Raw genomic sequence first — 72089 nt, 5'->3', positions numbered from 1 at the left:
TAGGCCTCCACTGCTATCTTTTTCTAGATGGGACTTTTGCAATCGCCTTGTGGTTTTTCAATTCACCCTATACTGAGCTGGATTAGCCTTGTAACATTCATTCTGTGTGTGTCACAAAACTCTCCAGTGGCTCAGTATTGGGTAGAATGAAGACTAAGTTGGCCAACCCTGAAAGATCTCAAGTCTGGTTACTGCTGTCTCTTGATCACAGTAGGCTGGGCAATTATAGACCTAGCTGACCAAGAGAAACCTGGATTCTGAGTCCAGCCAAGAGAAGATACTGCCCACCTAGACAAACAAGGTCTTCTTAGGACTTCTCCCTAATCATTTAAACTGATCTTTCACTGTCCTCAATGTAAAGCTCTTTCTTTTACACAGCCAGGTTGCATAAAACCTGGACACACGGTGCTTATTTCACCTTGTAACTTTGCTTAAGTTGCTTTCTGATTATTGAAAAATATGTTCACCGTACATTTATTGAGCACTTTCAAGGCAAGAGGGATATAAAAATGCAGAAGCTCCTGGTTTGCCTTTGGCTGCTGAGAGGGGAGTAAGGAAGGAGAACAAATAAACAATTAATTATCAAGCATTGCAACAAGTGCCTCTGCTTGGGAAGCATTTAATGAAACATAAGCCATTGCTATGTTCAAGGCAGGCAGGAAAGCCCAGAAAGTGGAGGTGACATTTGAACTGATCTTCTTCCCCTGGATCTTCCCAGATCTTATTCAGGCATCCATCCAATGGTGCCGTGCCTCTCAAATGCCTGAGACCTCCATTGAAGTGTCAACCTACCTTTATCACCTTTCATAACTCCCTTGGAAATTATTGTTGTTATTTTTTATTTTGGTATTTTTTTTAAAAGGTTTTATTTATTTATTTGACAGAGAGAGATCACAAGTAGGTAGAGAGGCAGGAAGAGAGAGAGGAAGGGAAGCAGGTTCCCCACTGAGCAGAGAGCGCCATACGGGGTTTGATCCCAAGACCCTGGGTTCATGACCTGAGCCAAAGGCAGGGGCTTTAAACAACTTAGCCACCCAGGCGCCCCTTATTTTCACTGTTACCTATGTACTTTCCTCAGTTCCTCCAACTAAGTCTCAGACTCTTAAACAGAACAGATTTTGTTTTATACTCCTTAGTATCCATCTCCAGACACAGAAACAAAATCTGTGTTTGTTAGAAGATTCCTTCTGATCCTTTATGTACATATTAATTTTCATGATTAAGATCACAGTAGGGACTGCAAGCTCTGATGATAAAAATGAATATTTCAGAGAGAAGAATGCACTCTGCTAAAGAGTAGTTAAAATTTCCAGCAGAACTTATCATCAAATAATTCAAGTTAAACATAGCAAATTCTAAACTGATTATTATGATGGTAATGACTCTGTTATTTAGTGCTCAGGAAGAAATGTACACGTGTTTAAAATAAGCACTGCAGGCAAAAGAAAGTGATGGTGTATGGTCAAAAATGTATGCTATGTTATTACAACAAACATGCTGGGTAGAATGTATATTGATTTTTACAGCACTTAAGTAGGATTTCAGATCTATGAAATAACTCATATTGTTTATCAGTGTCAGCTTTCCTTAAGCAAATACAGGTGTCTGCTCTTTCCTGATGCCTTTTCTTCAGTGGTTACCAGACTGCACCATGGTGTCGCCTCTTGCATTCTTCCCTAAGAACTTGAGGGAAAGTGAGAGTAATGACTTATTTTTGCTTCACTTATTTAAAACAAAAAATACAGATGAAAATAAACAAAACTGGGGGATTTAAGGCAGAGGAAGTGTGCACACCTGAAAATAAACCATTCAAATTTGACTCAATTTGCACTTTAGGGAAAATTCAATCTAAACAAAATTCAATCAGTCTGGATTTGGGTTTTCCGGATTAAATGTCCAGTTTAATAATTACCCTGTCGTTAAAAAAAGAGTGAAGCTAGTATTATTTTTGTGTTAGCATTGGACAATGCTTCTATGTTTTCAGGAAAGAAACCATAAAACTGAAGCAAAATACTGTTTTTTGCATTTTGCACCATACTTTATAGGCATTTGATGATGTATGAATTTGTCAGTTATAGCTCCAGATCCATTATGGGTGAATGTTAGCAAAGCTTAAAGTAATAAAACTAGAATAGATTTATACTGGTTGCCCATTTGGGGATTTAAATTTATGAACAATTTCTTTAGTAGACCTCTTAGTAGAATTAAGAAACAGATGGAAAAAACTCATCTAAGACTTTTTTTTCATTTTAGCAATTTTCAATTATGATGGGAAAATGCTATCAAATTTTATACAAAACATATCTATGTTGTTAAAAATCAACTACTAGTTTCAGAAAAGGAAAATATTTGTAAAACTTCAGCATATACTTTCCTAGTTTTAATGTGCATCATATTATGGCCTAATCCATACATCAGGAAATTGGTTTATATATGGGTTATAAAGGAGGGGTGGCTTCTAACATTTTCTCCTTTTATGTGCACTAAATGTTGGAGGACCCGAATTATTCCATTATAAATAGTGAGGTCTAGAAAATAAACAAAACTGGGGGATTTAAGGCAGAGGAAGTGTGCACGCCTGAAAATAAACCATTCAAATTTGACCCATTTCATCACCTCATTTCACAAGAAAACTTGCACAAATATTGCCAGCAGTGTACTGGCTATGAATCATCAGGAGCCTGGAGGGAACTCCAGGCTATACATTTTCATTTTCATTATGCATTATGCATTATGCATTTCATTATGCACATTTTCTTTGAGTGTTTCCTCTTCCTCCATGGCCGTTCTGTTTGTTCACCTGCTGCCTTTTATGGTGAGGTTGATAACAGAGGTGTTCTCTATTCCCCTGGACTACTTGAATCAGAGCCTTTTCATATGTTCTGAGCCGTGCTCTTACTTTAAGTTCATATTATCGTGCAACTTGAAAGAAAGTTGTAATTTTGGTTTGGGCTTAATTTATCTCTATTTTTCATTTGTTTCATTAGTTTCTCAATATTGTTTCAAATATTATTCAAGATAAATCAGAGGACAATAATTTTAAATCAAGATTGCTCAAGGAAGTCTATTCTGAAATTTGTCATGTTTTGACATTTTTTGCTATAATAGGTAGCACTTCCTTAAAATCATGGGTTCATTTTGATTCTACCACCCAATTGTTCCTGATATTAATGGAATACCTTCTAAGCAAGACCTTGGACTAAAAAGGCGACTTTTTAAAAAATCAAATATAATCTCTTAACATTTTACTTATAAACATTAAGTAAAATGTTAAATGGCTAACTTGTAAGTTTGGGGTATAAATAATTAACAAATTTGATTACTTTTAAGTTTTCTTATACTTTTAACTTTTCTGCATAAAGAAAGGGGGAAAAAACACTTTACCAAATGCTCACAAACCATTTTTTGCTTGGATACTACGGTTAAGTCTTATTTTCCTTTTGGGAAGTAGGAAAAGTTAGCCTAGTATCCCAGTAGGAATACCTTATAATACAGTAACATTACTTATTTTAAAAAATAGCTCTAGTAATCATTTAAAAAAATTACCTACCTATATCTGTGTGATGTTTAAAGCTAAAGTTCATTGTTTCTGGTAGTTGGGAAGCTTCCGTGTTGAGTATTTTCTGGCTAATTCATAAAACTGCGTTAAGCAGAATAGGAAAACAGTCAGTAAAACAAACACAGAAACCCAAGAGAGAAGATGTGCCCTGAAGACCTGTGCTAGTGGCAACGGAGAGAGCAGGGACAGGCCTCCTCCTCTGACATCTTCCCCTAATTTACAACCTGTGTTAGCATAAAGGAGTCAAAGACACACACACTTTCTAGATCTTGAAACGCTTACTTAAGCCCAAGACATACTGAAATCAAGCTTTCCCCCGCTGCCTAAGTAAAGCACATCATATACTGGTGCACCAACAAAGTATGCAGTGTATGGGGATAATAGCATATCGACATCTCTGAATTGTGTAGAGTGGTAGAGGGGTCATGCACATGTCATCTGCTGCTGGTTTTAGCCACTGCTGGATTTCTTTTTCTTTGGTTTTTCAACAAGTTATGAAATAGACAACTGTTTTAAAAGCCCACTTTTATAGCAATTTCTGGCTGTAAGGCCTGGGGGAAAAAAGATCATATAGGCAAAGTGGTTGGTCCTGAGAATAAGTTACCCAGGCAGGAAAACAAGAACCAGTTTCACTGTTTTGAAATTATTTGTGTCTTTGATATCTCCATCCATATGTAATAAGATAAAAAGGCAGTGTTTGGGCGCCTGGGTAGCTCAGTGGGTTAAGCCGCTGCCTTCGGCTCGGGTCATGATCTCAGGGTCCTGGGATCGAGTCCTGCATCGGGCTCTCTGCTCAGCAGGGAGCCTGCTTCCTCCTCTCTCTCTGCCTGCCTCTCTGCCTACTTGTGTTCTGTAAAATAAATAAAAATTAAAAAAAATCTTAAAAAAAAAAAGGCAGTGTTTTAACTTCTGAAGAGGAAATGATATTTTTGTTGTAGATTTATCCCTGTTAGTAAAAAACAAAATTCAACTTAGTAAATTTGAAGATCTAATGGGCCTTATTAAGCAATCATGAATTGGGCAGCATTCCATTTAGCAAGTAGGGGGTGCTCCAAGGAGTTTTACAAAGTGGAAAGGTTTTACGAGATGGAGAGTGGGGCAAAAAGTTATTAGCAAAGGAAAAGAAAGGAATATTTCAGGTGAGATCACCTTCTCTTAGCGGGGGAATTATTAGGTGAATACTTCATCTTCCTTTGGGTGTTGGAGAGCCTATGTGACAGATTAATTCATTGGTGCTGTTTGCAAAATTCCTCACAAGTTAAGACCACATTTCTGACAAGGTTGGTTAAAAGTGCGGTTAGGTTAGATGTTAAGCCTTAATTCAGTGACTTGGTCTAAGTGTTCCCAATTGGGCCTGTTTTTTTTTTTTTTTTTTTTTTTAAATAACACTGTGCATGTAATTTTTTTTTTTAAGATTTTATTTATTTATTTGACAGAAATCACAAGTAGACGGAGAGGCAGGCAGAGAGAGAGGAGGAAGCAGGCTCCCTGCTGAGCAGAGAGCCCGATGCGGGACTCGATCCCAGGACCCAAGATCCTGACCTGAGCTGAAGGCAGCGGCTTAACCCACTGAGCCACCCAGGCGCCCCTGTGCATGTAATTTTTAAACAGAAAGACTGTCAAAATGTTTTGTTAAACTGAAAATAAATGAAAAAATTATATAAAAGATGTAGTCATTACATTTTAATATTTATTTTATTTTATTTTTAGATTCTAAATTATCTATCTCCCTCATCTCCCAAAGACCAATCAATTGATGGCTTTTATTTATCCGTAAAGAAACTGGTCCATTTGCTTCCTTTATTACGCATGGGAACCTTTAGCCTTCTTGTTAGTGGAAGACAGAGAAACGGTTGGGTGTGAATGTGGTACCCAGGTTTAAGATCATGGGAAGTGGACAAGAAGAAGTGGGTCAGTTGTCTGGGTTAGTGGGTGCAACTCTGTACATCACCACAAAAGATGGTAACTCTTAAAGATTTAAGAATTGCAGAAGTATGTTTATGTTCATAAGGTAAAAGCCACCTCCCCCAGTCATTTCCATGTGGGGATGCTTTGACACATCTCAGTAAAAAGGGAAACAAAATTTGTGGTAATACTTGGAAATTAGGTGAGGTCCATGACAGTGCTGAGAGTGTTTGAACTCCATGGAAGCAACACAGTGAATGTGTGAGGTTGCTTGGCCTCCTACAAAGTTGGGGATCTCACTCCTAGCCTCGTAACTGTTGAAAATTGGATAGACCCAACCTAAAATAAGAATTTTGCTCCTGGATGATGATATCACAAGGCCAAAGGTAAGTGCTCTGACCTCTGTCTCCACTTTTAGACCATGTTCCAGTTTCCTAGAATGACTAAATTCTTTTTCTAAATGTCTTTGAGCTTGCTTCCAGCACTCATGTGGGTCTCTTCCCAGCACCCCTGAGTGGGCCTAAAGTGGTGGTCAGGAGTGGCTGTTTGTGAGAGGTATGGTAGCTACTTGGACTGGGCTAGAATGTTAGTGTATACTTGTGGGAGGCCCCCTGACCACCTTCCCTTGCAGTGGAATTCTGGAATGAAAAGAGAAAGGGGGTGAGCCAGAGAGTTGGAGGTCAGAGGCAGAGGCTACTTGATTTTAGGTGCACAACTCCAAAGAGCTAAAGAATTAAAAAATACAAACCTGGCCCTGGAAATAAATGAAGATCCATTTGTTAAGGTTGGAGGGTAGGGAATATTTCATTTAACATTTGCTAGCTTGATTTGTAATTATCACATTTTAAACATGATTAAGACCTTCATTTTTATTCTTCCAAACCCTTGTATAGATTAGAGTCAGTTTTAGTCTATTTTCCCCCAACTTTTTATTTTGAAAAATTTCAAATATATGGAGAAAGTGAAAAACATACTACAAAAATTCCAAATATCCAGTATCTTGGTTCATGATTGTTAACATTTTACAAATTTGATTATTTCTCTATTTCTTTTGCATAACCATTTTATATTAAGTGGCAGTCATCAAGTGACTTAACCCATAAATAGTTCATCAGGAAACTCCCACAAATAATGACAATCTCCTCAATTATAATACAACTATCTAACCTCGGAAAAATAACACTAATTTCATAATTTTAATGTATAGTCCTTATACACATTACTCAAATTATACTAAAAATATCCTCTTAAGCTATTAAAAACCAAACAAACTAGGAGTCACAAAGCTCACATTGCATTTTTTGGGGATCTGTCTCTTTAGATTCTTTTAAGCTAAAACAGTCAACTCACTTCATCTGATATCACATGGAGTTTTTGAGTCCAATCAGTTGTTTCTTAGAATGCCCCAAGTTCTGAAATGGTCTGATTATTTCATGATTGTGCCAATTAATTAGCGCCTCTGTCTTCTGTATCCTCAGTAAATTGGAAGTTAAATTTGCTCTTGATTAGATTGAAATGAAGCACTTTGGCAAAATATTTCATAGGTATGTTGTTCATGTCATATAACATAGAGATATATATATGATGGGAGATAGATGCATTATTAAGGATGCTAAATTTGAACATTTGAGTGACTTTCCATGATAAAGTCTTATTTTCCTTTTTAAAATAGTATCTATGGGGTAATACTTTGGCACCATGTGACTATCTTGTTCCTCAGTAACCTTTATTGATTATTTTGCAACCATCAATGACCCTTGGGTGAAATACTTACTACAGTGGGGTTGTCAATGGTGATCTTCTCGAATTCAGTCATTCAGTTTATGTGATTTTAATTCAATAAAGTATTATGTTAATTTACCAGTATATTTATGGTCTCTGTTGATCTTCACGCTTCATTCATTCAATCTATATTTTTGAACTTGTATCTGAATTCATTTCCTTCTGCCTGAAAAAAGCCCATGTGATTTTCTTTAGAGGGCATTCATTGGTAATAGAATCTCTCCATTTTGTTTCTCTGACAATGTCTTTATTTTGCCTTCATTCTTTTTTTCTGGGAGTAGAATTCTAGGTTAGCAATTATTTTTCTTTCAGTACTTTTATGTTCTAGATTCCATTGTTTTTTGGTGAGCAACAAGCTGCCAATGTTACTGTTGCTCCTCTAGGATCATGTATTATAATCCTCTGTGTATTTTTCAACCTTTGTCTTTTCTCTTTGGTTTTCATCTGTGGTTTGTTTCTTGTTCAGTATTTTGTTTTTAGTCCTGCCTGGAATATGTAAGATCTTTCAGCAGATTTCTTATTTTTCACTGGTTTTGGGAAATTCTTGGTCAGTATTCCTTTCAATACTTTCTGCCTCATTTTCTCTTATTTCTTTTTCTGGAATTCCCATTATAATTAAGTAAAATATTTTTCTTTGTGGTATGTATTCTTAAGCTCTTTTCTCTAATTTTCATTTTTTTCTCCCTGTTTCAGTATGGCTAATTTATTTGACTTACCTGTTCAGTTTGCAAATTCTCTCCATCTGCTTCTAATCTATTTTTAAATCACTACACTGAGTACTTAATTTCCATTATTTTTTTAGTCTTGAAATTCCATATGGATATCCTCTACTATTTTTTGTGACTATTTTTCATTTCTTCTTTAATTTCCTGAACTTATTAATCACAGTTTTTCCCACCTGATACCTGTCTGATACCTCCATTGTCCTATGCATCCATTTCAATTTTGCTGGTTCCACGCCCTCCATCCTTCTGTTTTTGCCAAACATTTTACTCTTACATATCGGTTTATATTTTTATTGAAGAACAGACATTTTACAAGACAAATTTTAGAGACTACTTGAGGCTATGTGTGATTTTTTTTTTCTCTTGAGAGGATTTGTTTTGCTATGGTAGACAGCTTGGCAGGAGCATACCTTATTCCACTCAAGAAATGAGATAATTAGAACCTACCTTTTAGTCCTCAAAGGGACTATTTTCAGTTTGCATGTATTTCTAGAATGCTTTCCTTTGATGTTTCTAGAAAATCCTAGAATGTATACTGGTCTCCTCTCTTGGTGTAAAACCTGAACCCTGTTTCCTCTTGCTACCTCAGTGATTTTGCTGAAAGTTCTTCTCAGCTTCTCAGACTTTTAGCCTTGGCTTTAGGAAATCAGCAGACACACTGAAGAGGAAAGCATTGCCACATCACAGGCTCACTGGTTTTGCTTATTTCATCTTATCTTGACTCTGCAATTTCTTACTGTATTAATAGTTCTCCAATATTTTCAAATTGATTATTGTATTTTGTCCCATTTTTCGAGTTACACTTGCCATGTGGTTTGACTGAAACAACATAATCGCCCACTGAAAGCAGAGCATCTTTTGAGCATGCCCCTTTTTTTCTCAACAAAATACCCCAGGTTCACCTTATATTTTTGTGAACTCTAGACATGGAGAGTTCTTTTTTCAAAGACCTACTTCCTTTTAGAGAAGATTAGCATCTTGAAATCAAGATCTAAGTGCATGTGTGTTTGTTCCTACTAGGGTGCCACTGCTTCTAGGACACTTCAGTAGATAGAGATAGAAAACACACTGTTAAAAACCATGAATTCATGTTGATATTTCTAACTCAAATTTAATACCCAGAGTTATTTTTATAACTTCTTTTTATCTTTTCTATGTTTTTCCTTTTACATGGAAATTCTTGTTTCCTAGTAACAATATACTCATTTAAATGTTTTATACCTCTACATCCATAAATAGTTGCAAATTATATCAGTATATTATCATTGAAAAAGTATAACTATGAATTTTAAAAATTTCTCTGCAATTTCTTTTTTGGTCTGGAGATAATATCCTGTTAAGGATGGATATGTAGAGCACGTACCTGAAAGTCATTTGAAAGTCATCTGATGTCATACTTTTCTGTGTCATTATGTTATCAATTTGACTCATAGATTTGTTTTTCTTTATTATTAATTTTATGGTTTGCTATCCTTTTTTGCTTTTTATATTTTCATAATATATATAACAATATATTTTTTGGTTTTAAAGTAAAACTAAATTAAGGTATACGTAAAGAAATGGTGATTCCATCCCTATTTGCTCTACCCCATTTCCATACTCAGTAGCAAATTTCATTACTTTCTGGTTTATCTTTTCTGCATTTTTTAGAAAAATTAGCCAAATATGCATATAGATAGGTAGATTAATTCTTATTTCAGTTGTATTCTTACACAAAATTTAGTGTCTATATAAAACTCAGGGTATACTAGGGGTAACTGGGTGACTCAGTTAAACATCTGACTTTAGCTCGGGTCATGATCTCAGGATTGTGAGATTGAGTTCACGTGTCTCGAGCTCTCATGGGGCCTGCTTAAGATTCTCTCTCCTTCTTTCTCTGTTGCCCCCCAAAACATAAACAAACAAACAAATAAAACTCAGAGTATACTAACTTTTATGTAAGAATAAACTGATGTGTCTTGCTTTTTATTCACTCAATATTTCCTGTGCATCCATCTCAGTGCATACAAATTTTCCCTGTTCCTTTTCATGATTCTATAGCATAGTTCTACTGCTGCACCACTGTTTATTCAATATATCCCTTGTTAATATCCTTTATTAATTAGAATTAAATAAAATTGTCATATTATAAATGGGACCTTATGCACATGTTGCTAGTCCCTTATATTTACCGTTGAAGTATAAGAAGTCCTATTTCTCTATAAACTCACTAACAAAGGGGTATTTTCAAACTCTTGGATTTCTGCCAGTCTGATAATTAACTAATGATATCTCTGTGTAATTCTGAGTTTCTGTTATTTTGAGTGATGTTAACCCTTTAAGGACCACTGGCCTTTTTCTTTTATTTTCTGTGAACAGTTTATTAATGTCTTTCAACTTTAGGTACTTAAAATTATTTTCTCTTTTTTTAAAACTATAGACATAGAGGGGCACCTGGGTGGCTCAGTGGGTTAAGCCTCTGCCTTAGGCTCAGGTCATGATCTCAGGGTTCTGGGATCAAGCCCCAAATTGGGCTCTCTGCTCAGCAGGGAGTCTCCTTCTCCCTCTCTTTCTGCCTGCCTCTCTGCCTACTTGTGATCTCTCTTGCTCTGTCAAATAAATAAATAAAGTCTTAAAAAAAAACTATAGACATACAAAAGAGTTGTGAAGGTAGTGCAGAGTGTTTCCATCTACCTTATGCTTAGCTTTCTACAAGTTAGCATTTCACATTACCATGGTACAATTACTGAAACTAAGAATTTAACCTCGGTACAATACTGTTCATTGAATATAGACTTTTTTTCAGATTCTGCCAGTTTTCCTCCTAATATTATTATTTTCCATTTCAAAAGATAATCCAGAATGCCGCATTACATTTAATTGTCATGTCTTCTTAATCTGTTCCAATCTTTAATTGTTTCTGAATTTGTCTTTCTTTTTCATGACCTTGACACTTTTGAAGTATACTGCTTAGGTGCTTTGCTTTGTAAGATGCCTCTTGATCTGAGTTTTTCTGATACTTTCTCATGATTAGACTGGGCTATAAATTTTTGGAAAAATACTTCAGAGCTGAAATGCCTTCTCATTGCATCATATCAACATGACTTATAACTGGTGATGTTAACCTTAATCACTTGGCTAAGGCAGTTTCTGCCAGGTCCGTCTGCTATAAAATTACTCCCCTCCCCTGCCATATGTTAAAAGTGAGTCACAGAGTTCAGCCCACACCCAAGGGAAGGAGAATAACATTTCACCTGTTGGAGAGAAAGTATAAAAGAGTTAGTGGATATATGTTAAAACCACCACAGTAATTGAAAAGGATTTTTATAGAGATACTTCGCAGATATGAAAATATCTTGTTTCTCCTTATAGTTTTACCCAGTGATTTTAGTATTTGTCTGTAGCATTTACCATATGATACTCCAATGCTGATTTTATATTTTCCCCATTTAATTTACATTTATTATTTGGAATTCTTCTATAAAGAAATTTTGTCTCTTAAACCCCAGTTAGCAATTTATTCACTCATTTCTTTACATTAGTATGGACTCTTAGATATTTATTTTAATCGATGGCTTTAATCCATCATCTTTGTTATTTATTGTGTTGCTCAAATTGTTTCAGGCTGTTGAGAGTTCTTTCAGAATGTCTCCTGTATTTTGTATGTGTGTGTGTGCATGCTTGTGCAAGTGTGTGTGTGTGTGTGTTTTACTACCTTACTTTCTAGCGCTACAAAATACTTTAGGCTCATCTTATATTTTACCTGCCATGTTCTGTAGACACAAAGAAGTTTCAAAAGCTTTTTTATTTTGAACTCTTTATATGCTTACAAAAGATTTACAAAGATAATGGAGAATTCCTCTTCAGCCTGCACCCAGCTTTTCCTGACGTTAACATCTTATATAACCAATTATTTAAGCAAAAATAGCTATTTCTTTCATCTTTCCTTATCTTTCATGAACATGACACTTTTGAAAAGTACTAGTCAGGTATTTTGTAGAATTAGCCTCAATTTGATTTTATCTGGTACACTCTGTTTGGACTGAGGTTATGTATTTTGGGAGAAAAATAACACAGGGGTGACAAGACACATTTTTAAAAAACTTCTTTGAGCCCCAGTTTCCTTATCTTTAAAATGAAATAATACATAGGTCTGATGTGATAATTAAAGGGGCAATAAAATAATGTGTTCAGCATAAGGCTTGAAGAATATAAAGGTTTCTATTGATATTAGGTATATAATCATCATTATCATAATTATTCTGGTATTTTTTTAATCAAAACTTTTTCTTCAACTACTTTTTTAGCTTCTGAAAGAGCAAGTGAGAATCGAAAATCTGAAATACATATACTTTAGAAAAAGGTTTTTTTTAATATCCCAATAATTATCACATTTTAGAATGAAAATATATTCAGTTTATTAAGTTTGTTGTTAGAAAAATCAGTCTTTGTAGTGACTGGATACCTCAGTTGGTTAAGTGTCTGCCTTTGGCTCAGGTCATGATCTCAGGGTCCTCGGATTGAGCCCAGCATCAGGCTCCCTGCTCAGTGGGAAGTCTGCTTCTCCCTCTCCCTCTTCCCCTCTTTCTGCTCAATCTCTCTCTCTGCCTTTCAATTAATAAAGAAATTCTTCAGAAAAGAAGAAAATCAATCTTTTCATGCAGGTGAATGATATGAAATCATTCCTCATAGCTTTTGTATTTTTTAATTCTGCATAATTTGTGTTTTAAACTTGATACCTTCTAATATACTTTCACTAAATTGTAATTTTAATATTGTCTAATATCATAATTTATTTAGGAATTTCCTTTTTAAATTAAAAAAAATTTTTTTGATGAACTTTTTTAAAAAATTCAGTGTAGTTAACATCAGCATTATATTAGTTTCAGGTCTACAATATAATGATTTGACAATTCTGAACATTATAGAATGCTCATCATGATATGTGTACTCTCAATCCCCTGCAACTATTTCACCTACCCCTCCACCCACCTCCCCTCTGATAACCACCAGTTTGTTCTCTATATTTAAGAGTCTGTTGTTTTGTTTGTCTGTTTTTTTTGTTCCTTTGTTTTGTTTCTTAAATTCTACATATGAGTGAAATCAATGGTATTTGTCTTTCTGACTGACTTATTTCACTTAGCATTATACCCTCTAGATCCATCCATATTGTTGCAAATGGCAAGATTTCATCTTTTTTATGGCTGAGTAATAATAGTCCATGGTATACACTTACCACCTCTTTTTTATCCATTCATCTGTCAATAGCTACTTAGTTTGTTTCCATACTTTGGCTATTGTAAATAATGTTATAATAAACATAGAGATGTTTACACCTTTTTGAATTAGTGTTTTTTTATTCTTTGGGTAAATGCCCAGTAGTGGAATTACTGAATCATATGGTAATTCTATATTTAATTTTTTGAAGACTCTTCATACTGTTTTCCACAGTGGCTGTAGCAGTTTGCATTTCCACCAACAGTGCTTGAGATTTCCTTTTCTTTCCATATCCTCACCAAATTTTTTCTTGTGTTTTGATTTTAGCCATTCTGACAGGTGTGAGGTGATATCTCACCTCAGTTTTGATTTGAATTTACTTGATGATGAATGAGGTTGAGTATCTTTTCATGTGTCTGGAGAAATGTCTGTTCACAGGTTCTGCCCATTTTTAATTTAGATTATTATTTGTTGTTGTTGTTGTTTTTTGGATGTTAAGTTGTATAAGTTCTTTATATTATGCTGGTAAGTATTAATATTACTATTATCCTCGTTTCACCATAATTATTTCAACAGATATGTATTGAATATTTTCCTATATTTTTCTCATTTCCTATTCTTTTTTTTTTTTTTTTTTTTTTTTTTTCTTAAGCCAGTGAACATTTATTGTTGGATCCAGTTTCTGTGGGTCAGAAATCTGGCAGCATCATAGCTGGGTACTTCTTTTTATTTTTTAATTTTTATTATTTTTATTTTTTTAATTTTTTATAAACATATAACATATTTTTATCCCCAGGGGTACAGGTCTGTGAATCACCAGGTTTACACACTTCACAGCACTCACCAAAGCACATACCCTCCCCAATCTCCATAACCCCACCCCTTTCTCCCAACCCCCTCCCCCTGCACCCTGTTTGTTTTGTGAGATTAAGAGTCACATGGTTTGTCATTCCCTATTCTTGAAGCTATCCTACACATATCTAACAGAGTGATCCATTAAAAAACTAAGTATATATTTGATTTATCTGATCAAATTACTCCATTCCTTAAAATCGTCCTACCATATTAAGTGACTACCCATCTACTACAGGGTCAAGTTTAAACCTCTTAATGTGACATCAAAATCATTTATAACTTGGATCCTGTCTAGTTCTTCAGGTTTATCTCCAACTAATGCTTTGAAAAATTGCTTGCAGGTTCTTATATTAAAGATGTTCTTTCTTCTCTTCATTTAATTTTTATGGTTCTCTCTGCCTGGCTATTTCTCCACAACATCCCACATTTCCCCAACAAACTTCCATTAATCACTAAAGACTCAACTTTTTTTTTTCTTTTTCAAAGATTTTATTTGACAGAGAAAGAGAGAGAGAGAGAGAGAGAGGAAGAGAGAATGACTAGGGGGAAGAGCAAGGGGAGAGGGAGAAGCAGATTCCATGATGAGTGGGGAGCCCCATGTGGGACTTAGTCCAAGGACACTTGTATCGTGACCCGAGCTGAAGGAGGATGCCTAACTGACTGAGCCACCATGGCGCACAAGACTCAACTCTTATTTAATCTCTTCCCGAAGCTTATCTTTCCCTTTTACAGTTTGTGTTAAATACCTGTTCTTTATGTTTCTATGACAGTCATTTACTCATTTATAGATTCAGTAGATATTAATTAAACACAATATTCTAAGTTGGGTGTTAACTAGAAGCCCTGATAGGAGCAACTCATAAGAAAAAGGATTGCAAGTATCCAGCAGGAAAGCTATGGCTGAAATTATAGCCAATCATATACATTCTTGTTTGTTCTATAGTCAGATTTCTGGCAGAGTTAGACCAAAAAATAAAACAAAACAAAAACAAACAACCAAAACAAAAACCAACCACACAAAAAGCAACTTTTTTGATTAGGTTGAAGTTTTTTTTTTTTTTTAATTTTTATTTATTTATTTGACAGAGAGAGAGATCACAAGTAGGCAGAGAGGCAGGCAGAGAGAGGAGGAAGCAGGCTCCCCACTGAGCAGAGAGCCTGATGCGGAACTCGATCCCAGGACCCTGAGATCATGACCTGAGCCGAAGGCAGCGGCTTAACCCACTGAGCCACCCAGGTGCCCCTAGGTTGAAGTTTTTAAAACAAAACCCATATTAGAAATTTCTGAACTCTGGTACTCATTCTTGATATTTATTTGAGGAGAGTCAGAAGCATAAGCATTCAGTTTTCTTTTGAAAAATTTATCCTCATAGGATTAAGGGAATGGAAGTTCCAAATTTAGGTTTCATAGCATTAATTGCACCCTTTCCTTTAAAGAAAGATAATTTTGGAACTTAAAGATCATATTCAGAAGGAATAAGATGAAAGTTAGGTTGTGAAACTATTTTCTATTAATTCAAACCTCAATATTTTTCTCATGCTTTTTGTAAGTTAAAATAAGCTATTTATCTGCTAAAGTTTCCCTTTTTGTCCTGTGTGAGCATGATATTCTCATACTTCCTAACAATTATCCAATTATTTTCAAAGGACCAAGTTCACTTAGATGGGAGCCCATGTTTGTTAAAAATGATGACAAGAACTTTAAGTCTCTATGGATAACTGTGGTGCCCTCAAGTGAAATGATAATTTAATAAATTATTAGAGAAATGATGTTTAACATGTGTAGAGTTGAATAGCAATGAGAAATTGACAATAATTTCTGCTGTTTGTTAAAACTCCTATGTGCCAGTGACAATGCTAGGTGCTTTACATACATAATCTACTTTGATTCTTACAATAGTCCTTCAGATTAACTATTAATATATTCCTGTTGAGAAGAGCCTCAAAGATGTTTTCACTTGCCTATGGTTGGCTAGTTAAATATGGATCTTGGATTTAAATCCATATATTCAGTATTTGAAATTCTGTGCTTCTTCCTTACAGAAATCTGTTGTCATAATAGTAATGAGATAAGGACAAAAGTGTGGTTGGAATAAGGTGATAGAGCAGAGTCCCTCAGTCAAGTATCATAAAGATTAGAAGCAGCTTTCCCAGGATCTACTGAGATCTCCAATTATATTTTAAGGCTCTAGGGTGATTTAGATACATCCTTTCTAAGTATTTGAATGCTATAAAACATTGAACAATTCCTGAAATGAAGTATTAACAAAACATTTGGATTATATTGTATAGAAAGACAAGGACTCTTGTCCTTGGAGAAGGCAAAAATATAGCCATAGGAGGAGAATTACATGGGAATTATATAGAAAGAATAAATGAAATTTAAGGTTGGGAAAATAGGTTATGATTTATTAATCTGATGATTATTTTTTATAATCATATAATATTTATTAATCTGATGATTATGATTTATTAATATTATTTCTCAGAAGTTACTTTGAATGACTTTTGGCTATTTAAAAACATGCACCTCAGAGGATTATAATTTAGTATAGCTGAAGATATTCAACAGAATGTGCTACAGGCTATTGGAGGTAATTTCTAAATAGAAGTTTCAGAAATTGAGTATGGTAACTTAGTGTATTTTCTCAAAGGAAGAGGTAGAGTTAACTTGTATAGATTTGACACATTTCCTTTCTTTTTACAGTATTTTTTAAAATTTCTTTTCAGCAGAACAGTATTCATTGTTTTTGTACCACACCAAGTGCTCCATGCAATACATGACCTCCTTAATACCCACCACCTGGCTCTCCCAACCTCCCACTCCACCCCCTTTAAAACCCTCAGGTTGTTTTTCAGAGTCCATCATCTCTCATGGTTCACCTCCCCTTCCAGTTTCCCTGAACTCCCTTCTCCTCTCCATCTCCTCATGTTCTCCATGTTATTTGTTATGCTCCACAAATAAGTGAAGCCATATGATAACTGACTCTCTCTGCTTGACTTATTTCACTCAGCATAATCTCTTCCAGTCCTGTCCATGTTGCTACAAAAGTTGGGTATTCATCCTTTCTGATGGAGGCCAAATACTCCATAGTATATATGGACCACATCTTCCTTATCCATTCGTACGTTGAAGGGCATCTTGGTTCTTTCCACAGTTTGGCGACTGTGGCCATTGCTGCTATAAACATTCGGGTACAGATGGCCCTTCTTTTCACTACATATGTATTTTGGGGGTAAATACCCAGTAGTGCAATTGTAGGGTCATAGGTGAGCTCTATTTTTAATTTCTTGAGGAATCTCCACACTGTTCTCCAAAGAGGCTGCATTCCCACCCACAGTGTAAGAGGGTTCCCCTTTCTCCACATCCTCTCCAACATGCGTTGTTTCCTGTCTTGATAATTTTGGCCATTCTAACTGGTATAAAATGGTATCTCAATGTGGTTTTAATTTGAATTTCCCTGATGGCTAGTGATGATGAACATTTTTTCATGTGTCTGATAGCCATTTATATGTCTTCATTGGAGAAGTGTCTGTTCATATCTTCTGCCCATTTTTTGATAGGATTATCTTTTTTGTGTGTGTTGAGTTTGAGAAGTTCTTTATAGATCCTGGATATCAACCTTTTGTCTGTACTGTCATTTGCAAATATCTTCTCTTATTCCATGGGTTGCCTTGTTTTGTTGACTGTTTCCTTTGCTGTGCAGAAGCTTTTAATCTTGAAGTCCTGAAAGTTCATTTTTGCTTTCGTTTCCTTTGCCTTTGGAGACATATCTTGAAACAAGTTGCTGTGGCTGATATCAAAGAGGTTACTGCCTATGTTCTTCTCTAGGATTCTTTTTTTTTTTTTTAAACATTTTATTTACTTGACAGAGAGAGAGATCACAAGCAGGCAGAGAGTCAGGCAGAGAGAAAGGAGGAAGCAGGCTCCATGCTGAGCAGAGAGCCCAACGTGGGGCTCGATCCCAGGACACTGAGACCACGACCGAAGGCAGCGGCTCAATCCACTGAGCCACCAAGGTCTCCCCTCCTCTAGGATTCTGATGGATTCCTGTTGACACATGTTTTAAAAGACTTTTCCTTTTTTAAAAGATTTCATTGGTTCTTTATTTCAATAAGTTTTAACAAACAATATACATCTTATATATCTCTTCCTCAGAAAGCTTATTAAAAGATTAGAGGCAGGGCACCTGGGTGGTTCAGTGCGTTAAAGCCTCTGCCTTCAGCTCAGGTCATGATCTCAGGGCCCTGCAATTGAGTCCCACATCCGGCTTTCTGCTTGGCAGGGAGTCTGCTTCCCCCTCTTTCTCTGCCTGCCTCTCTGCCTACTTGTGATCTCTGTCTGTCAAATAAATAAATAAAATCTTAAAAAAAAAAGATCAGAGGCAGAAAAAAGTCATAGGCAGGCTTTTCCCCCCTTACTGTATTTTAACTGGGGAAGTAATCTAAAAAAAAAAAAAAAAAAAAAAAAAAAAGAAGCAGCACCTGGGTGGCTCACTGGGTTGAAGCCTTTGCCTTCAGCTCAGGTCATGATCCCAGGGTCCTCAGATTGAGCCCCGAATCAAGCCCTGCATTGGGCACTCTGCTCAGCAGGGAGCCTGCTTCTTTTCCTCTCTCTCTGCCTGCCTCTCTGCCTATTTGTGATCTCTGTCGGTCAAATAAATAAATAAACAATCTAAAAAAAAAAAAAGGAAATATAAAATATCTTGCAGCAATTCTGAGAACCTCTGGTTCCATGTTATAATTTCTCAGATGAAAGTTACTAACTTGCAGAGTTCATATACTGAAACTTGAAAAATCAAGTTACGCATATCAGGATGTCCTATAGTCACATGGATGGTGGCTCATTGGGTTGAAGTCTGAAAACTGTCTACAAAATACATTCTAGAGACATCCAGGGGAACCTGTCCTGTGTGGGAGTGGTAGCCAGAGACATCTGGGGAAATTGGCCTATGAGGAAGCTCATCAAAGCTACATATAGTACAGTGGATACAAGAGAAAGCCAGAGTGCCTTAGTAGACTTTCTGGCAGAAGTCTTGTCCAGGAGACTACCATGCCTAAAGCAAAGAGACATAACATTTTGATAATTTATCTTCAGAAAAATTTGGTTTGACATTTTTGTCTTTTATACTATTTATTTTCCAGATGGTTCCAACTCTCCTTTAGTCTTTAGTTCACATTTTTCTTCTTCAGTATCTGACTAGGAATAGGTACTCATAAATCCATGTAAGGAGGGATGGTGTTTACTTTTCTATGACCCCATAATATGCCAACTGCATGACCATCCCAGCCATCATTCCTACATTTCTAATGTTTCTGGGTAGAGAGGCAGTGGTCACTCTTTGAAGAGAAAATGCATGGTATTTGGAAAATTTTTTAAAAACTTGACAGTCATCTTATTTATAAGAAAGTTAATGACTTCATTTTGCAAAAGAACCTGTTTTGGCTCTTCTAGTTCAGTGTGCTTTTTGGCATGCACTCTCTTCAGATTTTCTACCTGCTGAGTCATTTCAACTGCTTTACTAATCTAGCTTTCCTGATTAATAGCTCCCAATATCTAAGTTCTCCTGGCTATTCATAACATACACTGGCTATAGAACGTTGTATTCTTCTCCAGCTTCTTAATGTTCTCCTAAGGCTGGCTGTCATCGTCACAGGGCGGTGTTAAAGACTCGAACAGGTTTACACAGATATGTCTTTCTTCAAATTTTCTTCTGCCAAGTCACAGGACCTTTTTTCAAACTACATAATTTTTTTCAAGGTAAACCAGTTGCTTTAAACCCCAACAATGATCTAAGAAATTCAGCTTTTACCTTCTTCTCATTAGAAATGTTATCACTATTTTTCTATTTTTAAAATTAACATATAATGTATTATTTGCTCTAGGGGTGCTGGTCTGTGAATCATTAGGCTTACATATTTTACAGCACTCACCATAGCACACACCCTCCCCAATGTCCATAACCCAATCAACCTACCCCTTCCTCCCCACCACCCAGCAATCCTCGGTTTATTTCATGAGATTAAGAGTCTCTTATGTTTGTCTCCCTCCCAATCCCATCTTGTTTCATTTTTCCTTCCCTAACCTCATGACCCCCACTCTGCCTCTCAAATTCCTCATATCAGAGAGACCGTATGATAATTGTCTTTCTCTGATTGACTTACTTCTCTCAGCATAATACCCTTTAGTTCCATACACATTATTGCAAATGGCAAGATTTCGTTTCCTTTGATGGCTGCATAGTATTCCATTAAATATATATATATATATATATATATATATATATATATATATATATATATATATATATATATATACACACACCACATTTTCTTTATCCATTCATCTCTTGATGGACATCTATGTTCTTTCCATAGTTTGGCTATCGTGGACATTGCTGCTATAAACATTCAGGTGCATGTGCCCCTTCAGATCACTACACTTGTATATTTAGGGTAAATACCCACTAGTGGGATTGCTGGGTCATAGGGTAGCTCTATTTTCAACTTTTTTGAGGAACCTCCACTCTGTTTTCCAGAGTGGCTGCACCAGCCTGCATTCCCACCAATAGTGTAGGAGGCTTCCCCTTTCTCTGTATTCTTGCCAACATATGTCATTTCCTGACTTGTTAATTTTAACCATTCTGACTGGTGTGAGGTGGTATCTCATTGTGGTTTTGATTTGTATTTCCCTGATGCTGAGTGATGTGGAGCACTTTTTCATGTGTCTGTTGGCCATTTGGATGTCTTCTTTGCAAAAATGTCTGTTCATGTCCTCTGCCCATTTCTTGATTGGATTATTTGTTCTTTGGGTGTTGTACTGAGAAGTTCTTTATAGATTTTTGATACTAGCTGTTTACTTGATATGTCATTTGTGAATATATTCTCCTATTCTGTCAGTTGTCTTTTGGTTTTGTTGACTGTTACCTTTACTGTGCAAAAGCTTTTTATCTCCATGAAGTCCCAATAGTTCACTTTTGAACTTGCTTCCCTTGCCTTTAGTGATGTTCCTAGGAAGAAAAAGTTGGTGCAGCTGAGGTCAAAGAGGCTTCTGTCTGTGTTATCATCAAGAATTTTGATGGGTTCCTGTCTCACATTGAGATCTTTCATCCATTTTGAGTCTATTTTTGTGTGTGGTGTAAGGAAATGGTCCAGTTTCATTCTTCTGCATGTGGCTGTCCAATTTTCCCAACACCATTTGTTAAAGATACTGTCTTTTTTCCTTTTTTTTCTTTTTAAAGATTTTACTTATTTATTTGACAGAGATCACAAGTAGGCAGAGAGGCAGGCAGAGAGAGAGGGGGAGGCAGACTCCCTGCTGAGTAGAGAACCCAATGCAGAGCTTGATCCCAGGACCCTGAGATCATGACCTGAGCTGAAGGCAGAGGCTTTAACCTACTGAGTCATCCAGGCACCTCAAAACTGTTGTTGTTGTTTTTTTTCCCCCATTGGACATTCTTTCTTGCTTTCTTGAAGATTAGTTGACCATAGAGTTGAGGGTCCATGTCTGAGCTCTCTATTCTGTTCCATTGATCTATGTGCCTATTTTTGTGACAGTACTGTACTGTCTTGATTACAGCTTTGTAATACAGCTTGAACTCTGAAATAGTGATGCTGCCAACTTTGGTTTTCTTTTTCAACATTCCTCTGGCTATTCATGGTCTTTTTTTGGCTTCATAAAAATTTTAGGATTATTTGTTCCATTTCTTTGAAAAAAGGTGATGGCATTTTGATAGGGATTGCATTAAATGTGTAGATTTCTTTCAGTAGCATAGACATTTTCACAATATTTGTTCTTCCAATCCATGAGCTTTTCCAATTCTTTGTGTCTTCCTCCATTTCTTTTATGAGTACTTTATAGTTTCTGAGTATAGATTCTGTGCCTCTTTGGTTAGGTTTATTCTTAGGTATCTTATGGTTTGGGGTACAGTTGTAAATGGGATCGACTCCTTAATTTCTCGTTCTTCTTTCTTGCTGTTGGTGTATAGAAATGCAACTGATTTCCGTGCCTTGATTTTATATCCTGACACTTTGCCGAATTCCTGTATAAGTTCTAGCAGTTTTGGAGTGGAGTCTTTTGGGTTTTCCACATAAAGTGTCATATCATCTGCAAAGAGTGAGAGTTTGACTTCTTTGCCAATTTGGATGCCTTTTATTTCTTACTGTTTTCTGATTGCTGAGGCTAGAACTTCTAGTATTATGTTGAATAGCAGTGGTGATGGTGGACATCCCTGCTGTGTTCCTGACCTTAGGGGAAAAGCTTTCAGTTTTTCCCCATTGAGAATGATATTTTCTGTGAGTTTTTCATAGATGGCTTTTATGATATTGAGGTAGGTACCCTCTATCCCTACACTGTGAAGAGTTTTGATCAAGAAAGGATACTGTACTTTGTCAAATTCTTTCTCAGCATCTACTGAGAGTATCATATGGTTCTTGTTCTTTCTTTCATTAATGTATTGATTTGATTCGCAGATTGATTGATTGCATTGATTTATTTGCAGATGTTGAACCAAACTTGAAGCCATAAAATGAGTTGGGAAGTTTTCTTTCCATTTCATCATTCTTCTTCTTCTTCTTCTTCTTCTTTTCTTCTTCTTCTTCTTCTTCTTCTTCTCTTCTCCTTCTCCTTCTCCTTCTTCTTCTTCTTCTTCTTCTTCTTCTTCTTCTTCTTCTTCTTCTTTTGGAAACAGTTGCAGGAGAATAGGTATTAATTCTTCTTTAAATATTTGGTAGAATTCCCTTGAGAAGCCATCTGGCCATGGGTCCTTTTTTGAGAGATTTTTGTTGACTGCTTCAATATCTTTACTGGATGTGGGTCTGTAACGTTTTCTATTTCTTCATGGTTCAGTTTTGGTAGTTTAAATGTCTCTAGAAATGCATCCATTTCTTCCAGTTTGCCTAATTTGCTGGTGTATAGTTGTTCATAATATATTCTTATAATTGTTTTTACTTCTTTGGTTTTGGTTTTGATCTCTTCTCTTTCACTCATGATTTTCTTAATTTGGGTCTTTTCTCTTCTCTTTTTGATGTATCTGGCCAGGGGTCTATCAGTCTTAGAAATTTTTTCAAAGAACAAGCTCCTAGTCTTGTTGATTTGTTCACCTGTTCTTTGGGTTTCTATTTTATTGATTTCTGCTCTGATCTTTATTATTTCTCTTCTCCTGCTGGGTTTGGACTTTCTTTGCTCTTCTTTCTCCAGCTCTTTCAGGGGTAGGGTTAGGTTGTGTACTTGAGACCTTTCTTGTTTCTTGAGAAAGCCTGTATTGCTATATACTTTCCTCTCAGTACTGCCTTTGTTGTGTCCCAAATATTTTGAATAGTTGTGTTTTCATTTTCATTTGTTTCCATGAATTTTTAAAATTCTTCTTTAATTTCCTGGTTGACCCATTCATTCTTTAGTAAGATGCTCTTTAGCTTCCATGTATATGGGTTCTTTCCAATATTCCTCTTGTGACTGAGTTCTAACTTCAAAGAATTGTGGTCTGAAAATATGCAGGGAATGATCCCAATCTTTTGGTACCAGTTGAGACCTGATTTGTGATCCAGGATGTGATCTATTCTGGGGAATATTCCATGTGCACTGGAGAAGAATGTGTATTCTGTTGCTTTGGGATAAAATATTCTAAATATATCTGTGATGTCCATCTGGTCTAGTATATCATTTAAAGCCTTTATTTCCTTGTTGATCTTTTGCTTTATTTCAGTGAAAGGCTGTTAAAGTCCCCTACTACTATTGTATTATTGTCAATGCATTTCTTTGATTTTGTTATTAATTGGTTTATATAATTGGCTGCTCCCATGTTAGGAGCATAGATATCTAAAATTGTTAGATCTTCTTGTTGGATAGACCCTTTAATTATGATATAGTGTCCTTCCTCATCTCTTATTATAGTTTTTGGCTTAAAATCTAATTTATCTGATATAAGGATTGCCACCCCAGCTTTCTTTTGATGTCTATTAGTGTGGTAAATTGTTTTCCACCACTTCACTTTAAATCTGGAGGTGTCTTTGGGACTAAGATGAGTTTCTTATAGATAGCATATTGATGGTTCTTGTTTTTTTGTTTTTGTTTTTGTTTTTTCCTTTCTGATATCCTGTGTCTTTTGGTTGGGGCATTTAGCCCATTTACATTCAGGGTAACTATTGAAAGATATGAACTTGGTGTCATTGTATTGCCTGTAAGGTGACTATTACTGTATATTGTCTCTGTTCCTTTAAGGTTTGTTACTTTTAGGCTCTTTCTATGCTTAGAGAACCCCTTTCAATATTTCCTGTAGAGATGGTTTGGTGTTTGCAAATTCTTTTAATTTTTGTTTGTCCTGGAAGTTTTTGTTTGTTTTTTTGTTTGTTTATTTGTTTTTTTAAATCTCTCCTTCTATTTTCAGTGACAGCCTAGCTGGAAATAGTATTCTTGGCTGCATATTTTTCTCATTTAGTTCTCTGAATACATAATGCCAGTCCTTTCTGGCCTGCTAGGTCTGTGGATAAGTCTGTTGCCAATCTAATATTCATACCATTGGATATTATAGACCTCTTGTCCAGAGCTGCTTTCAGGATTTTCTCTTTGTCACTAAGACTCATAAGTTTTACTATTAGATGGTGGGGTGTGGACCTATTTTTATTGATTTTGAGGGGTGTTCTCTGTGCCTCCTGGATTTTTTATGCTTGTTCCCTTTGCCATATTAGGGAAATTCTCTACTATAATTTGCTTCAATGTACCTTCTGCCCCTCTCTCTTTCTTCTTCTTCTGGGATCCCAAGTATTCTAATATTGTTACATCTTAGGTGTCACTTATCTCTCGAATTCTCCCCTCATGGTTCCATAGTTGTTTGTCTCTCTTTTTCTCAGGTTATTTGTTCTCCATCATTTGGTCTTCCATATCACTAATTATCTCTTCTGCCTCATTTATCCTAGCAATGAGAGCCTCCATTTTTTATTGCACCTCATTAAAAGCTTTTTAAAATTTCAACTTAGTTAGATTTTAGTTCTTTTATTTCTCCAGAAAGGCATTTTGTTTCTCCAAAAAGGAATTCTCTAATATCTTCTATGCTTTTTTCAAACCCAGCTAGCAACTTGATAATCATCATTCTGAACTCTCATTCTGACATATTACTGATGTCCTTATTGATTAGGTCCCTAGTCGTTGGTACTGCCTCTTGTTCTTTTTTTTGTGGTGAGTTTTTCCACCTTGTCATTTTATCCAGATAAGAATAGATGAATGAGAGAACAAAATACTAAAATGGTGGCAAAGACCCCAGAAAAAAATATACTAACCAAATCAGAAGAGACCCAAAACCAGGGGTCATATATATGTATATATATATATATATATATATATATATATATACATATGTATGTATACACACACACACACACACACACACACACATATTAGACTGGGGAATAGAACAGAGCCACATATTTGATTTTGGTTGTATTCTGGTCTCTTAGAAAAAAATACCTCCCTAAATTTTAAAGAAAGAAAAACTTATACAGATACAAAAATAAGGGTAAACACAATGAAGTGATGGAATATGACTCTAAAGATGAAAAATAAAAAGATTCTAAAAAAGGAATTGATAAGATAGGAAGTTGGCTAAAAACAGAAAAAAGAAGAAAGAATGTGATCAGGCTGAAGAGTAGAACAAAGCCACATGCTAGATTTAAGTTATGTTTTGCTCTATTAAAAGAAACTGTATCCCCAAATTTTCTTTAAAGACTTTTATTTATTTATTTGACAGACAGAGATCACAAGTAGGCAGAGAGGTAGGCAGAGAGAGATGAAGGGAAGCAGGTTCCCTGCTGAGCAGAGAGCCCAATGCGGGCTCGATCCCAGGACTCTGGGATCATAACCTGAGCCAAAGTCAGAAGCTTTAACCCACTGAGCCACCCAGGTGCCCATGTATCCCAAAATTTTAAAGAAAAAAAACCCTTATCTGTATACAAAAAATAAGGTCAAATACAATAAAAGGATGAAATATGACTATAATGGTGAAAATTTTAAAAGATTTTTTTAAAAAGTATTGGTAAAATAGTTTTAAAATGTTAAAATAGGAAAGAGAAAAATAAAACAAAAATAGAATAAGAAAAAAAAAAACCTTAAAAAATTTAACTTTAAAAGACTAAAGAATCATGGGGAAAAAGCCATGAATTTTATGTGTTGCTTTCCCCTAGTTCTTGAGTTCCACAGTTCTCATTGATTAGTGAACTTGGTTCTTGGGTGGATGTTCTTGCTGCTCTTCTGTGGGAGGGTCCTCTTGCAGTGATTCTCAAATGTCTTTGCCCAAGGCAGAAATGCACTGCCCTTGCCAGGGGCCAGTAATTGGCTTGGGTTCACTCTTGGTAATTTTTGTTTCCTGAATGATTTCTGTACAGCTTTGGAGGATGGTAATGAAAATGGTGACCTCCCAATATCCGGCCCTATAGGAGCCATACACTCAGGGCCCCACTCCTCAATGTGCCCTCAGAGAAAAGAAGTCAATCCCTCCCATCTCCCTGGTCTCCGGCTACACTCTGAACTCACACAGCCTCTGACTGAGCATTTCTATCTCTGGTGTATGACCCCACATGGAATCTTCAAACCCAGCAGATTCCTGCAGTGTGCTGTCACACTGTTCCTCCCAGAGGAGGAGTGGGGGGGGGTGTCTCTCCGTATCCACCACTTGTAGGGTCCCTGCTTGAAGAACAGTGGCCCAATGTGACTTGGATCATGGTTTAAGGTAATTCCAAATTGGTAAGGTAATCCCAATTAATCCCACTCCTTGGCTCCTTCTCTGTAGTTGGCTTCCCTGCTCCAATACCTGGGAGCTCTGCTACAGTCAGACACCCCAGGTCTTTCTGTGTCCCTGTGGGTCCTGAGATCACACTGTCCCCACAATGCCCCCCCCTCCCCATTCAACCTCTGGAGTGACATCCCTCAGTGGAACAGATTCTAAAAGTTCCGATTTTGTGCTACACTCCTTTCTCACTTGCCAGGAGCCACCCCTCCGCTGACAGGCTACCTTCCTGTTGCTTCAGATTCACCTCTCTGCATGTCCTATCTTCTGGAAAGTGGCTAATGTTTTTTTTTTCTCCTAGAACTGCTGCTCTTCTTCTTTTCTATCTCCTGTTGAGTTTGTAGGTGTTCAGAATGGTTTGATAACTATGTAGCTGAACTCCTGGGACCTAATGATATTTCAGTCTCCTACTCCTCCACCATCTTGCTTCCTCTGAGCCACCATAAGGGACTCTTAATCATCAACTTTTCCTATTTTTAAAATATGTTTAAAATGGTCACATAATTTCACGTTAAAATGAATTATTAGGTCTTAATTTATAATTTAAAATGTAAACGCTTACAGTGTAAAATAACAACATAAAACTGAATAGTCAATTAAAAGGAAATAACAGAAATTTGGCATTATAATTAAGGGGTAGTAAACATGTTTCAGAACTCTATATATGTTTAGACATGTTTTAGACTCTATATATCTAATAGTTTAAAGTATATAAGGTATGATTTGTAAGACCTCAGGTCTGGGAGGCTTTTTACCCTTTAATCCTACTGTGGATTTTTTAGTTGAAAATCATTTGAAATATCCTTGTAAGAGATGAGACAATGTGTGATGAAACAGTCCACTAATGGAAATCTCATTGTTTCATGAGAAACCCACTCAATCTTGATACAGTTCAGATATAAAAACATTTCTTCTTTTGAGATGGAATCTGCTCTCTCCTGGTTACTACTCATTGTCCTCTGTTCAATTCTGTAAGACCCTACAAACCAGATCATCTCCCTTTGTCACATTCCAACCATCAGAGGTCTGGTGACAAAATGTTCATCCTTCTTTAAACTAATCATCTCCATTCTTTTTATTAGTCTTCATATAGCATTATTTCATGTCACCTTAGCCTCCAGGATGTGCTCTCTTATAAAATTCTAGTTTCTCTATATCCCTCTTAAATGTGTGTATCCACAAGCATTTTGAAATTTGACAGTGTATATACTTCTCCTCATATGATGTCATACTGATGCAGTATAATTAGTAGAAAGACTCCTCATTAGTGTATATAGGATAATTTTTTATCATTTCTCCATTGATGTCTCTCTTCCCTGGTGGACTCTTAGATCTTTGGGGTAAGGGAATAGATCTGTCTTGATCATCATTGTATTTTCCATGCTTAGCATAATGCCTGTCTGATGCAGTGTTTTGTAAGTATCCATTAATTGAATGAATGGATGGCTGGGCACATGTTAAGGTCTGTGGCATCATTTTTACTTTAATTCAATAATAAATTATTTACCTATAGTTTCAACAGAGCTCTGATACAAACTGGTTTATGATAGTATCTCATAACTATTTTCTTCAAGACCTATAAAATCTTTCTAGCATGACTTTTTACAAAGGAGAAACATTATACATCAAGAGGACATATCATAGAGGATAAGGTGATTCTGTAATTTCAACCTGTGGAGTATCCAAGTTAATGATGTCTATTTTTTTCCTGTGAATTCTTTTATTGAGATCACATTTTAGAAAGTGGTGAGGTGTTAGGCAATTATTGATCTGAATAGGCTTGATAATAACATGCCTTCAACATTTTAATCAATATTATGAATCAAGAGATTTATGACAGACTGATTAATATGCAAATAGAATGGATTTGGAAAATACTGTGAATACTCTGGAATCTCGATCCAAATTGATCTCAGCAGATTGGAATCATGATGCAGTTTCCTTATTTTTCACCAAAGGCACAGAAAAGATATAAGAATAAACCATAAATGACAGCCAGACATGGAAATAAGAGTTTGTGGCAGACCAGAAGTCATGAGGCAAGTAAAAGAAGGGAGCAGATAGGACACTGCATTAGGCAGCTTGGTCTTCAGCAGTAAGCTCTGTGAGCTACTGCAGAAGGTATTGCAGTACCTATCTGGGAGAACCTCATTCCATAAAGCAGCACAGGATCAAACAACTGAAAAAGATATATAAAAGCCTACAAAGGAGAAAGAAATGCTATGTTAGGCTCCATTAATAGAATAGGGAGGTGGTACTTCAGTTTTCTGTTGTTTGGAGTTTTATGTTCCATACCAGGTGCCATTATTTTAAAAGGGGCATGTGCACCCAAATGTTTATAGCAGCAATGTCTACAATAGCCAAACTATGGAAAGAACCTAGATGTCCATCAACAGATGAATGGATCAAGAAGAAGTGGTATATATACACAATGGAATACTATGCAGCCAACAAAAGAAATGAAATCTTGCCATTTGCGACAACATGGATGGAACTAGAGCGTATCATGCTTAGCGAAATAAGTCAAGCAGAGAAAGACAACTATCATATGATCTCCCTGATATGAGGAAGTGGTGATGCAACATGGGGGCTTAAGGGGGTAGGAGAAGAATCAATGAAACAAGATGGGATTGGGAGGGAGACAAACCATAAGTGACTCTTAATCTCACAAAACAAACTGAGGGTTGCTGGGGGGAGGGGGATTGGGAGAAGGGGGTGGGGTTATGGACATTGGGGAGGGTATGTGCTTTGGTGAGTGCTGTGAAGTGTGTAAACCTGGTGATTCACAGACCTGTACCCCTGGGGATAAAAATATATGTTTATAAAAAATAAAAAATTTAAAAAAAAGTTAAACTTTAGATTTTTATTAAAGAAATTTCAGACATTATGGAGTCAGATGGGGCTAGTGGGAGCATGGGGTATATTATGGAAACTATGGTTGTTTAAGGCTTCTACATTCATATCAAGAGATGGAAGCAATACCAAGCCTTAAGGATGCCACACAGCAGACTCCTACCTTAAAAATCTCTATCACTCCTGAGCTTTTTCCGTTTACGTTTCCTGATATATGTAACAGTTTCCCTTAAAAGCATGTAAGGATCACCTACCACTTGCTACCACATCTACCATTTGATCATCTACCACTAGCTCCATTTCTCTTTTGGAAATCTCACCCTGAAAAATCGATCTCATTACTTCCAAATGATTGACAGAGGCCTTTCAGATCAGTGAGGTCAGAGTAAATAGTGATTTAGGGTTTAAGTCTTAAAGTCAGAGAAACCTAGGCTTGAATCCTAACCCCTACACTGATTAAGACAACCTAGGACAAGTTACTTAACCTCCATGATTCCCAGATTCTTTACCTATAAAAAGGAGATAATGATGCTCAGCCTACAAGGGATGAGACATTAATTGCCTGTGTTAGAGTAGGCAGCAAATAAATGATGGCTAATATTTTGATGGTTGCCTAACTTACTAAACTGATGCTCTGTTTGCTCCCTCTCTTCCATTACTAAAGCCAAGGCATTAAAAGTCATAGTAATAATGACTATAACAGTTTCTTATCCTTATTTTCATAGCAAATCTGAAAATTAAAATTTGGATATTCTAAATATAATTCACATTTACCCCCACTGCCCCACCAGAAAGATATACCTTACCATTTTTCCATTTCAATCCTTCTATTCTCTTTTCTTATTTAAACTTTTTTCCCCCCACAATGAATGCCATAAAAAAATCTAACTCTGATATAGAGGTGGAAAAGGTAATTTTAGGGGATGATTTAAGTTGGAAACACATTTGTTTATAGCACTCACATTATCCCAGGGCATCCTGGACAGAATGAGTGCTGCCTCAGGCTACTAGCTTCTCAGGTACTCATTAATCCTGAAGAAAGCTTCAGGTTGAGGCCATTACCACTTAATTACAGTTTGTGATTACTGGCACATTCTTTAGTGACCTTATTCTATGTGCTGGCCTGTCTGTTCACTAGAGAATCCATGCAGCTGGAAATTTTGGCTGACTAGAAAGTATAAATGGGGATTTGCGGGGGGGGGCTTGAATTGAAACCATTCTTGCTGAAATGTCAACATGTTTTTCTCCCATCTGGATATGGTTAATCACAGTGCTTGCTTTGATATACTTTTTTCATAAACTGTGCTTTTGATGTGTACCTGAACTTATCAAAATGTTATTTTAAAGCAGTGGTTTGAGCAGAAGTGCTTGTCTATCATTATTTACTCTTTGTGGGCATAACAGGGGAGGTTTCTTATGAACACTTCAGCATATTGGAGCTTGCAATGTAGGAACCATGTCAGGGACATTTCTTCCTATGTAGAAACTGGAAGGAATTTTAATTCCATGATTCCTCTAAGAATAATGTGCTCTAAAATCATTAGGAAAGGGGCCTAATCTAGTAGCAAAGAGTACTTGGCTAGGAACAGAAAATCTGGCTGGCTTCTATGTTTAATGCTTAATTATAACTGATTTTTGGACAAAACAGTTGCACTTATTTACACATTATTCATGTCATAAATAAGTAGTATTTTCTTTGTGCCATACACTGGGGAAGGTATTGTAGATACTGAAGTCTGTGGGGACATGGGATGATATTTTCTCTATCATACCTTCCCTAGTGTGCAATAATATATAAACAATGAGTGTGGCTGCGTTCCAATAAAATTGTATTTATAAACCATAAAATTTGATTTTCATATGATTTTTTGGTATTTCATGAAATATCACTTTTCTTTTGAGTTAAGACTATTTAAAAATGTAAAAACTATTCTTAAGTCATGGGCCATTCAAACAGAAGTATGGATTTGACCTATGGGTTATAGTTTACTAAATACTGATTTACAAGACAAAATAATAGCATTATTATTGGTGGCAGTAGATTTTCTGGATTTTATGGGAGCACCTGGAACTCTTGGGTGTCTGAGTCTTTCCCAAGGATGAGTTATGTGATAGGACCAAAAGGATGAGGAAGAATGAGTCAGATGAGACCAGAGAGAAGAGTATATGCAAAGTCCCAGAGGCAAGAGAATAAATAAAGTAAATGAATAACTGAAATACAGTATATAAGAAATAAATACAAAATATAAGAAATAGTGACAAATGTGCAATCTGCTTAAGTGAGCAGGGGCCATATTTTGAATAGTTTATATTACCATATAAAGGATTTTGGAGCAACAGAAAGGTTTTGGGAAGCTTTTAGTAAGCAAGTATAAATTAAATTTGAGACTTAAAATATCTCTGTTGATATACTTGCAGGATAGAGTAGACATGGCTGTGCCTCAATATGACTTTACAAATCTAAGTGGGAGATCAGATTTAGTCTGTGGGCTATCTTTTGCTGAACCCTTCTATAGAGTCAGACAGCCTGATTGAAACCTTGTCCCCTAATTAACTATTTTTTGGCAAATTACTAAGGGGTTTTTTAATTGTTATTTTTTACTATTATATTCTGTTCAGCCCTTCCTTTCCTTCAAGAAGTCCTTTAGAAATCCATAAATTTAAATGAAGAATAGAAAAACTTTCATTTACTATGTTGAAAGAAAGCAGTAACTGGGAAAATGTTTGTTGTTTATTTATTTATTTATTTATTTTTAAGATTTTATTTATTTATTTGACAGACAGAGATCACAACTAGGCAAAGAGGCAAGCAGAGAGAGGGGGGAAGCAGGCTCTTTGCTGAGCAGAGAGCCCCATGTGGGGCTTGATTCCAGGACCCTGAGATCATGACCTGAGCCACCCAGGTGCCCCGACATATCTGACATTCTGAAAAATTTGTGTGAGTGTGTGATTATATTTCTTTAAAAAAAAAAGAAAGAACTCAAGGGAGGTTTTCTTTCTTTTTTTTTTTTTTTAAGATTTTATTTATTTGTTTGACACACACACAGAGAAATCACAAGTAGGCAGAGAGGCAGGCAGAGAGAGGGGGGGAAGCAGGCTCTGCTTAGCAGAGAGCCTGATGTGGGACTCGATCACAGTACCCTGGGATCATGACCTGAGCCGAAGGCAGAGGCTTAACCCACTGAGCCACCCAGGCACCCCTCAAGGGATCTTTGCAAAGCACATCAGTATATGTAATGTGTAGTGGAAAGACCCCAACTGAAGGTCAATATGACCAGTGTTCTAGTCCTATATCTGCAATTAACCAGAGCTATTTGACTTTGAACAGGTGTTATGATGTCATATGAAAAGAGAAAAAAGAGAATATCACTGTTTTCCAGCCCCATAATTGATCCCTACTTTTGTCACTTTATCACCCCTGAGGAAACCGAGATTTAATTAAGGCAGTTTTCTCCAACATTAGTCAATGTGTGTACTTATAATACTATATTAATATAAAACAATAATAAAACATAAAAACAATAATTATTCTTAATCACTCAAAAAGTTTATAATAGGGGCATGTGGGTGGCTCAATGGGTTAAAGCCTCTGCCTTCAGCTCAGGTCATGATCCCAGGGTCCTGGGATGAAGCACTGCATTGGGCTCTCTGCTCGGCAGGGAGCCTTCTTCCCCCTCTCTCTCTGCCTGCCTCTCTGACTACTTGTGATCTCTGTCTGTCAAATAAATAAATAAAATCTTTAAAAAAACAAGTTTATAATAAATCATATATGGACTTAAAGACTCAGATGAAAATTCCTCCAAAATTGATCTGTAGATTGTAATCCCAATCAAAATTCTATCAATTAAGTTCTGCTTCTGAAAGCTACAAAATAATGTTGCTCCCATCCTAACAATAACAGAAAGCCAGATACTTACAAAATTACCATTTACCTTAAAGCCATCAGAGTGCTAAGGTCACAAGACAATCAAGAAAACTGAATTCTCTAAAGAGACAGATTCCTTGACAGGAAGAGGGCAGACACAAACCTTTGCCAAAGTGCAGGAAAAATATGTGGCTACCATAGGAGCATATAAGAAAAAAAAAATCAGTTAATATTGTAATTACTTCTTAAAAGCCAAAAGTAGATAAAGATTTCAGTTTAGAAAAACAGAAAGCCCCAGGCACAGGGGAGTTCAGCCTCACTCAGACTCTTCTCCATGAGTGTTATCAAGTGTTCACAGAGAGTGGGTGCAGAGCAAGATGGTCCTTCCCCACTCCAGACCTATGATGGGATGGATGTACAGGAAGTTACTGGATGCCAATGGCTGACAGGCAAAAAACAAAACAAAACAAAAAACTAAAACAAAAAAAACTATACTTACTTCACTAGATCCTTCTATCTGAAACAAAAGTCTTAAGCCTCAAGGGCCGTCAATTCAAGAAGATACAACAATCTTAAGTGTTTATATATGGAGTTACATTTTAAAAATTGATAGAAGTCTCAAAATAATAACAGAAAAATCTACAAAAATAGCCAAAGATGTCAACATTCCTCTGTCAATAATGAACGGAAAAACAGAAAATCAGAAAAACCTATAACAATTATCCAAAATCTATAGTAAGACTAGAGAACACCTGAGAAGTATCATCAACTGCCTAATGTAACTGACACTTAGAGAATAACCCATTTAATAACATCACAACACACATTCCTTGCAAGTCCATGCACAACACTTACTGATGTAGAACATATTCTCAATAATGAGCCTATGCTAGAAGTAAGTAATAAAAATATATAAAAATTCTTGTATGTTTGAAAATTAAACCATATATTTTGAAATAACTTGTATCAAAGGGGAAATTGTGAGAGTCATTTGAAAATAGTTTTAATTTAATGAAAAAGCACAGCATATTAAACTTTATAGTATACAGTTAATGCATCACTTATAGAGAAATCTATAGTGATCTATATACTATATATGTATCAATCTATATATTGATAGAAATATGAGAAAAGAAAAGAAATATGAGAAATATGAGAAGAGAGAAATATCTGAACTGAAAAAATCTAATTTATCAATTTATCTAATTTATCTAGATATCAATTTATCTAATTAATCTATCAATTTAAGATAGCAGCAAAACAAAAGCAAACTAAATCCAAAGCAAATATAAAGATATATGTAATAAACTTACAAGTTTAATTCAAAACAAGAAAATAGAGAAAATAAGTGAAACCAATTGCTGGTTCTTTGAAAATAACAAATTGATAAACTTCTAGATACAGATGACAAATATCAGGAAAGAAAGGAAATCAGTATATATTATACAGACCTTGAGGATATTAAAAAGTAAATATTATTAACACATTTATTTCAGTCAATTTGATGACATTAAATGAACAAATTTCTAGAAGGTCACAATCTACCAAAGTTAATTCAAGACTCAAATAACTTAAATCGTCTACTTAAGATAACCTGAACACAAAATAAATTCTAAATGAGATGGCATCACTGATAAATTAACCAAATGTTTATATGCTACAAAAATTTCTCCAGGTAATTGAAAAAGGAGGAATCCTTCCACATTTATGAGACCAGTATTACCCAGAGACATTACAAAAAAAACTACAATCTTCAATATTCTTCATGAGCACAAATGCAAAAATCCTTGAAAATAAATATCATATTTTTGTGAGCAGAAAATATCCTCATAGGGTATTTTGGTGGCTGGAAGAATTTTCCAATGTCTATCAACTCAAAACTCCCCAAGTGTCAGAAAAGAGCTCAGACTTCAACTTCAAATTCTATTGGCTAATCTTGTCTCTAATCTTATTTCCCCAAACAGATTGTAAATATTTTGTAAACACTATGAAATTGGAGATCATATCTTCTACTTAAGTTTTTTCCACTAGTATAGCAATTAGGTATTTAATTAATATTTGTTCAGTAGTTTGATGGACACGAATGTAGAACTCAATTGTATCTGTCTAACAGATAAATTGATAGCACACTGAGATTTTGATAATGATCTCAGTCTGACAGTTATCTTGGGAAGCTTCTCTCTCTCAATACATAAGCAAACTTTTATTTTAATACATACACAAAATTGTAGAAATAAAATGTAGCAGAATGAATTTCACAAAGTAAACCTTTGTGACCAGCACCCATCTTACAAACAGAACACCACCCAGATCCCAAAAGTCCTCTTTTGTCCCTTGATGATTGCTAGACCTCTAAGAGTAAGAACTCTCCTGACTTTTAACACCTTAGCCTAATTTTGTCTGTTTAGGAACTTTCATCAATAAAACTGTAACATATGCAGTCTTCTGAGTCTAACTTCTTTTGCTCTCCATCAGATTTATGTGCATTGTTATATATACAGATTGTTCGTTCTCACTGCTGAATAGTATTTATTACATAAATACCACTATTTATTTATATATAGTCTGCTGTTGTTAGATGATTGAGTTGCTTCCAGTTTGGAGATGTTATGAACAGCATCATTATAAACATTCCTTCGCATGTCTTTTGGGGCATATATTTCTATATTTCTACAGAGTTTACACTAAGTAGTAAAATAGCTGGAGCAAGGATATGCATATGCTCTGCCGAACATTTTTCCAGTTTATAGTTCTACCAGCAGTGAATGAGAATTCCAGTTGTTCTACATTTTCCTCAACACTTGAGATTGTTATATTTTTAAATTTTAACATTTTGGTATGTGTTGTGGTAATTGCTTTGTGTTTTAAATTCTCACTATCCTGATGATTAATGAAGGGGGGCACCTTTCTTCATTATTATTGGCCAAATGGTATGTTCTTTTGTGAAGCACCTGTTCATATCATTTGCTCATTTGTTTTCCATTGGATCATATTATGCATTCTTATTGATTTGTAGAAGTTCTTTGTATATTCTAGTTATACATCTTTGTTGAGTATATTGCAAATATTTTCTCTCACTTTGTGGGTTGCCTTTTCTTAATGGTGTCTATTTACAAGACTGCTAAAGTATTTCTCAGTCTTTTAAACTTTCTGTTTAGGTTTTGGTTTCCTGCTTGCTACTGTTTCAGAACTTGGTAACTGTTGTGAGACAAAACCAGTAATATGTCTGAGGCTCCCCATATACCTATTAAAAGCTTAGTTTTTTTCCTTTCTGCATCTTCTAGTAGCATCCCTTTCTGGCTTCAAAACTTAGATTCTCATCCTTATGCCCATTCACAAAATTAACAATTGCCCTAGGGCTTTTGTTAAGAAACTGCAGAAGTCTGTTTATTTCTGCTACATTCTTTCTCTCTGGAGTATGGCCCTTCCAATTCTCTTTGCCACTGCCACAGTCTACTGACTTCAAGCTGATGATTAACATATTTTATCTTGGTTTTCCTTTCTGTTCTCAGTGGAAGCATTGGTCTGCCAAAATCTCCTTCCCATTTATTTTTAAGCAGAAATCTACCACAATATATTTTGGATTGATAGATACTGATATCAAAATACTTAGCTGATCAAGAAACATCAGTTAAGGGACGCCTAGGTGGCTCAGTTGGTTGGACGACTGCCTTCAGCTCAGGTCATGATCCTGGAGTCCTGGGATCGAGTCCCGCATCGGGCTCTCAGCTCCACGGGGAGTCTGCTTTTCTCTCTGACCTTCTCCTCATTCATGCTCTGTCTCACTTTCTCTCTCTCAAATAAATAAATAAATATTAAAAAAAAAGAGTTAAGAAATAAAATGGGCTTGCAAGCATTACTATGCTTGGTGCTGATACATTTTTGGGTAAGTAGCATCAGGAGACCCAAGAGGAAGATCTCTTGATAATTGAATGAGACCTGACTTTCATTTGCTTTTGGGAATTGAACCTTTCTTAGAAGCACTGGAAAACTAGAGTGGAGCTGATTGTCCTCATAATATGGGAGAAGTGAAATAGAAACAGTTTTGAGGGTGTTTAAACACATTAGTAATGATTTTTCTCTTGCATGACTAGTTTTGTTGCCAATTCAAGTAATGTAACTAAATCATGGCTTTAGGACTTTTCTCAGAAAACCATGAAAAAGAAACTGAAAAATTACTTGGCAAATCACACGCAGAAAATTGTGATTTGTCTGAAATGAATTTCTGACCTAGATTACCAGCCTGATTCCCGTTTTTCTGCCAAGCGAGGAACTTGAACCTACGATGTCGTAGTTCTCTCTGGCTAAGGCAAACTTTTATTAACAAATCCATGGCTGATGCCTGTAAATAACAACATGAACAATCTCAGTGCCTTTTACTATATAGTTACTCTTATTGGTACTTTAACTTTTAATTAGGCTTCAGCACTGTTTGTGTACACAGTTGCTTTTTTATGTAACTACCTGCCTTAACACAAAGGTGATGCATTAATAATATTTTAATAATAGTTAAGTCCTCCTAGAGAATACTTTTGGCTTTATTTTAGAGTTGAGAAATTTCCTGAGGATGACCTGAAATAGTGTTTGTTTGTTTGTATATATTTTTTAAGGAAAATTCACATCCAAGAATCACTCAGTAAGATCTGGTACAAATAATGTTACACAAATAATAATAGCTAAAGATATAAGCAGAGATGTCTTCTCTGCTCCTAATTTTAAAAATAATATTGGCTTTTTCTAATTATTAAGATAATATTTTTCTGTGCAATACTTTAAAGAAACCATTCTTTATCATTTCACCCAGAGAAGTATCAGTTTGTTTAAAACCTTATATTTTTATAGGATATACTCCCCCACATATACATGTTTATGTATATATATGTTTAAACTGTTTTATAAACAGACTTTCTTTCATTTAATTATATATTTTGGAAAATTTCCCTTTTCATTATAGTTTGTATAAAATGTGATTTTAACAGGTGTGTAATATAGCAAGTGTATATGGTAACACAATATTGATGAATATATAAGTTGTTTGAAACTCGTCACCATGTTCTAAGAACATTCTTGTATATGAATCTTTTTATACACATCTCACCATTCTATTAGAATAATTTCTTATAAAAGGAAATAAGAGATTAAAAATTCACAACTTTAAGGTTCTTGAATCATGATATCAAACTACTTTTCAGAATGGTACTAAGTGTATGAAATCATCCATTTCACTGAGCATTTACCAGTACTGAAAATTGTGCATTTATGTTACAGTTATTATAAAATTACATATGTATACTGTGACATTAGGGATGATTTTTATTGTTTCAACAAGTACCTAGGCAAACTTCATCTGAATTTTACTTATTTATTTATATTAAAGATTTATCTATCTATGAGAGAGAGGGAGCATAAAAGAAGAAAGGGGCAGAAGGAGAAGGGAGAGAAAGAGAGAATCTCAACCAGACTCCCTTCTGAGTGTGGGGCCTGATGCAGGACTCCATCCTAGGACCCGAGATCATCACCTGAGCTGAAATCAAGAGTCAGATACTTAACCGACTAAGCCACCCAGGCATCCCTCAAGTCTGAATTTTAAAGTGACAGCTACATGACACCCACAGAATTGGAATAAGACAGAAGCAGAACTCAGTTCCTCAATCTCATTGGTAAAAAAATCTCCATTGGTCCTTAGCAAAGAGTTACACAATCTTAGAACCAACTTAATATTCTTTGTCTAGTTCTATGTGTTATAAACTATGGCTCGTTCTCATATTGCAAGTTTTAGTTCTTTGTAGTGAACTGTACTATTTGTACAAGGTATTACATCAAAGAATCCTTTTAGTATGGTTCTGTGTAGATATCTAGATTAGGAGAACATTATTTTGTAGTCTGAGTAGAAAAATGAAAGCAGAATTCTCTCCTAATAGAGCTGTACGTTTCCCCAGCAGTTAGAAAATTCTGTGTGATGAGCTTAAGAAAATGTACCTCTTTCAAAAGAAATGTACCTCTTTCAAAAGAAATGATGACCTTTCTCTGACCTTTATTATTTATTTAACATTTATGGAGCAAGTCTTTCACATTGCTCAGAGAAGAATAAGGTGAAAAAGCATATGGAGTTTATTCTGATTTTATGAGAGCTTTCTTTTATTTGATCCCATAAGGGTTTTTGAGGTGAAATTGATGAAGTAGTGAGGTATGAGGCACAGATCTTCATCACTGAATATCACAAATCACTTAAAACTATATTGGGAATCCACTGAGTTCTCCTCTTAAATGAGAATATGGTGTTTTTGAAGACAGTAGAGAATGGAAATTTTTTCTAGATTTAGAATTACAACATCACCATCAAAAAGTTCAAGCATACCTAAGATAATATTAGAGATAATGGAAAAGCAGGGATGATATTTTGGAAGTTCAGAATACGATGCCACAAATACAAATAATTATTTTCTTTTTTAGCAAAAAGCTTTTGGCTGTTCATTTCCATTTAAGAGGCTCAGACATATGGCATTACCCATTGCTTGGCAGGCATTTTCTTTTTCTTTTCTTTTTTTTTTTTTTTAAAGATTTTATTTATTTATCAGAGAGAGAGAGGGGGAGAGAGCGAGCACAGGCAGACAGAATGGCAGGCAGAGGCAAAGGGAGAAGCAGGCTCCCTGCCGAGCAAGGAGCCCAATGTGGGACTCGATCCCAGGACGCTGGGATCATGACCTGAGCCGAAGGCAGCTGCCCAACCAACTGAGCCACCCAGGCATCCCTGGCAGGCATTTTCTTAATTGGAAAACACATGTGCCTCTCTTTTAGATTAATTAGGATACTCTGGAGAAAGCATTTTACCATCTATAGATCTTCACGTCTGTTCCTCTTTACCTGTATCAGAAGTTCTATGTTAACAAACCCAGCTGCATTTGGGCGACAGCAATCACTATTTCTAGGTTGGTTAAGTATTTGAGTTGAGGATGAGGAAGGGAAAATCCCTAGAAAAGGAGATAAAACTTTTAAAGCCTTCATTGTATTCATTTAGAAGGAAAGATGCATGGCAAGGTAAAAGGTAGAATGCCTGTGTTTATAAAGGAAGCATTGGAAATAAGCAGAACTTTTCAAAGTTCTCCTTCTTTTTTTCTAGCTAGAAGTGGATTCCAAAAGACATTGTTCTCTCATAGTTGTGGCTTTAGGGTTTGGGGAAGGCTCCTCTGAGAAAGGCTTACTGCTGTCCAACAACCTCTTTCCCTCATCTCCTAGTAACCTCTGGGAAGGATGCAGAGAGGACAGTCTAGTTCTGGACTAAGGGACATCTTTGGGGATTGGTAACCCAGTCCATGCAGCATGTTTCTTAGCCTTGTTTCATTGCCCTCCAAGAGAACTGCATGTCAGGGAGAAGACATTATAAATTTTCTCTCCCAGTGTGGCCAGGAAAGTCAATCCAAGAAGTTTGTTTTGAAGAAGCTTCATGAAGTACAGGGTACAAAGGTAAAATATTAAAGGTAAACATTAAACAAAATAGGGAAGATCTGTCATATCTCTTATTCCAAAGAACTGACATTATCAACTCAAGTTTAATGTTTTTGTATTAGTCTTTTGTACTCCCAACGGCTACCAGCCCAGTGCTATAGAACTTGAAGGTCCTGATAACTCAGACTTGCATCAAAGCTCCCATTTAAAGCTCTCATAAGCATATTGCCTTATTTTTTACAGCTGTCTCCTTTTCCAATTAGGTAATGCATATTTATCTGTTGTGATACTGGTCCGGATAACTGAGGCATGGACAACAATTAGTCTGAAGAGATTGCTTAGGGAAATTGGTCATGCTGAGAGCAGCATGTAAAGGTCTATCATCCAGTCTGTCTGTCTCTGCCACGTTTCTTCTCTGAGAGTCACCAGACAGTTGTAACAGAGCACAGTCTTTCTGGTCAACTTATCTGGGTTTTACTCTTAGTTCAATCTGCTAGTATTGTGACTCTAGGCAAATATTTTCATCTCTCTGTGTTTCAGTTGCATTTTTCTGTGAAATGGGTTAATAAGAATGTCTACATATACAAATTGTGATAATTAAATGAGTTAATACATGAAGAGCAGGTGGAACAGTGTCTGACACATAGTAAAAGTGCTGTAAGAGTTTTCTATCATTATCAGTAGGCAGGAGTTCTTCATCAGCCCAAGGCTCACTGGTTGGAACCCCCTTGAAATTGTACACAGAATCTAATGCGGCTGCTCCTGTATAGGATTTCTTGGCAGCATGCTCATACTGTTCATCAAAGTCATCTCTGAAATTAAAATGTTTAAGGATGACTGTGCCAGACATATAGGGCTCCAAACATGAAGAGTTAGTGTCTATCATTACTAAAACTCTGTGAACCATTACTCATTTTGTTTCCTACAAATAATAATTGAATCTTCAACCAAAAATAATCATTAAGAATTTATTTACAGGGTATGTGGAAGCTATTGGTTAGGTATGCTAAGTCTGTTTTCTACAACTTCCTTTGAATTATGATTTCTTATCCACAATTATAAGCAGAGGCTAAAGAAATCAGCGGGCCAAATTAATCACAAAGAACACACCATATTGCATATCCCCCAAATCTGAGCATTTTTCTCAGCCTTTGCACTGTCCTGCATTAATGCAGGGACCCACTAGATGTCAATGTTTCCATGAGAATGAGTAAAGGCATTCTGTTGTCATCCTTAAAGCGAAGGATTAATTGATTGCTATAAAAAGTTAGATGAAATAAAATGTTCTCCTTGCTCTTCACACGAAGATAAGCTAATAACTTTGGACACAATTTCACTCCTCTGCATTCACCAAATGTCCAATTACATATCCTCTCTGCCTGGACCTTCAAAATAATATAAAATTGAATGAAGGCAATGAAGAAGTCGCATGGGGATTTCCACAGAGCACCATCCAGTTTAGAAACAAAGCAATTCAATACGTGTCTCCAAGATTTCCAAAGGCAATGACTTAGTAATATTCTTCCTGTATCTCCCCTATGTTCTTTTTCTTTTAGCTTTGAGACCTTTAAAAAAAAGTCTCTTTATGAGAACAATGCTTCAGCCATCTTTCTTCAAGTAAGCTTGCTTAATTGGGACAAAGATGACCCTTTTGAATCATAAATCTGTGTGGAATAGTTCTGTGTTGTTTCAATGTTCCATTTTCACCATTTGAGTACATTTTAGATGCTGTGCCTCAACCATCAGACAATCAGCAGAACCACAAAGAGCTATCTAAAGAGGCAAGAAATAAATAAAATCTTAAAAAAAATAAAGAGGCAAGAAAACATAATGGATGGTATATAGGAAAATTCTATAACCAGAATTATCTAAATGAGTAAGGAGGATGCTGAAAGCATTAATTTAAGGAAAATACCAGCACAAAGGCTTCCTAATATCCCTGCCCTTGTGGTTTTATTCCGTACATGTCCTTTCCCCCATGAATAGGGAGCAAAGCATATGTGACTTTATAGCATTCTATCGCATGTGCACTGGGACTTCCCCAACGTCAAGTATCACCTGGGAATTCAAAATCTACCATGTATATCGAGGAATCAAACCCAGGAAGTTTGTCAAATGCATGCTTGAGTTAAAACAGAAAGATTGATTAGGGTGGAAGTGCTTTTCTAATCAAAGCAGTAGGAAAAATTTGTCCCAGGGATTCAGCATCTCAGGTTTTCAGGGCTGACAACCACAGAAAGCAGATGGCCTCAGAGGCTGTGCTGGACACTGGTTCAGAAACAACGCAAGGTTAACAGTGACATATGCTGTCATCCGTGAGGTACCAGAGTTCCAAGAAATATGCTAATTACATGGCCTTCTCTGAAATAGTGTTTCTTCTGTACATTTTCTAAAAGTTAATGTAATCAGGCTTAAAATGGCTCAGAGAAGGGAGCCATTTTATTTCTCTTGGGAGATCCCCTGGGAACTTCCATAGAATGCAATCCCTTTGCTTTTTCTTTTTCAGTTTTCTGAATAATGGTTGTGAATAATGGTTTAGTATTTTCAATACAATGATATTTCAGTATAACAGTCTAAACATCCTAGAAATGTAATTCTTTATCTTAAAACAATATAGATGAATGATTTATGTAGACCCAGGGCTGTAGACTTGAAAATATCCAGATTAATATTTATGGTGAGGTTTAGGGCTAGGAGTGGCTAGCAAGACTCTTTCCAAATAATTCCCCTTTCCCCCGTCATAGCTTGTCACTGATGTCTGAAGTGACCCTATTAGAGATTCACGAAAGAATTGTCTTTGCCATTGGAGAAGAAATCCCTTCATCAAATTATTACCATTAATGCCTTATTGTGAACTCATTTATTTGCCTCTTTCTAATGTCATGGGAAAGATGGCAAAAAGCAGGTATGTAGGGTTCTTCCCAGAGAGGATAGGTCAGGTGGATTGCCCTGCATAGTGAGAGAATAAGAAAACCCTGGAAGTGTGGGGGGTATGAGGTTAACAGAAGTATCTAAAAAATAGAAAGGATACTTAAAGTATTAATAATAAAATCTCAGGAAAGCATATTTTAATTTCCTTCTAAATTTTCAAATTTAGATTTCAAATTATCAGAAGATGCTAAGAGTAGGGCATTGGTTCCTGAACATTATGTAACTGGTCTTAACTGAGAAGTGCCATTTTCTAGCGAGAAAACGTAGAATAACAAGGCAGAGATAATTAATGGATTTATTGGCATGATGGTATGTTGAATTTAGTAAATCATTTGACCTCCAGACCACTCTCTGGGGGGCCACTTGGAAAGACTCCGACCTCTCTCCCTTTTTCCCAGCTGCATATCTCTTAAAAAGGTAGAGGGTTATTACAGTTTTAGAGGCAGACCCATGGTTATCAAGAATTGCTTTACCACTTATGTGATGTTAACCTTGAGAATTTCCCTTAACCTTTCTAAACTTCAATTTTCTCCCCTAAAATGGGAAAAAAAAATCCTCCATAAGCTGTCCAAACAAGTCATAGGGTAGTTTGTAAGTTTAAAATGACAACTAAGTGTAAATGGGTTTTGTGAACTGTGAGACGCTTTACATGATCTCTTGAGCATAATTATTTATATAAATAGTGTAATTATGTCCTTTTAAAGTCTTTCAGGTCATGAAAACTAGAGTAATTACAGGTAAAAAATATGTCTAATATGAACTACATTAGAAAGTGTGGGAATGTGTGTAAGAAGATTAGAAAAAAAATTTGTAACTCTGAGAAAGGAAAACAAGAAAGAAATGCTATGGGGTTTTATTGGACTCCTGACAATGGCACAAACCTTACAATGTGATTTTAATAGATTTGGGGGGAAGGTGTGAGATTGTCAGAGTTGTGACAATATCCATCTGGTGTTTTCTTTGGAGATAAAAGAGATAAGGTAATTTTTAAAAAGCATATCTTAAATGCTGACTTAGCTTATGACCCTTTCCAAACATTTGTGATCACTCACTTTGATGGCCTTTCTGATGTGACTAAAGCTTATGAGTTATTTTTATTAAGAACTTGAAAGGTTGCCAGATAACTAATTGCAGTGGAAAATAGCCAAGGAGCAGGGCCCAGAGTTGTGCACAGTGTGGATTCTCTCTCTAGCCTGCTAGTTACCAGCTTCCCTGGTCATTCTAACAACTTCCTTTTAAGACTGAACACTCCTATTTCTGTATGTTCTTCTTTTATTTATTTTGTCTGTGTCATATATGTGTCTGTATACTGCTTGTGTCTTATCATCTACTCCTCAACACAGACTGTATTTTTTTATTATCTTTGAGACTACCTGAAGGGTCTAATGTACTTAGACAACACGTGGGTGACATTCTGATACATAGTCTTTCACTGTTTAGGGAAAGAAAAATGGGTTCTAGATTCAGCTGAGCTCCTTACTAGATGTATACGTTTTATAATTATACAGAATTGGATCTTTATCTTCTCATGAGGACCCAAGAGAATAGAGGAAGCTTATTCCTTCACATTAATTCATCCACCAATTGTTACCAAGTACATATTGCATGCCAAGGCTCTGCATAGGGACTTACCTGACAAATGTGACTAGAATTCTCACTGAAGAGTAGAATAAGGACTTCAGAGAAGGAGAAACTCAGAGGAGAATTTCAACTGGATGAGGTCACAGGAAGGAAGACCCCAGCTGCTGAGCTTTAGGATTCAGATATATGTATAACTCACTTGTATACTTTATCATGACCCTTTGTTAAAGAAGACATCCCAGAGACTTTCCATTTTGTCCTCACACTTGGTTTTCTGATGGTGAAACTCATTACCAATGGTAGGACGCCTGAGATTATCATCTATCTTAGGTATCTCCTTACCCTTAAACTTGGCTTTCCCTAAAATTCTTCATAATGGTAAGATATAGATTTTTGGGGCCAGCTAGGAAGGCAGCTCTAAGAGACAGGACTCCATAATCAAAGAATACACAAGGTGATTAATTATGGGATTTGGTAGAGTTGATAAAAGAGAAGATTAATGAGAAGAGGGGAAGGCACTGAATGTATAGAAGTTATCAATACCTGTGTACAGCGAGACTTAGGTGAGTAAAGCAGAGGTTAGAGGTGAAGAAAGGGGGGAGTCATTAAACTAAATCCTAGGTACCAAGATATTTTATGGATAGTGTGGGAAGGTAAATAAACTTTTTTTTGGTCACCATTCTCCTCTTTTTAAACCTTCCTCAAATCTTCCAAGTCCCTCCATCAGCTACAGATGAAAATAATTATTGTTTAAGAGTTATATCTGAAGATAAAGCATTAAGGGACTGATGTTTTAAAAGCTTAAGGTGTCTTCATATAAGAAATTGCAGAAGCCACCTAGAAATCTCTAATCGTTGATTATTTAGATGGGGGGATGGAGCTATGTTCTTAACATGTCCTTTAAATGGTCCAAAGTGATGGCAGACATGATGGTTGAGGTGTTACACAGGTGCTTGAAATGGTTAGTTGGTCCAGATGCTAATACCATTCTGCTGGCTCTTCATCTGATGGTTGAAGCTTAGGGTAGGCACTGGTTAGTATACTAATCGAACTATTAATTCCAGATCCCTAGATAGATAGATAGGTAGATAGATAGGTAGTGAGAATTCCTCAGATCAAAGTGAAGAACATCTGGAATTTGTATAAGGCAAATGAGACATCTATATAGAGAGAAGGTCAGGGCATGAGATGACTAATCTTACCTAATGAAGAAATTCACTCTTTGTAAATAAATATACGTGTGTGTGTGTGTGTGTGTATGCCAAAATATACCAGTTTATATAGAGACAAATTTATTAAGGTATCTTTTAAAATAGGAAATTGTTGGAGAGCACATAAATGTCTTTCATAAAAATCATGTACGCTTACATTTGTAATCCTTAATGGATGCTATTTCATTTTATGTTTTTATGTATGTCTAATTTTTTTCCTTAGGATAAACTTGAAAGACAGTTACTGTGTCAAAGGGTATAGATGTATTAATTGATTGAATATATTTTTTATTCTGTGTACCAGAAAGGTTTTGAAACATTTAATTGTTTGAGTGATATTTTAATAATTTATACTCCTACCAGCAGAGCATGAAAATTCTTATTTCTTCATCTGTTGGACATTAGGTATCTTTTTTTTTCTACAACCTAGTAGATCAATATTAAATTTTCTTAGCTTTGTAATTTTTATTTCTTTGATTATTAACAGTTCTAAGCATTAAAAATGCTCACTGGCCATTTTTACTTCTTCTTTACTGGTTCTTCTTCATGTCCCAAGACCATTTTAAGGGATGCTTTTGTGTCTTTTTAATAATCTTTTAGGAACTATTTACGTTTTCACATCATATGTATTGGAAATATTTTAAGCAGTTTTTGCTTGCATTTCACTGATTATTTCCTTTGTTATAGGGGGTACTCTAACTTTTAGGTTATTTGCATTAATCAGTATTTAACTTTTGGTTTCTGCTTTCTGTGTCATGCCTGGAAAGATTTTCTTCACCATGATGTCATATAAAGTAAACACATATATTTTCCTACTCTTAGTATGCTTTATGCTCTTTATATATAATTATCTTAACCTGGTGGAATTTATAATGGTAAAAAGTAGGAATCTGAATTTTTCTTCCCAAATAACCAGTTTTCTCAATACCGTTCATTGGGATATTTTCTGGATTACATTCTAAGTTCTTCAGCATGCTTCTGTTTCAGAACTGTCTGTTTGCATGCTCAGTACCACACTGTAAACATATACTAATATAGGATAGATACTATCTACACTGCATCACTCATTTTTTGTGTGTGTTTTAGTACTTTTAATCCAATTATGGAAAGAAACTAAAATATCAGAAAATAACAACCAAAAGGTCTTAGTGTTAAATAACTAGCTCTTGTCAGAAGGAGAAGCTGAAGTATCAGAGATTTTTGTGGATGATTTCAAAAAAGGATAAAGAATATCTAGCAGAGGAATCCAATTCTGATTCAACTTCAGATTCTCTAGACTCTGTTGATCCAGTTAATCCTATAACAACTGCCACTTCAACAGATTTGGAAAGCAATTTGATAGCCTACATAAAGCTGTCTTGTAATACCCAGGACCAAAATAACTACTGGCTGGCAAGACATTCAATTAAAATAGGTAACATTCATACAAATGATATAATCGGACATAAGGTACTCCAACCTTATATTTTGTGACCAGTGGTAATGAGCTATTTCTGTCTGAAAAAAGGAATGTACCACCAGTAACCATATGGTACCTAATGTGTAAGGAGGCCCAGACCTGTACTTGGGGATTCACCATCATTGTCTTTGCTGTTTGTTCAGAATGAAATTTTTAGCACAGGTAGGAGAAATGGACTTTCAAAAAATACCTGGGACCAAGATTTTATTAGGATTTTAAGGAACTAAAGAGACCTATTCTACCCTAATCCCAAAGGTGGTCATATTTATTGTGTGTTATGGATTTGCATTCTCATAACCTCACCATTAAAAACAATTCCCAGTATAGATAACATAATTTTAAAACTGTAAAATGCTAACTTCATGACTTTCCAATATAAAAACAAGATTAATTTCTCTGAAAACACTCAGATTAATAGATTTAATCTAATTTGATATAAGAGCTGAAGACCCCATTGGGAGAACTCTAACCAGTTCTAAGTTCAGGCTCTATTTGACTATTACCCGAGTGAAGAAGCTCATACTTTTATTAGGGAGTCCATTCTGCTTGTTTTTATTAGGTCAAAGTATCTCTGACTATAACTTCAGTGGTTCTATCTCCTGGAGTCTTCATAGCACACATCTACACTCTCTTTGACAAGAGAGCTCTTTAAATGTTTGAAAAGAGCAAGCGCCTGAAGGATTTCCGAGCTGCAACTGCTCCACCCACGGTGCTATTCTCAGAACTTTTCCTGTTTCCTTTCTGGTTTATCAGAATCTGGAGCTCTGAACCAAATGCAAATTCTGAATCAGATTCAATCCACATAGAGTATAGTGAGAGGAATCACTTTAAAAATCGTTTATAAAAAATAAAAAATTATATTAAAAAAAATCGAATATATTTCTCTTTGTATTCCCAGTGCATAGCACAGAGTTCACTAAGTATGTAATAGGTGCTTATTAAATGTTTGAAGGCAAAAGTGAATTAATGAGGCATTTTAGATATTTTTATGATCATTTTAACAAAAAAAAAGTAGGTCATGTTTTCGTAAAAGAAATTGTTTTTGTCCATATGCCCGTATTCCTTGAAATGTGTGGGAAAAATCATTCTAGAACAAGTTAAATGAATTTAACCTGCTTAAATCTTATCTAGGTAGCTTCAAGTGTTATTATATAGACTTTATTTTTATTTTGTTTATAGTTCGAGGACCCAGAGCAGAGGTTTGGTTTGTGGCAGCTCCATGTATCTCAAGAAGGAACATTTCCTGTGGAAAGTTCCGGCAACATCCCAGTGCACAGACATTGGTCTTGTTTAGTGTGCTGGTGCTGGAGGATGTGCGCTACTTTGTTTAATGACAGGGCAGTTTGTTTCTCAGCTGTGGGCTGCTTGTGTTAGTGTTCCTGCCATTGCCAGAGGCGGTTCTGTTGAACCTGGCATCTGTTCGTGCACTTTCTCCAAAACTGAAGGCTAATTTAGGCTTTGAAGTGTGTGAAGACCTGCTAGCTCTTTCCATTTCTGATTTTTTTTTTTTTTTGGCCCCAAATTGTCACTGTAATGAGGCCATTTTAAAAATTTTCCCCCCACAATGATTTATTTTTCTTAGTGAAGTTTTTCCTTCTGGAATTTGACCTTGTATATCTGTTTTCAGTTTTATTGGGAGTACTTTCTATTAATACTCCATGACTTGTCCAACTCTCGTCTGCCCTTTTCCCATCTCAACTTCTTGCTCTCATTTCTGTATAAGGTTTCCTTTGTCCATTACTGAGAATCGGGTCTCTACCTTACAGTAACTCATAACTACTCAAGTGGCATATTGTTGACTGTTCTAGGATGAAAGGAGACCCTTCCCCAGGAAGTGAAGATGAATTAGCTGCAATGAAAAGTGACAGTGACAGTCTCAAAATTTCTATATGGAGAAGTTTAAGGGTGATAATCTGGTTGAAAGAATTGAAAGAAGAATATGTCTGGGGGGTTGTGTTGAAGCTGTGCTTTCATTAAAGCAAACTTTCTACTTAGAACCGATTGTATCTTCTTTGTTTTTGTTTTTGTTTTTATTCTTTTGAGAGAGAGAGAGGATGGAGAGCATTGGAGGGGAGGGGCAGAGGAAGAGGGAGAAACAGAACCTTAAGTAGACCCCCAGGTGAGCAGGGAGCCCAACATGGGGCTCTATCTCATGACTCTGAGATCATGACCTGAGCCCAAATCAAGAGTTGGACGCTTAACCGACTGAACCACACAGGAGCCCCAGAACTGACTGTATCTTTATTGAGAGAATGACATGATATGAGTTACTGTAACAGTTAAGGCCACCTTAGCTAGACTTCTGCTCAACTCATGCCTTCATTCCAGATACTAAATGATCTGAGAGAGCCTTCTTGAAAGCTGCTGCTTCTTCTCCATTTATTCCTTCTCCAGGATCTGCTTTTCTCCAGTTTTATGACAAGGGTGGGAGAGACAAAGACAGCTCAACAAAGGAAATGAGAATCCAGGAGTCGACTTTCTGCCCTGGCTCTGGATTTTCACGATCCAAGCTTGCATTCCCCCATCCCTTTTGCCCACCTTCTTAGCCTGGTGCCCCTTAAATGGATCCTCTGGGTATGTGATGTGGTAGGAAGGAAGTCACGCTGGCTCAAGTGGGTGCCTGTTTTGGGATTCTGATTGTGGCACCTATGCTTGTGAGGACCCTGAACCTGTTATTTGGCATCCTTGAGCTTTGGGAACCTTCATTTGAGAAATGGGTATTAAAACAACAAGAACAAGAACAAGAACAAGGACAACAACAACAACAACAACAACAAACCACCTTTTAATTTTATTGGTGAGTAGGGAGATTGAACCAGATACTTTGGGTTGTTTGTATTAGAAAGTGTTGAACAAACTCTCTCTTCTTTCCCTGTGGAAACAATGAAAACGTTGTAGCAATCTGAGAAATATAAAAAGCCTTCTTCCCCTTCTGATTGCATTTAATTCAGTTTCATTCAACACACTCTTTAACTGGGTTGCTGTACCTAGTGGAAAGGTGGTGTATGAAGAGGCATCCACACACACTGATGGTGCTTTCTTAGCATTAACTTGGCATGAAGGATTATACTTGCTCAAAATTCAGTAAAAACATTGCATAATAATACAAATAATAATTTGCAAGTAAGCTTCTGCTTAGGAAGTAAATTCTGGATGCAGTTTTGTGTGATATGTGTCTGCATATGTACATTGTATCCATTCAGGGGCATCATTTCTTCTACCCAAATAGTGTGTGTTTCTATATTGCTCTCTGTATAAAGATCTGATGACCTACTAATTCACAGGCATGCATGTAGGTAGTGATATGAGTATAATGATATATAGGCTGTATTCAGGTATATGCTACTCTAAAGGACCAGGCCTTTAGCAAAAGGAACTTTCCTCTAGTCTGAATGGTTTTGAATTCCATCTCTAACACTAATGTGCTATCTGACCTGATAAATCATCTTTCTAAAGTTAACTTTCTTGACCGTAAAGTAAGAGATTTTGGTTTTTCAAATATTCACTTTGTGGGTTTGAGAGAGTTTTCAAATAACGAGGTGAAAAATATTTCTAAATAAGAGTGCTATACATGTGCTACTTTTATTAATTAAGGTTAGGGATGCTCCTTGGGTGATGATTCGGCATTGCCTTCCCAAAGGCAAAGGCCATGATGACACTATTAGGGAATCAAAAGTTGATACTTGGGGCACCTAGGTGGCTCAGTGGGTTAAAGCCTCTGCCTTCAGCTCAGGTCATGGTCTCTGGGTCCTGGGATTGAGCCCCGCATTGGGTTCTCTCTGCTCAGCAGGGAGCCTGATTCCCTTCCTCTCTCTCTGCCTGCCTCTCTACTTGTGATCTCTCTCTGTCAAATAAATAAATTAAATCTTAAAAAAAAAAAAAAAGTTGATGCCTTGTACGGACTTGTCCTGGAAGCCAGAGGGAATGGCATCTCCCTACTGAGGATTTCCACTTCCATTTACTTCCACACTTACATAGTGAATGCAGTAGTACTAGCAGAGAGACTATCAGAAATGGGAAGGTTTCTTTACAAGCCCACAAGGTCACTCATTAGGATCTTATCACATGGAGTGAAATAAAGAAAAAAAGTGTTAATTTTAACACATCTTAATTGAACCTTGCTATACTTCTTTTGTGTGTGAATCATGTGAAATCTTGCATTGACCCTTAAAAGGAGACAGTCACATACAAGTATATAAAAAGTCATGCTTCTAGTAGAGGGAAAAATGTCATTCTGATGTTTTCTTTTTCCTTATCTAAATATGATTATTCTATAAAAGAAGTACTCCAACCTTGTCAGAATGAGCCTCTGTGAGTTTTAATGTAAAAGAGTAGATCAGTCAACTTGAACTCAAAATGACATTGATAAATATTAACCATAGATGGCATTTATTAGACTATGTATGGGGAAAGAGTAGCTTTACATATTCATTAAGTGATTTTTAAGATAAACTTCCATTTGGATGAATTTACTTCTCTCAAATATAGGTATGTTAGGTTGAGAAAGATTTGCATTTATTAGATATAAGGAAGATTTGCATTATTTTTACTATGGTACAGTTGAGTGTTCTACTTTTGTTCAAAATGTGCAAAGGGAGAGTTCCCATCATGATCCTGTGCAGGTGGCTGTGGAACTTGGATGTAATCAGGGATGCAAGATAGGTTTACTCGTCGATAAGGTCCAGGTCAGGGAAGCACCGAATGAACAGATGGTCATGAGGAACCTTCTCGCGTGAGGCGACGGAAAAAAACTGAAGTCGCATTCAAGAGGGGATGTCACATCCAGAGAGATCCATCTATGAGTTCAGAGGCAAAATACTAAACATGTTGCTGAGAGCACCTTTAAGAATTCTGCCAAATGGTCCCTAGTCAGTTGTTTTCACAGAATTATGTGCACATCGTTGATGTTTACTCTGGGGCATCTTATATTTCAGCTAAATAGGGATGAGGTCTAGAAGGGGAGCTATAATGCTGCCAGGTGAAGTTCTCTGTGGAAAATATACAAAATGAGAAAGAATGGCACAAAATAAAGGGAGGAATGTTAGATAATTTTTTCCCGTGAGCCAGCAGCAGTTACCCCTTCCTTCTTTCTAGAGGACCACATTGTAATAATGAATCTCCTAACTAAAGCTGCTCTGGGGCTGTAGACTGTAAACACTATGGAAAAATAAGTCCTCACTCCCCATAATGGGCAGATTTAAGATTTGTATAACCTCACATTGTCATACTCATTCTCATAGAGTAAATGGGTAGATCTACACATTAGGATTTTATAAAACATGAATATTCTCTGAGAGAAAGTCATAGTCTCTTAAATGAGACAGCTTTGGGATAGGTGCTATTTGTGGCACACTAACTATGAACCCAGCTTTCCAAAAGTGGCAATATTTAGAATATGTGAAATGGTGGTAGGTAAAAAGGAGCTTTTTTAATCAACGGAATTTTTTAGGATCAAATTAGCTAGCAGGTACAAAAAATCTCCATACACAGTAAATACATAAATATTATTATTTATGTGATTTTGAATTGCCATGCTACCACACCCCACTAAATTAGAATTTGGAAGTGTTAATGCATCTTCCTTAAGCATCTAATTAATTTCCATAATGTAGGTTACTTGTAACACACTCTAAAAACAGCTAGGTAGAGGATCTGTCTCATCCAATTTTCTCAAAGCCTTAAATACTCTATGGAAAAATATAAAATAATGTTCTAGGTTCCTCTGAACTTGCCTCTCAATCTTCTTATAGTTTACATATTCAGATATTTGGATTAAGTCACATATGGGACTGACCCAAGATGTAGTTAAATCTAATTTCTCTCTATTCCACACAAACTGGTAGATGTTGCAGCACCCAGCCAAGTGTGTATGAGTTTCAAGTGGTGTTCCTTTCCTTAAGTACTCGTGGCTCACTAACATGCTTCTTTGTGTATGGTGGGATTAGAAACACACTGATGTCTTTATCTAAACGAGATCAGCATGCCTGGTAGAATGCTCTACAATGTTATGGACTGCAACCATGAATTTCCAGGATATGATCTTCTTGTAGAGAATGTGGAACCAGTGGACATGAAGAAATCATACAGAATAATAATTTAGTCAACTCTGGTTGAATACTATGTATAAGGCACTGTCATTTCCATAGCAGATATTCTTACCACCCACAAGAATCTCAAGAAGTAGGTATTATTATTATTTCTATTTTATAAGTGAGAAATAAGAGGCTAGTCTTTTTAAGTGCTTTTCCAGTGGCCAAGTTGTGAGGTGGGTATAGAACATCAATCATCTGTCTGCAGACTCATGTCCTTAACCATCACCTGCTTCAACTTTTTGCCCCTGGCCTTTAGACATTTAATGTTTGATCCATTTGTCTAATAGCATATCTTTTTCATATGCCTGTGTCACCTAATCTCTTACACCAAAAAAAAAAATTTTAGACATTAAGAAACCAGTTATCTACCATTTCCTGGTGTGAATAGCCCACTAGAACATTAACCAAAATCAAAGTAAAACAAAGCTAAACAAAAAAAATCAGGCTGGAAATTGTAGTCTTGTATAAAGCATATACATTCTGTGTTTTAATGTTTATCCTGACGGTTCCTCATCCAAAAGAATCTTCATGAAGAGAGGTAAAGATAAATAATTTTAAAACAAATGGAGCAGTAAGACATAACGATTCTAGGCAGAAAGCATATTTTTTAGGAAAAGCTTCCTGTTTAATACATAAAATTCAGTTTGGATCCTGATGTATTATATGTAACATAATTTGCATTTAAGATGCTTGAAAGTAATTAACTACAATAACCGTTGAATATGAAGCAGTATAACATAATATTTAAAATCACAAACTTGAGTCAGGCAACTTGGATTCAAATCCTGGATTTGCCACTGTTTGTGTGGCCTTGGATAATTCACTTAACCTGTCTAAGCCTTTGTTTCTTCCTCTGTATAATGAAAATAATTATGTACTTCAAGATTTTGGAGAAGCAAGTTAAACATTTGTAAAGTTCTAAACTCCGTTCCTGTATTGTAATAAGCAGGCAATAAGTAATCATAATTATCTACGTCTGTGATGCTTGGGGTATATTTAGGATAATGATCAGACATGAGTATCATAGTCTCATATATATGTATATATATATGTTATTGACATGAATAGGTATATTTCTTCATGGATTATGCATAAGATAAAAAGAACAGAGGATGAACCATTTAGGGTAGAAGAATAAGGAAGAAATAGTCCATGAAAAAGATCAAGGGATGGCTGGAGAAATAGAAAACCAGAAGCATAGGGAAGAGGGAATGTATTAGGGTATTGAAAGAACTAAATACACGTGAGGGCATTTATTATAGGAATTGGCTCATGTGATTCTAGAGGCCAGCAATTCCCATTGTCTGCCCTCTGCAAGCTGCCGAAGTTCGAAAGCTGACAGTGTCATTTAGTTTGAGCTCAAAGACCTGAGAACCAGAGGAGCCAATATTGTAAGTCTGATTCCCAAGGCCTGATAATCTGTGAGCTGATGGCATGAATACTGGTTTGAGTTGGAAGGCTTAATAATTAAGGATGGTGACATCTGGGATGTTTGGGTGGCTCAGTTGGTTAAACAGCTGCTTTTGGCTCAGGTCATGATCCAAGGGTCCTGGAATTGAGTCCCACATTGGGCTCCTTGCTTGGCAGGGAGCCTGCTTCTCCTTCTGCCTCTGCCTGCCACTCTTCCTGCTTGCGCTCTCTCTCTCTGACCAAAAAAAAAAAAAAAAGGTGATGTATAAGAACAGGATGAGAGAGATGTCCCAGCTCAAGTGAAAAGAACATATTAGCTCTTCCACCACCTTTTTGTTCTAATCAGGTCCTCAGTGGATTGAATGATGTCTGCCTATGTGAACAAAGATGATCTTTACTCAGTCTACTTATTCAAAAGCTAATCTCTTCTGGAAACACCCTCATAGACCCAGAAATAATGTTTTACCAACTATTCCTTAGCCCAATGAAGTTGACAAATAAAATTAGCCTTCACAGTCCACTTCTTGTCAACTGGCACCTGTATTTGTCAAGTTAAACAATACTTAATATCTAAATAATGATAATTAACAAGGTCATAATTCTAACATGAGAAAACTCTTCTGCATACAGCTGAAAATGCACTAATCCTTTCCTTACATAGGAGGTAAAATCCTTTCAGGTGTTTATTCTTCTCCTGATATCCCATAACTTAAATACTTAAATGTAAAATTAACAATACTTAAATACTGATAAAATGCCAATACATCTCATGTTACATCATAAAGAAACAAAGACAGATTTAATATATGTATATATACACACAGATATATTCAGAACAAAATAAAAAATACTCATGGCAATCACAGTTCTTAATTCTGTATCTGGTCATGTGGTCTTAGCTGGTATTTATAACTACCTTCTTCTACTACCCATTCTGTGTTCTCTTTGCCTTTGGCAAGCACCTTAACTGGTCATTTCTTTACCTAACAGGGTGATTCAAATTTTCATTCTTAAAGGGTCTGGACTGTTAGTAGTCCTGCCAGGATTTGGTTGTTTTAGTTTCCATTGACCTTAGTCACAGGGATGGTAATACTAGGAGAAGGCTAATATTCCAGACATACTCCTCTCTATTTCCATTGTGGAGTAGCAGTCCAATTTCTCCTTGGTAGTCAGGACCAGTTTCCCAAGCCAACACCACAGTTGCTGTTGCCTATTGATTCAGATGCTTTAGAAGCCCTAAGTGGCTGGGTGGCAATCTTAACTTCCAATTCAGTAGAATCATTGTGTCTCTTGGTAGAACTATTACTTTCTATGGAACCAAGTCCTCTAGACAAGCAGAACATTAGGTGACAAAAACAGAAAATAAAAATTTTGCTAGTAGGTAATCATAGGTAACAGTGAATGGTGCCACTTCCATTTCCACCTTGATTCCTGGACCCCTGAATCCTGGCTATTGGAGAGTCCACACCATATATTAGATGCTGATTCCAAAGCATTAAGAACTCTCCAGAGAACCTTTCTCCAGCCTTGCAAGGAACTGTCATCTAGCTAGTGCTATAATTGAGTCTAATAAAGGTCATTTTGTCATTCTATCAAGCTGATTCCTTCAGAATGGTAGAGACCATAGTAAGACCCATGAATCCCATGAGCATCATTCCATTCGCCACATTTCTTTTACTGTGAGGTAAGGTGTTTTTTTTTTTTTTTTTTTTTTTTTTTTTTTTTTTTTTTTTTTTTTAAATCAGAAGCAGTGCTATATGGAACACTTAGAGGAAAATGAGATTCATGGCCCCAAAGGAAGTCCAATAGTCTAGTAAGATGAGGATAAGATATGTCTATTGACTGACGATTATATATGTTATGAGTGATTTACAAATTTTAGTTTATAGTAGATAGAAGTGACATCTGAAGTATGAATAACAAGTGTGTCAAAGGGGGAAAAGGTTGGCAGCTGAAGAATCAAAGGAAGGGTTTTCTGTTGTTGCTATTAGTTGTTTTTGTTCTTTAGGTAGGAAAAAACATGTGCTGAATGCCAAAGGGCCAGTACTAGTAAGAAAATGGTTTAAAATATGAAGGAGACAGTGAGTTATAATCCCTTGAAGGAAATGAAGGGCTAGGATAGAGAGCCCAGGTTCATTAATGCATTCCTTTATTAATATTCTACCAATATAGCATTGGTCAGGAAGCCAAACAAGTACTAGAGACACAGGGCAAGCCAGACGTATGTGACTCTTCTTCATGAAGATTTCACTTGAGAGTTTGGATTTTATTTCATGTCTAATGAGAAGTCACTGAAGGAATTTAAGCAGATAAATTGCGTGATTTGTTACACAGCATTTTAGGATCAATGACTCAACATAAGGAATAGACAACATGTTAAAATCATCCACACGGAAGTAATCAGAAACACAAAAATTGTTCTGGCTGGCTCTAGTAAGGAGAAAACCCGAGTTCTTTACATTAGTTCTTCCATCTGCCTGGGACCTCCTTTCTTCCAGTATTTGCAAAGCTGGGTTCCTTGTTGTGATTTGTATAGCAGCTTAAACTTCCATCTGTTAGAGAAGCATTTCTTAATTCCTCAATCTAAAATAGCTACCAGTTTGCTACTTAATAGCCCATCTTAGCTCTTTGTATACATTTATCTAGCTTTATATTTTTATATAGATATTTATTTTATTGATTCTCTTTCTCTATTGGGATCTAAATTCCATGAGGGAAGGGCTATTGTGTGAATTTTATAACTGTGTCCCTTCATCTGGAATAGGGCCTTGCATATCAAGCAGTTGACTAATGAAGGGATATTATGAATAAATATATAAAAGCATAATAAAAGTAGCAGCTGAAACAGAGATGTACACCAAACACTGTTTAATACAGAAAAAGAAAATCTGGAGATCATCATTTGAGTATCAAAAGACAAAGATCCCAGGATCTATCTTAAACTAGTGTTGTAAACAATTAATAACACACCACACTTCTAGTAAATGATAGAGCTGGGATTTGAACTCAAGTTGGAGTGGGTCCAGAGTTGACACTCTTTATACCCTTCCCTATTGCCTTTCTTTTCTCCCATGGATGAAAACAGGGTGGTTTTTATTACCTTCTTATAGACAAAAGGTACATATTTCTCTGGTTATTAACATAGAAGACAATTTAATGTGGTCAGCTCTGAATTGAGACAGTCCTGTGTTTGAAGCCTGTCTCAGCTGCCTACCAGCTTTGTGGCCTAACCAACTCATTTAATCTTTCTGTGCCTTTCATTTCTTCACAGTCATTGTAAGGATTAACTGAGATGATACTTATCAAGTAGCTAATGCAGGCCCTGGCCCATAGTAAACAATTTATAAATGTTGGATATTTTTAATTATAATAGTCTCATTAACATGGGTACTATTGTTATGACTCACGAAGGAAAAGCTGCAACTCTAACAAAAGAAACGAGGCTAACTGTATCTAAATTCTTCCGTCATTGTTGCAGAAAGCTTGGGACTTGGAGGCAACAGCATCTGAAAATTGCTTCATTGAGTCTTAAAGAGCTAGGTTTGCATTGTATCACAGCACTTGTCACTTGTGCCAAGGATGCCAGTGATTAAGTATGAGTGAGGTTCTTAAACTAGGTATGACAAGAATTAGGTGGAGGGAAGGAATTCCATGAACCAGAGTAGGCTCTTTCTAGGCTGGGCACGGCAGAAGCAGAGTAATAGAAAAGTAAACACGTAAGTTGGGTTCACAGAATGGTGAGTAGGGAGTTTGGCTAGAGTGGAGGAACTGTGCTAGGGAGCTGATGTTATTGAAATCAAGATCTGACAAGACCTAGGTCAGATCTAGGTAGGTATGAGGACATTATCTTGTCAGAAACTAAATATGTCTATAATTATGTTCCCTCCTTTGAATAGTTTTCTTTCAAAGAGAGTACTCATTCTACAATCAGGAATTATATGTGATTTTTCTTAGCTCTACTTAAATATATTTTGGAAAAATGCCATTTAAAACATATTAGCCTCCTCTTCAACAAAGTGTTTTGTCAACACCCAAAATTGATCCCGTTTGTTCCTCTCCCATGCTTGTTTTAATGAAATCTTATTTTTTAAGTCCTATTATAGACCTTCCCTAGCACCACCTTTAATTTGTTGCATTTTTACTCAAGAATCTTGTCTTTTATATCCTTGTGTCAGGAATCATACGTAACTATGTTCAGTCCACTATTGTTGGTAATCACAAAAAAGTACATAACTTTAATGTCCACTAGTAAGGACGTCAAGCCAAATGTGGTTTGGTTACATAAAAGAAAACTATTCAATAGTAAAATAAGACTAAATGAATCTAAAGGATTAAAAAAAAAAAAAACAGTGTAAAGGTTTAGAAAGCAAGGTACCAAGTTATGTCTGAGTATGATAGCATTTGTATAAATTTGAAAATTCACACAAAACAATAATCAAGCCATTTATGGAAACAAAAGAATTAAAACATGGATTAGAAAAATATCAAATTCATGGTAATAGTTGTGTCTGCAGGAGGTATGGGAACTTGGATTGGGGAAGAGCTCAAGGAGGGTTCAATATTAACCAAAACACTTTGTTTCTTTTATAAAATAAACTATGCAAAAAGTGACAAAATATAAGATTTATTCATCCAGGGAAGGTTTATGTATAGGTTGTTATATTTTTCCCTCTGTTCTTTTCTCTGTTTTTCCCATCCTATCAAGAACAAAATTAAAGATGAAATTGATCCTTAAGAAATAGGTTAGAATGCAGGATCTCATACTGTTCACCTTCGAAGACCCCTTATGTTATTCTCCACCCCTCATCAACAACAGACTTTAGATTTTGAAAAATTTTGTTTGACAAGTTATATTTATTTAGCCTAATTCCTACCCTCATTTTCTTTTAAAAAATGTATTTACCAATAAAAGCTTATCCTCAGTCTGAGAAAAACATTTGTGGAGGTATATGATGTGGTGACAGTCATTTTGCCCAGATCTGTACTTGGAGGAATGTTGTGAGGTTACTGATGAAGGGGCTGGTAGGGGAGCCTAGGTGACTGTCCAGGCAGCTCTGCTGCTCCTTGCTGTTTATCAGTTGATGAGTCTTGTAAAGGAATTACACACTTTGTCTTATCACAAAATCATCTATATTCAGGGTTAATGTTATAATCCTAACTATGCTATGCAGTGAAGTTTAGAGTTTATTGGGGGATGTGTGGGAATTTATGCTAATAGCTATAAAGAAGTATTCATGAATTAATTAAGGATATGTAAGGCTATATCTTGAGTTATAATATGCAGCATATCAGGAGATATTATGTCATATAACATATCCATGGATTGGAAGAATTACCTTGGGAATGCCATAGGTATAATATCCCTCCAGCCAAAGCAAGGAAACTTGACTATTTAGTTAGCCTATATATCATTTGAGACAAATATCTGATTACTATTTTAATTTTTGAAATATTTAAAACAATTAGAAGATTTTCATTAATATATTTGTGAGCCCCTAAGAAATGAGGGATTTCACATTGGGGACAACTTCTCTCATGGGAATCCATTTATGATTTTTTTTAAAGGTTTTATTTATTTATTTGACACAGAGAGAGATCACAAGTAGGCAGAGAGGCAGGCAGAGCGAAAGGGGGAAGCAGGCCTCCCGCTGAGCAGAGAGCCCCATGTGGGGCTGGATCCCAGGACCCTGAGAGCATGACCTGAGCCGAAGGCAGAGGCTTAACCCACTGAGCCACCCAGGCGTCCGATGGGAATCTAATTAGTTAATTTTTTAAATCAATGAAACAATTTCGTTTTAACTCTAGAAAAGTTTAATCCCTTCACAACTATGACTACTTCTTCATTTAGTGCAAATTTAGGAGTTCTATGGAAAAGCACTAAATCACAGAAAGACAAATTTTGATATGAGAAAATGGAATATAGGTCACATGAAGATGCATTATTTTTGTGAAAGAAAGACTGAGTTTGGGGTTGCAAATCCATTAGTATGATAAGGTCTGAAGTTGTATTGAAATCTGTATTGAGATTACCATAGGAAAACTAAAAACGTAGACAAAAAGGTAGATTGCTGAGCCCATAGTTTCCCATGGAAATTCTAAACTGACTAAGAGAAACCATTACTATTTGCAACACACCCTAACTTATCCATTATTCCTATCTCTGGTTAAATACTTGGCAATGCATGGCATGCCTACAAGTAATGCTGGCTGAGAGGAGAGAATATTCATGATAGTGATGAGATACTGTGGCAGATTTCAAAGGAAATTTTAAGTCATCAGACCCAAGCCAAATATCCCCCCCAACTGGAAAAAGTTCATTTAATGCATTAATGGGGGAAGGAGACCCATAAGCCTCCCAACTCTATCAGGGCCTCCTCCAGCAGTTATTACTTCAGTTAGATTTCGTTGTGGGGCTCCGGAAGGCTGGAGTGAAAATCTGCTTGCTAATGACAACTCATTTAGTTGAATGACAGTTGTCTGATGCTCACAGGGAATGAAGCAAGCATTGCCTGGTGCATGCTATACCCTCTTTTAACAGCTTTGTTGCAAGAGGATCTTTACTACTGTGAGCGCTAGAGTTCAATGTGAGCTATTAATGAAGGGAAATCTCTCAGTATGAAAAAATAGTCTAAAAAATATGAGCAAGAAGAAGAAAAGTCTGAGAAATAACATAATGCATCACTCTGGTCTACTAGGTGAATTGATCGCTACAAGATTCAAATATGGGAGGCACCCCTGCAATAGCGGTTTGGGGCCACAGATACAGCAACACCAATCCTTATTTACCTTCATTTACGAACCCATAGGACTACTTATCATAGGAAATGTGGCTCTTTTAGGCTTTCAATCTGTATGCCTGCATGCTCTTCTATATAATCGCACTTGTACAATTTACAATTTAGGTAACAGTAAGTCTGGATTTGGAATAGCTTTTTGTAAACTTTAAGAAAACTGCAAACATGGATTCTATAATACCATTTTGGCTACCATATTCAATTGATTTTCTTTGATGAGATTTAGGAGCGTACTTTGATCTACTGTTTCTTGAGCCCATCAAAACAGGACTGGAGATGAAAGGATAGTGACTACTGACATTTCTGCTTCTCTGCTCAGCTCATCAAAGTGATTTGATCAGACACAGAACTCTGTTTTGTATGGCTGCTTGAGAGATAGTATTACAAGACTTTAACAAAACGTTAAAAAATTGTTATTCAAATTTTATATTTCAGGGAAGAGTGATTTGTTCAGGAATTTACATTTTGGTGAAAAAAAAATGCTGTTTCTCTTTTAGACCTCAGATTCCTTTTTGTAGCAATGCACAGCTGGCTACATGAGCATAAACAAATGTGAAACCCCATACTGAGAGATACTACATTAAGAAAGTGAAATAAATTCAATACAATGTCGGGAAATATCATTCTCTGTCATTCTCTGAAGGAAAGGGTAATGTGTTTCTTTGCGCCAGAGTCCTCTTAGCATAAAAGACCTAGAATACATCTTTGTGCTATTCCTTACCTCTCTTCCTTTGAGCCTTCATTCATAAGCCTGAGAAAGTTAGGTGTTTTTATTGCCTTATATTGCCCTATTCCTATTTACTCTATGACAAGGTTTTTTTAAAAAGGCTTAAAGACAGTGGGGTGTGTGGGTGGCTCAGTGGGTTAAAGCCTTTGTCTTCTGCTCAGGTCATGATCTCAGGGTCCTGGGATCAAGCCCTGCATCAGACTCTGCTCAGCAGGGAGCCTACTTCCCTTCCTCTCTCTCTGCCTGCTTGTGATCTGTCAAATAAATAAAATCTTAAAAAAAAAAAAAGGCTTAAAGCCAGTGATTTGATATGGTCCCTACTAACAATCTAGTAGTTTCCTTTTTGGGAAATACCAAAGAAATCTTCCTGCTTTCTATGTCCTCTTTGGAGACCTTTGCTGGATTAATTCCTTTATTGAGAATGAAGACCTTGAGGGAAACAAGTAGGTAGAATGTCAGTCACTACAGTATTTCTTAAAGAAAGATAATTCACTTTTGATCTCCTGACAGAAATGATCTCTTCTCTCAAGGTGAAATCTGTTTATCCTGTTACCTCTGTTTTATAACACTTCTTAGCAGACCATGGGGGGCTCTATCATATCTCTCCTCACTCCTCCAGTTACATGGGCGTATAATGAGGACAGGTATGTAAAGGTGACTCTGCTGGCTCCCTGTTGCCACATGGTGTTCCCGCTTACCCTTTTTATTGTTTTTAATAAAAATTGTATGTATGTGTGTGTGTATCTATGGGTTTGACCTGTGTGGGTCCACTTGTACCCTGCTTTCTTATAGTACAGTGCCATACATTTATTTTCTCTTTCTTAGATTCTCTTTTCTCTAGCTTCCATTTTGTCAGAATATAGTATATAACGCATAGAAAATACAGAACCCATGTTAATTGGCTATGCTATCAGTAATGCTTCTGGCCAACAGTAGGTTATTAGTAGTTTCATTTTAGGGAAATTAAAAGTTGTACAATGATTTTCAACTATATGGGGGTCAGTACCCCTAAACCCCATATTGTTCAAGAGTCAACTATATATATGTACTGTACAACATGATGATTTTATAGATATATATAGTGAAATGATTGCCACCATCATGCTAATTAGTGTATCATTTTCTCAATAGTTACCATTACTTAAACTAAGGTATAATTGGCAGAAGATTACATTAGTTTCAATACAATATAAGACTTTGATATTTGTATACACTGCAAAATGATCATGACAGTAAGTCTAGTTAACATCTATCACTGTACATAGCTGCAAAAAAATTACGTTCTTGTGATGAGAACTTTTAATATTTACTCTATGGTATACAGTATTATTAAGTATAGTCACCATGCTGTGCATTACATCCCCATGACTTATTTATTTATTTATTTTGTACCTGGAAATCTGTACCTTTCAATTTACTATTTTACCTACACCTGCGCCCTGGCCTCTGCTTAGCAACCTCCAATTTGTTCTTAGCAGCTTATTTGTTTTGCTTTTTTTTTTTTTAGATTCCACATATAAGTGAGATCATATAGTCTTTTTCTTTCTCTGATTTATTTCATTTAGTGTAATGCCCTCAAGGTCCATCTATTTTGTCACAAATGGTAAGATTTCACATTTCTTATGGCTGAATAGTATTTCATAGCATATGTATATGTATATGTATATGTATATACATATACAAACAACATACATATCAAGTGCAAGCAGTGGAGAGCAAGGGGTTGCCTGGTGAGGAATGTGGGGCTATGTCTTGGGGCATATGAGGTAACTTAGCTCTTAGGAAACTTTTTACTAAGGTGAGTGACAGATGTGACTCTCCTTATATATATAATATATTATATATATATGTATCTTCTTAAACCATTTATCCATAAAAGGACACTAAAGTTGTTTTTGTATCTTGTTTATTGCAAATAACACTGGAATGAACATGGGGATGCATAAGCCTTTTAAATTAGTATTTCTGTTTTCTTCAGATAAATACCCAGAAGTAGAACCACTCGATCATATAGTAGTTCTATTTTTAATTTTTGAGAAACCTCCATACTATTTTCCATCCTGGCTGTGCCAATTTATAGTCCCACCAACAGTGCATAAAGGTTCCTTTTTCCCTATGTATTCACCAATACTTACTATTTCTTATCTTTTTTGATAGTAGCCATCTAACAGGTGTGAGGTGATATTTCATTGGGGTTTTGATTTATATTTCCCTGATTAAAGATGTTGAGCATCTTTTCATGTACCATTGGCCATCTATATATCTTCTTCAGAAAAAAAAAATTCAGATCTTATGCCTATTTTTAAAGCAGATTGGTTATTTTTTGTTTTTGTTTTGTTTTTGCTAAGCTGTATGAATTTTTAAGTATATTTTAGATATTAATCTCTTATCAGATATATGATTTGTAATGATATATGATTTTTCCCATTTGATAGGTTGCCTTTTCATTTTCTTGATGGTTTCCTTTGCTGTACAGAAGCTTTTTAGTTTGATCCCAATTATTCGTGTTTGCTTTTTTTTTTTTTTTCTGTTTTTGTCAGATCCAAAATTCATTACACTGATGTTAAGAAACTTACCGCCTGGGGCACCTGGGTGGCTCAGTGGGTTAAGCCTCTGCCTTCAGCTCAGGTCATGATCTCGGTCCCGGGATCGAGCCCCGCATCGGGCTCTCTGCTCAGCAGTGAACCTGCTTCCTCCTCTCTCTGCCTGCCTCTCTGCCTGCCTCTCTGCCTGCTTGTGATCTCTCTCTCTCTGTCAAATAAATAAATAAAATCTTAAAAAAAAAAAAGAAACTTACCACCTATATTTTCTTCTAGGAGTTTTATGACTTCAGGTTTTATGTTCAAGTCTTTAATCCATTTTAACTTAGTTTTTGTGTATGGTGTAAGACAGTAGTTCAGTTTCATTCATTTTCATGTGACTGTCTGGTTTTCCCAACGCCCTTTATTGAAGTGATTGTCCTCCTTGCCATTGTATATTCGTGGTTTTTTTCTTGTAAATTAGTTGTCTGCATATGCATGTATATGCATGTATATGCAGTATGTCTGTATATGCTTATATCTGGGCCTATTCCAGTCCATTGATCTATGTGTCTGTTTTTGTGCTAATACAGTACAGTTCTGATTACTACAGCTTTGTAATGTAATTTGACATCATGAGTTCCCTAGTTATAATTTGTGTGTGTGTGATGAGAGCACCTTAAATCTTCTCTCTTCCCAAATTCCCAATATTCTTTGGTTAAAGAGTCATCTATCCTTTTAGTTAAATGCCTACTGAATATTTAGATTTTTAATTTGTGTTACGTTTTCAAAAAAGTCTTCACTAGTCTCCAATCCAGGTTAATTTTTTTGAGTATTATACTTTTATAGTATCATGATATTTTTCTTTCCTATGCAACACTTACTTCAGCTTTTAGCTATTTTATTTGTGCTTGTGATATGACTCTGAGCTCAATTAAACTAGGGATTGTGTCTGTTTTCATTATTGTCTCAGGTATACAGCATGTTTCCAGGTACTCAAATAAGTACATAATAAAATGTTCTTGAATAAATATATACATATGAATATGAATAAATATAAACTGGAAAAAGACTTGGTAGACTAAAAATTTCTACCAACTATCAGTAATTTCAAATTTATTCACAGAAAATTTTAAAAACTCGACATGTAATATCTTATAACATATAATAATCTTAAAAGCACTGATTTTATCTGCAAAAGAAGACTCTCTGATGCTTTATTATATATTGAAAAAAAGGTATAAGAAGGAATAGTTCTCAAAACAATTAAAATATGGCCATCTCCTTTTCTTAAAAAACATATTTAAAAAAAAAGACTTAGAATTGCATTGGTTGACTTTTCCTCCTCTTCACAGGAGTGTCTAACTAGTTCTTCAATTTACATTGAATGGGTAAACACTGGCATAATGGGAGAAGTTTGCATAATGGAAAGTGCTCTGATATCCAACCAGCTGTGCCAAGATTCAATTTTACTTAATTACTGTCAACATACATATTAAGTGCAAGCAGTGGAGAGCAAGGGGTTGCCTGTTGAGGAATGTGGGTCTATGTTTTGGGGCATATGAGGCGATTTAGCTCTCAAGAAACTGTTTACTAAGGTGAGTGACAGACGTGACTCCCCTTATTAACTTAGAATCATTTTTAAGGAAGGTGTCTTTGCTTTTTCCCTACATACATCATTTTCTGACAGACACCTTATGCTCTAGCCACATTGAATTTCTTATCTTACCTTAAACACTGGCTTTATCACACCTCATGCCTGTCTATATACTTGTTCCCCATTCTATTTTTCCTTTCCTCCTGGGTGAAACAAGATATAAATTTGGTCTTTGAAGAGTCAATGTAGCCAAACTTCATTAGAGCTACTTGACAGATTTTTTTGTGTGACCTTTTGCATAGACCTTCCATTTTATTCATCTTCATGTTATATGTACCTATATTGTATCTTCATCATAACTCATGTTGGATAACTGCTGTTCACTTAAAAAACAGTCTTTTTCCAATCTCCCTTACATGTTATGTCTTTTTTCTATACCCATTTTGCTCTAAAGGCAACTATTTTGTTCATGCTCTTTCAACTGCCCCCCCCATCTGTCTCTCTCTCTCTCTCTCTCTCTCTCAAGGACATTACAGTCATACTTATTTTCCTCTCAATAACCATCAATATTTCTTTGTTGTTTCCTGTTCTCAGTGCTTATATATTAAAATCCAAATCCCCCATCTAAATAAAAACAGACTCATTACTAACTGGGATGTGCTCTGTAGCCATTTACTTACCTTGTATTACTATTCTCTTCGCAGCCTCCATCCACTTTCTGACCACGTGGTCCTTCTGCTTCTACACCTACCATCAAATTAGATCTACTTTTTCATTAGCATTAAGATACCCTTCTTAATCAGATTTAAAGCCTCCCCAGCCCCCTTATTCCTGATATTTCAGTGACAGGTGTTCTATTGATGACTTACAGGTGTTCTATCGATGACTTCAGCCTCTTCCCAAACTCTCCTTGGCCTTTTCTCTCACTCATCTACAGTAGTTCCCATTTATCTTGTGGGTCTTTTCCCTTCAGTCACCAGCTCCTTTTTCTCCTACAGTCTCTCATCCATGGGAAATCCCCAAACATTTTTTTCTGGTCCTTTGTTCTTAAACTTTATTTATTTTCTAGAAGCTACTCTCCTCTTTTTCTGTTTTAAATATTCACCTATAAATCACTTGTTCCTAAATCCTAATCTTTTACCAAATTTCTCTTTCAAGGTGCAACCCTTCAGTTCCAATAATCTATAGGAAAGTTTCTTTGGAAATCTTCAAAACTGAAAACTTCAAGGTGCCTAGGTGGCTCAGGTGGTTAAACATTGGCCTTTGGCTTAGATCATGATCTCAGGGTCCTGGGATTGAGCCCTATGTCTGGTTCTCTGCTCAGCTGGGAGTCTGCTTCTCCCTCTCCCTTGGCCTTCCCCTCATGTTCTCTCTCTTTCTTTCAAAGGAATAAATAAAACCTTTAAAGAAACCCTTACAACTTAAAAAAAAAAAAAAAACAGAAAACGTTAGTGTGACTATAACCAAACTTTTCATTTTTATCCTTAAGATGGTTCCATTTTATTTCATCCACATTTCAAGTCATGTCACTAAGACTTCTAAAGACAAAGCCCCATGTGCTCTCAAATAGATTTCCCACTGCTTGATTGTCCTCCTCTGCCATTACCCTTGTGAGGGTAAATGTGAATTTAACTCATATGTGACTTTAACTTCTTTCTAGCTTTATTTTCTACTTTTTGTATCTTCCACACTCCCCAGACTATATCTTACTTTTCTCTGTCTTTTGTATGAATAACTGTGCTATAGAATCAGGTCCTCCTATTGTAGGTAGGTAGTTGTCTGAAAGACTGTATTCAGAACTCCTTTTATGAAATCTTAACAGTAGTCTCAGTAATCTTCTACTGCAGTCTATAACTTCAGTCTATAACAATATTTTACTGCCTCTAAAAAACTCATGATATATAAGAAAATTAATAATGCTTGTGACACGTCCTTCAAAATAAGCTCAAGCACAGCAAGCAAGGGGAGGTAAAATAAATAGGCAGATGAAAACGATTAGGTCCAATGAGATAGGAATCTGTATGTGATGGACACAGTTGCCCTGGCATTCAGATCTCTTCCTGCCTATGGAAGTATATAGGGAGAAGGTTTGTGAAAGACACAGGGCTACTGTGCAATCTCTCTTGGTACTACAAGAGTCAGCATATTGTTTGCTATTATTTTACAAATTTTATTCTCCCTAATATCCCCATATGGATAGAAATTATAGTGTTTACCAGTTTATCTAACATATCTAGCTTCATAATAAGAGAAAAACCAAACCAAAGCAAACAGCTATAACTCTATTGACTATATTGTAATACAGACAACATAAACAAAAGTTAGAAATTAAAGATTCCATCATTAAATAATTGGAAACACATACATGTTACTTTTGTCTATCTTTAAGTGTGAAGTCTTTTAGGGGTGCCTGCGTGGCTCAGTTGGTGAAGTGACTGCTTACAGCTCAGGTCATGATCTTGGAGTCCCAGGATGGAGTCCCACATGGGCCTCTCTGATCAGCAGGGAGTCTGCTTCTCCCTCTCACCCTCCCCTGCCATGCTCGCTCTCTCTCTCTCAAATAAACAAATAAATATATTTTTTTAAACGTGATGTCTTTTAGAATTCAAGTTGCACACTGGTGTTTGTGTGTGTATGTGTGTGCATCTAAATAAATAGTCTCCTTCAGTTTAAGTGATCTTAGATTTAAGATGTCTGTTTCATATAACTAAAAAAATAATTAAATTATACCATCAAAAAAGTTTGATAAGTCCTGAAAAAAATAACATGATCTCACTAATCACACTCATTTATTAACAATTTTCTATATTTCCTTCTACTCTTTTTCTTTAGATTTACGTGCTCTGCACTTTTGTAATCATAGTGTATATGTTATTCTTTCTTCTAAAACTAATATAAAAATAAAACCAACCAGTATCGTATGTATCATGACTATCCTCCCTGAATATGCTCCATAGCTTCTATGCTTCCATGATGTTTTTTAAAAACAGTATCTCAGGCTTGAGCTAAATGAAGTCTAAGGACTTGGAGCCACAGGTTTTCTTCTTTCATTGGTAACATGCCAGCGACCCATTCACTCTTCTCAGCTTCTAGCTTACTGTGCCACACTGTTACATGATACTTAAAAAAATTAACTAATTTACAGGAAATAATTAAGACTCATTGCCTCGAGATTAAAAAATAAAATAAAATTGGTCCTACATAAAGGACTCTCTCTAGTGTAATGCTGACTGAATAAAGAGGGTAAAGTTTCTATCTGTGAAATAAATTATCAGACAGTCTAAACATGCTCATGCTGAGAAGGAAACATTCAGCAATTTCAAGAAATTTGATCTTTGCCCTTTTGACATTTCTGTGCTATTCAGCTGCCATCTTGGGCTCTCAGCTCCTGCCCCATTACTTATATATCTTGCTTGATCTGTGCTCATCAGTTATTGCATCAGAAGCCCTAACTCTCCATTAATTCAAATAAGTTCAAATCAAGAAGAAATATGTCTGAGTTGACTAAAAACTTGGCTCCCTTTATTTGTGTAATACCTATTACTTTCCTTATTTATTTACTTATTTATTTATATTTAGTATATTTTTAAGAAATACTTTACATGTAAATTCAATTAATTAACAAATAGCATATTATTAGTTTCAGAGGTAGAGTTCAGTTATTCATCAGTCTTATGTAACACTCAGTGCTCATTATGTCACATGCCCTCTTTAATGTCTATCACCCAGTTGCCCCATCCCAACCCCAACAGCCCTCAGTTTGTTTCCTATGATTAATTGAGTCTCTTATGGTTTATCTCTTTCTCCGGTTTCATCTTGTTTTATTTTTCCCTCCCTTCCCCTGTGTTCCTCTGTTTTGTTTCTTAAATTCCACATATGAGTGAAATAATATGATAATTTTCTTTTTCTGATTGACTTATTTCTCTCAGCATAATATACTTTAGTTCTATCCATGTCATTGCAATTGGCAATATTTCACTTTTTATGGCTGAGTAATATTTCATTGTATGTAAATACCACATCTTCTTTGTCCATTCATCTGTCAACAGACATCTGGACTCGTTCCACAGTTTGGTTATTGTGGACATTGGTGTTATAAACATTGGGGTGCTGGTGTCCCTTCAGATCATTACATTTGTCTCTTTGGGGTAAATATCCAGTTGTGCTATTGCTGGGTCATAGGGCAGCTCTATTTTCAACTTTTTGAGTAACCTCCATATTGTTTTCTAGAGTGGCTGCACCAGCTTGCATTTCCACCAAGAGTGTAAGAGAGCTCCCATTTCTTCACATCCTCGCCAACATCTGTCATTTCCCAACTTGTTAATTTTAATTATTCTTACCAGTGTGAGGTGGGATCTCATTCTGGTTTTGATTTATACTTCCCTAATGCTGAGTGATATTGACCAATTTTTCATGTGTTTGTTTGCCATTTGTATGTCTTCTTTGGAGAAATGTCTGTTCATGTCTTCTGCCAATTTCTTGTTTGGATTATTTATTCTTTGGGTGTTAAGTTTGTTAAGTTTTTTATAGGTTTTTGGATACTGGTCCTTTATCTGATAAGACTTTTGCTATTATCTTCTCCCATTCGGTTGGTTGTCTTTTGGTTTTGTCAACTGTTTCCTTTGCTGTACAAAAGCTTTTTATCTTGATGAAGTCCCAATAGTTTATTTTTGCCTTTGTTTCCCTTGCCTTTGGAGACATATCTAGCAAGAAGTTGCTGCAGCCGAGGTCCCAGAGGTTGCTGCCTATTTCTCCTCTAGGATTTTGATGGATTCCTACTTCACATTGAGGTCTTTCATCCATTTG

The 72089-nt window shown here is 36.0% G+C and overlaps 1 pseudogene; it reads right to left on the bottom strand.

Moving 5' to 3' along the window:
* Positions 1 to 18892: 18892 nt before the first annotated feature.
* On the bottom strand, positions 18893 to 68037 carry LOC101693948 (annotated as a pseudogene).
* Between the last annotated feature and the right edge of the window lie 4052 nt (positions 68038 to 72089).

Source organism: Mustela putorius, unplaced genomic scaffold, assembly GCF_011764305.1.
Source record: "Mustela putorius furo isolate JIRA1106 unplaced genomic scaffold, ASM1176430v1.1 tig00003834_pilon_pilon_pilon, whole genome shotgun sequence".
Lineage (NCBI taxonomy): Eukaryota > Metazoa > Chordata > Mammalia > Carnivora > Mustelidae > Mustela > Mustela putorius.
Note: the sequence above shows the minus strand (reverse complement) of the source record. Positions and strands in the feature narration are given on the sequence as shown.